The sequence below is a fragment of the Thermobia domestica genome, chromosome 8 (genome assembly GCF_964235325.1).
Source record: "Thermobia domestica chromosome 8, izTheDome1.hap1.1, whole genome shotgun sequence".
In the NCBI taxonomy this organism is placed as follows: Eukaryota; Metazoa; Arthropoda; class Insecta; order Zygentoma; family Lepismatidae; genus Thermobia; species Thermobia domestica.
Window position 1 is genome coordinate 236,904,628 of NC_137461.1, and position 72,089 is coordinate 236,976,716.

Below are 72,089 nucleotides of genomic sequence, written 5' to 3' on the forward strand. Positions count from 1 at the left end.
TTCAACTGTTTTAATCTCCAAATTATTTAAAAATTAGAAGTAAATGATAATATATGAAAATAAAGTAATTAGTCATATGGTTCTTATACAGGATGTCTACTGAAATTCCAAAATGGAATTTTGTGACTGTTTCGTGACCTTTTCTTTCTCAAACCATAAAATTTAATAACATTTTCAAGAGCGAATTTGGGTGGGAATTGGGCCGAATTTTCATGGATGCGATAAAAGCGTGGTTTGCTTGCGGTTTGTAACGTCTAAGCCAACCATAGACATTTTTGATAGTGAATTTTGACGTTTTATAGAACAAAATTTTCCAGTCTATACTTATATTTGTAGAGATTTAAGAAAATTGTGACACAAAAGCTAAATTTCGTGACTTTTTCTTGACTTTCATGACCGTTTTCTGATTTCGTGACTTTTTCATCACTTTCGTGACCGATAGACACCCTGTTATAATTTGGAAAGTAAAGTAAAGAAATGGAAATAAATTCCCTTCCTCGAATTTATATGCCAGGGAAAAAAGCCGCAGTATTTTAATTTTTATTTTCCTTCCCACTGGGAATATTCTCACTGCTCATCACTAATTAGGTAGCCATTATTATTATTATTATTACTATTATTACTTACTTTTGGTCGACCTCTTAATAATATTACTATTGTTTAAAAGTAAAACTCTAATTAAAAGAAAAGTCATAATTATATAATTATTTATTTAAATAATTATAAAGTAAGGCACTACAATCTAACACAGTAATAATCATTTTGCAAATACCTGTTAAGAATATACATGTATATTTTTCAAGATCTATGACTATGTCCTAATTATCCAAAACCTAATCACAGTACTTGAAATATGATACATTTATAGGTTTCTCCCGAGTACGATTAAGGAGGAAATGGGATGGATGACTTTACCCCTCTGTCCTGAAATATCTTACTATCTGGCTATGGATAACATCCTAACCTCGAATAATTATTTCCTTCCCACGAATATGAACTACATTATTCACTCTACTATACTTATAATAGAGTTCAGATGAGCTAAGTTTACAGCATTCCTGTTAATCAATCAAAATTATATCTTACAAGAATAGACTTTTGGTTAATTTATCCTTCCAAATCATCGTCACTCACTGTACTTACTTCAATATCAAATCTCTCTTCATCTGCTGCAGACCAATATTTCCCTCTTGTTACTTTCGTCTACTTCCTTAATTTCATAATACGCTGAAGTTTGCATACTGTTTACGCAAATTATGTATAATTAAAAAGAAAAAGGAATTTACGGATCTTGCGCAAATACGGTTTGATTTTTATACTTTCCCTAATATTTCACTTGCTTTCGGTTCTGTAAGCTTCATCGAAAATTAAATCGAGAAGTGGTTCACATGGTGAATTGATTTTTTCCTCATCAATATTCCACAAGATGTTCTTCTAAATGTACATTAAAAAATTCCTACAAACTTCTTAATCTAATATAAATAAAATGAAGAGTTTATCTGTGCGCGGCCTGGAGACCGGACGAGTGGACTGAAAGTTACCAAATTTGGATCACGGGTACCTTGGTTCAGGCCCCAGACCAAGAGAAAACATTTTTTTTTTCAAATTTCGAACCAGGGGTCTCAAGGGGGGAGGGGCGTTTACCGGGACCTGTAAAAGTAGTAGAAAATGACCGATACTAATGTCGAATTCATAGATTTCGCGGTTGCTGAGATCAATGCTGAAACTCCGATTGTATTAACTTTCAAATTCACCGTATTCGATTGCGGGCCGGGAGTCACCGTGGGAGGGGGGAGGGGAGATACCGAGACATGTAAAAATAATCGAAAATGACCGATATTAATGTCAAATCCATAGTTTTTGCGGTCGTTGAGATCAATGGTGACACTTCCGTTAGCACAAATTCAGCTACCATTGTATGCGGACCGGGGTTCACATGCGGGGGGGAGGGGGAGTTACGAGACGTAAAAATAATCCAAAATGACCGATATGTGTCAAATCCATAGTTTTTGCGGTCGGTGAGATGAATGGTGATACTCCCACAGGCGTTGACTTCCAAATACAGCCCCATGCGAAGAATGGGTATTTCGGCTAGTCAATTATAAAATATACATTTGCTGTGTTTTCTTCCATATATACCTTGTGATCCATAGTGCTTGCAAAACTTTATGCAAGTGAAATATTAGAGAAAGTATTACGAAAAGAATAAAATAACGCAACTTTGCGCAAGGTACGTAAGTTTTTTCCTTATTTCTTAATTTCACCTTACCTACATCTACAGCCGAATATGAATGATTATTCAACACCATGAATCTAACATTAACTGACCAAAGAAACTATTTCAAGGTTTCAGTACACTGAAGCCTGTTTGTTCTTTCAATAAATAGAAATACAGTACACTTCTTCGCTGTAGATAAATGTATAAGAGAATGGCTAAGTCCAAGAGTAAGGACCACAGTCCGCTTAGTGAACCACGTGGCAACTTATTGAATCTGAAGAACAGTCTCATCCATCTGTTCAACTAATTTATGTAGATCAAAATCATCATTCTTTTAGAATTCAATTTTACAACTCACCTTACAATAATAATAATAATACCATTCGACATTATAATTACATTTCAAATAATTAACACGTCCTATTATACGAAAAAGGAAGGAAAATTGTACGTGAGGCAGACATTAATAAAAATTTACAATTATTAAGGTACCAAACTCACTAAAACAAACCGCTCCTTCCCCGATTAAATCACAAATCACATATGTGGGTCATTCGGTACAATCCAGTTCTCTTTTCTCACAGGTAAAGATACACTGAATTCCGTGTTTTGAAAAACTTACCTGAAATAGCAAATATTCGGTATGAAAAATATATATATAACAAGAAGTTATAACCACGGTCGCGCCCAGGGAGAGAGTGTTAGGTATCAGAACATTAGAACTGGTTTATACGCAATATTGATATTTTAAGGGAACGGGGTGTCAGGAGAATTGAGAGAGGGGACGACATGAGCCATTGCCGAGGGAATAGACACTAACACTTCTGCCTCCTTCTTACTGGGATATCACTAAGGAAAACCAATGAGACTGTCAAGAATTAAATAATTACGATGAGCTTTACATATGTCATAAATACTATTTACATGTGTCCGTATACATTTTAACAACACAACCTATAAGACCATTTTTCAATTAGAAAAATTTATAAACACATTAATGATAAGAAACACTTCCTTTACAAATATACTTAATCTTTCAAAAGATATAAATTTAACGACCTCTACGGATTTATATTATTAATTCATTTTCATGCGTAATCATTTGCAGTTTACCAGAACATGTATATTATTATTATAACAGCATTATATTGGGATACGGACAAAATCTCGCGGCCGAAACATCGCCTCCCAAAATCTCGCGTGACCAAAACCTTGCCGCTCAAAACAGCGTGAGCCAAAATCTCGCTTGGTCAAAACCTCGCGGACCAAAATCTCGCTTGGCCAAAAATTTGCGGAGTGAAACCTTTCCTTAAAATTTACCCAATGAGTTTCTTAATATGCAATTCCATATTACAAATAATAATAATAATATACAAAATATGGGGGCTTTCTTGGGGTATTCCCGTTTTTTTCCCACTTTCTTCATTACATCATTTCCTTCATCCTGATCATCTACGTCTCCTTTAACCTACAGCACATAATCGAGGGACGTAAAAACTCACATATTATTTCATGCTTTCATAAATATTATTCGATTTTGTTAGAATTTCCTAAGGTCACCATCAAAGTGAAATAAAAACCATTCCAGGCTCAAACTCCATCTATATTGAAACCTTTGATCGAGACAGGTCGGGTGGTTCAAGAGTTATTAAGTCACAAACGCAGCCAATTTAATTTTTATGTATTTCTATATGTTTCCCCCTTTCCCTCCGCCTTCCCGTCAAAGTAAAATGATAAAAACCATCCCAGGCGGTAACCTGATCTGTCTGGCAAATTCGATCGAGATTGGTCTCTTGGTTTAAGAGTTATTAAGTTTTATTTGTTTTTATATATATATATCTCCCCCTCCACTTCATTATGCCGTCAAAGTGAAATTACAAGACATCCCAGGTCCGAGCCTCATCTATGTTGAAAATTTGATCGAGATCGGTTGGCTGGCTCAAGAGGTATGATGTCACAAACATAGTAATTTTCATTTTTATATATACAGATTTTCAAAGCACGCGTTAGAATATTTTCTTGTCATTATTTTAATGCGATTATGTGTTATTACAAAATATATACATATAGCAATATATACATCGAAGAAATCGTCGTGGCGAGGTTTTATATTGACGATATTTCTTCCCACGCAAGATTACGTCCCGCGTAGTTTAAGACCAGGCGAGATTCTGTGTCCAGAGATCAGAACCGCGAGGTTTTGGCAGGCGAGATTTTGGACCGCGAGGTTTTGGATAGGCGAGATTTTGTCCCACGAGGTTTCGGCCCGGCGAGATTTTGGGCCGCGAAGTTTTGTACCCAAACCCATAATATTACTATAATTGTACAATTCATTTCGTCCATCACTTTCCTATTATTATGGCTAAACCTGTGATAGCTGACTCAATAGCTTACAAATGCTCTAACTTAAAAATAATTACCAGTTCTTAGAAATTCCTTTAGTATTAATCATCACCTTGTCACATTAACAATATAATGGAAGTACTTTTCTGAAACTAGAATAAATACTGACACAAAATACCTTTTCTTACGTTAAAATAAATTAAGACCAAAATAAATTACTCATTTGTCAACTACCATTCAAAAAGATTACATGAACTTACACAATCATTTTAACCATAGAGTAAACTTTATAATTACAGTTCCAATTTTTATGAATTCGAGAACTCTTAATGCTCATGTTATACTTATATGTAGCCTATCTGAAGGATAAATCAAATATACATGTTTATTTGTATAACATATAAGAAATATATGTCTTACTGATCAAAAAATTACTACGCAAGACAACACTGTAAGTGCTTTCGCTAAATGTTTCATCAGATAGTAAGCGGAAGACAAGACAATAAAACTATCCCCGCGATATGTTATACCCTTGTCTTCGGGGGGTCAGTGAACGAAATAAAACATATATGAGACAGTAGAAGAGGAAAATGTCAATTACATAAAATGAAATCTTTGAATTTTACGTCCCACGCTTATGCCGGTTAGGATAATGGGGACGGTGATGATGAGAGATGAGTGAAATGGTAGAATGAAGAAAGTGGGATGAAAGGGAAGAACCTCGAGAAAACCAACGAGCACGGTGTTTGTTCACCACAAAGTCCACACGGCGCGAGCTGGGATCGAACCAGGGTCCCAAACACCGAAGGTGAACGCTCTACCACTGAGCCATGGCGCCCCCCTCAATTACATAAAAGTAATTATTCTTTACAATATATTCAATACTCTAGTTATTTAACGAAATTGGTGAAGATCTTGATACATAACGAGTGTTGTAATATATCTACTGTATTTTTGTACAATAATTATTTTTAAACATTTTTTAGCAAGATATATAACACGAACACCAAAAAGAAGAAAATTGAGTGACTTTGTTGAGAAAACTCAAAATTGGACTTCATGTGAATTCAAGTAGTAGGAGTTTATCATTTATTACTTTCCTTTTTTTTTTCTTTCTTTGATTGACCAAAAAAAGCAGATTCCTGAAATGACTTCAACATTGATCTTCCTGAAATATAGCATATACTGTATGCATTTTTAATCCTCATTTGTAACTCGTTTATGTGTATATAATGAACACAGGATTATCAAGTAAATTTATAAATCAATTATTATACGTGTAAAACAGGTCTGTTTGTTTTCCGAATCATCTGACTGTGAGTAAATGCAAGGAATAAGTACAAAAATGTGTGTAAGTGAAATAAGTCAGTTCATAAATCAACTAAGTGGAATTACAAACTACATGGACTTCTCTTATCAGCAATAAAACTATCAAAACAGCGTTAATGGCCACGCACGGTCTCTTAATGCGTCGAATGCTGCCACTACTACGAAAGGTTAGCCATTTGCCATTGTCACTAGGAGTAGGCTGATATTTAAGCAGGAGCCAGAGGGGCCCACGGCAGCAAATTTCCAGGGGCTGCATATTTTTAAACACAATCCAGATTGAAGTACGGCATTCATTCATTCATTCATTCATATATATATATATATATATATATATATATATATATATATATATATATATACACACACACACACACACACACACACACACACACACAAAACTGAGACATAAATGTAAGGGAAAACTATACTGAAATTAATATTGTAACCACAGCGCGAATAAGGCCGGCTATACACTATAAGATAGATCCTAGGAAATCTCTTACGATTTATCCTAGAGTCAAAATCTCAACGTGTATGGCAACAGATCCCATGTCATTTCCTGTGTTCTGAACGATCCTATGAGATTTCTCTTGTTTAGAGCACGCTCTATTTCGGAAAGAAAATTCGTAAGATTTCGATTTAAGCGACATCAGGTGAGAGAAAGTGAAAACAAAACAAATGAAAACACAAATGATGAGGTATCTTCTGATCGTGCAGGTTTACTTTAGATGTACCACTCGAAATAATTGTTGAAAAATTATAATTTGTCACTATTTCCTAAATGATTTGCGTTGACCGACATGAAAATATCTTACATAGCATAGATAAAATCCCTGAAGGGAACCAACAAAAGCAATTGTTGATAAACTACAATTCTTTTACGATTTGCGTACAAATACGGGGTCAAGATATATATATATAGTATAAAAACTATAGTGCAAAAAACGCAAACCAAGTTGTGCTAGGTTGTTTCTAGAAAGTACGAATGCTATTTAACCGAGCCAGAGCAGGGTTAAGCGGGGTTCCGAGCGTCAGTGAGGGGGTGCGAGCGAAGGAAGCAGGCGCGTCAGTTGATGTAGTGAAAACGAGTGGGTTTTGGCAATGATAAGAGTCTGAATAGCACTTGTCATGGTATCGTGGTAGTAGCGCTCCACTCGTAAACATAAATTATAGCTTCTGTAAACTATGCAGAAATACACCGGTGGTGGAAAATAGTATCACCGGTCAACTTTCATATGCACTCACTTACGTAAAAGTTTCGCAGAAGGGGTCCAGAAGTAAGCAGAACATACAAAATTTACAGGAGAAATGGAAGATGCAAGTACTTAGACCTAACACAACCTAACTAAATCTAACCTAATGAAGTTAACTAGCTTAAACTAACCTAATATTAATAGAAGTAAGCGAAATTCTATCACTTTTTGAAAATTGTGTTGGACCCATATACTAATATAATCTAACGTAACATAACCGTAACTAACCTGAACCAACCTAAACTAAACTAATGTGAATATAAACTACCGAAATTGTAGCATTTCTTAGAAAAAATAGCTGGACCCTTTCTGTTAAACATTGTCTCACCTATTTTAACCGTCGTTAAAACATTTATAATGATTTTACACTAGTAACCCTACAGTTGTAAACATAAAATACAGGTGTATTACTTTGTATTTAATTATGTTGCTTCCAAAAAATTTGTTCCTTATAAATATGTCTTTTCATGCAAAGTATTAAATTTTACTTGTAAATCTTCTAAAATATTGTGCGCCAAAAGTATACTAGCACCCTTCTGACTTATGCTTTTTTTTTTAGAGGTATCCAATTTAACAATATAGCGCCTGATATTAATATCAGTGGGATGTGCAGTGTGGTTAGTATAGTAATTCTTCAACTTTATACTTTTATTAAATAGAACTATTTCACAATGTTGATATACGTCATTCGGTCAGACAGGAAAAATCTTCACGTGTATGGCACACAAGGGTAAGATTTCCTACAAGATATGTCATAACATTTTTCCGAAGATAAATCCTAAGATATTTCCTAGAATTGATCTCGTAATGTATAGCGCGCCTAAGTTGCTTCGTTACGACGCTACTGATGCTAGAAGGAGCTCAGGTTATTGATTATTGGTTGCCAGCATAATCCGTGACGCCCCGCTCCGTTATGGTAGTCCAATGTAAGTGGATGCAGTCTTACTGCTTAGGTCTATACTGAATACAAACAGATAAGGGAGAGAGGTGCAAAATTTTGTTGGGCCAAGGGCGTACAATACCTAAATACAGGCATGACTAACAGGAACAAGGAATATTGACCTCCCTTCCGTTGAATAACGTTACCTGTAAGTGTTGATCTTTACGGTTTTCTATGTATGGAAACTTATAAACGAAACACGTCTGCAGTATTCATAAAATTACAGCACAGAATAATATACAAAGGGGAACAGCACAGTAGTACAGAATGACTGGTCTCATTAACTAGCTGGCAACTTAGTAATCAAGTACTCTGAAATTAAACTTCAGGTAAAAGTATGCCTATTGATGAGGCAAGTATTCAACCTAAAAACAATTAAATATAAACTAACTTTATAGTTTATGGAACTCGGAGGCTCAATACCGCGTTCATGAAAGCTCTTCATTGATTTCTATCCTTAGCCAACTGGTTCGTTTCTCCTTTGTATTCCTATTTCTGCGAGATCCGTCTTAATATTGTCCTCCCATCTGCGACTAGATCTTCCTAATGATCGCTTTCCCATTGGACTAGTTAACACTTTGAAAGCGTTCCTATCCTCTCTATGAAGTTTCCGCCATTCCTCATTCTCGTTCATCTTGGGTCCAAATATTCGTCTCATGATCTTGTTCTCAAATACTTTCAATCTACGTTTTCTCTCAGAGTAAGCGACCATGTTGAAGCTTAACATATATGAGGCATGATTGTTTTATATACGTTAAGCTTCAAATTCCCCGACAAAATATTCTGAACTGAATATTAACACGAATTCTCTGCTTTTAGTTGACATTTAGCTTCTTCGTGAATATGGTTTTGGTCTGTTAATATTGGTCCTGATACTTGAAAGTATCTACTTTGTCGAAAGTATTATGTATTTGCAGTATTACGATGCCGGCGAATTCCCAAATATTTTGTTTTCTCTGCATTTACTTGTAAACCCATGTCCCTGCAAGCGTTTAATAAGACCTCTGCATTTGTTTCTATTGTTCTTATATCATTCCCAATCAGATTAACATCAGCATACGCCATAACTTGGAGAATACCATTCAGCTCTAGGCCCTGATTGCTATCTTTGATTTTCCTTATAGCGTAATCCAGAACAAAGTTGAATAATAATGACGACAACGTATCTCTTTGTTTCAGACCATACTCGACATGAAAGCTCACGGACAGTAATTTTCCTACCCAGACTTTACTTTGGGATTCATTTAAACACATCTTAATCAATCTAACTAGCTTTCTCGGTATTCCAAATTCTGTACAATGTTTCTCTCCTAACCGAGTCATAAGCCTTTCTAGAATCAATAAATAATTCTGTATTCTCATTTCTTTTGGAGTGTTTGTCAGATTTCATTTTCGCAATTAAGTATTCTACAGCTTTGGGAGTATGAATCAGCGATCAGTACTTAATGTTCCCGTACCACTTTAATTGAATATTAGAAAACAAAATTTAGATTAGCATAGGCGATTTTCTGGTTTGAAACCATATAAAATAATTATGTGTTAAAAACAAATTGTTGTTCCATTTTCGCAAAATCTAGCAAATGTAGTTATTATATACTGCTTTTTCTGCACAAGATGCCTATATAAATAAATAAAGATGCACTACGGTCTGGATCCAGGACCTGATCAAGGGAGAGAGAAGAGAAGTCGACGTGTCATTTTCTATTAGATGAAGTGTCATATCATTTTATGCAGTGTAAACTTGGAGCAAGGAGATCCAAGTCCACTTGGTACCGCGCATGTAAACATGAATCACGGTGCCACAGTCAGTAAGTGTCTATCTATAGCAGCGGTCAGGATTTAGTTCTCATTCAACCTGTATCCCTAAGCAGCTCAGCGATTCACACAATCTCTGTAAGATGTGAAAGCCAAGGGAGCAAAAATCAAGAGAATATGGAGTCTTACTTTCACATCGCAGCACGTGGGCCACCTCGCCCTGATGCGAATGAAAATGAAAATAAAAATATGCACCGTTGGTTTGATACACTTCTAGAATGGCATACTTCTATGTTGCTGTAGAAAAGAGACCAAAGACCATTTAGAATTTTTTAATGCATATCCTAAGGGAACAGACAATTCAAAACTTATAAGTAACTCAAAAGCCCCTCAAATTAGACCACCCAAACGACTCTACTATGTTTCAGTTGCATACTGCTCAGCCCATGGGTAGAACGGACACTTCTGCCAATAACGAGAGAGGGAGACTGCTGAAAACGCATTTACGAACACCTACACCTGGTCTGAAAGAAATTCGTACCACAGAATGTATGTACTAATCTGTGTTGTATGAATCACAGTGTGCAATGCTGAGATGACGCCAGTGAATGCTTAGTGTGCAACCAAGGAGTTCGTGTGGAGTTGCGAGACGGTGAGTTGTGTACACGATAGGGATCAGCAGACATGTCCTCCAGTTATCCCCGAACTAAAGGTCTATTGAGCAAGTGTAAAGGATGGGACGGCTTCTTAGCGCTAGCTCTACGCTAGTCACGATTGTCGCCTAGCTACGGTAAGATCTACAGCGGTTTATACCCAGACATTTAGGAACTGGCGATCGGCTTCCTACCCGAATAGCTGCTTGCGTGGTTATTTAGGTAAGAACACGTGCAATTTAAATGATTTCGGTACGCTTTTAAAGTACCCAGTGTAACATGTTTGAAATGTCCCAAGAGCGTCACATTGATTCATTACCACCTACCATTACCTTCTAGTGTATCAACTTTCGAACAAACATGTGAATTCCTGCTGAATGTCCTTACGTACATGGGGCACACCAAAAATATGTGCCGTTTATATGTACACCTCCGGTCATGCTCAAAATTTGGATGAAACCTTTTCGCCACTTTTAAACGTAATCTCCGTCCACTTCCATATACCGTCACAATCTTTGAGTTTACTTTTCAAAGGCATCTGGGAAGTAATTTTGGAGTGTGTGTTTTAAACACTGAAGACTTACTTCCGAGGGCAGTTCTGAACGAAAAATGTTTGCCTCGTAATGAATACTTCCGTCGAAAACCGACAAAAGTCACTGGGGGATAGTGCCTGGTAGCAGAATGATTGAGGGACAACTTCGATGTTCTTACCCTGAAAAAACTTTCTTGTGTGGGAGACCGCCTTCTCTTCATTCAGCTGTCGAGGGACCTAACGTGAATCGACATTCACAACTTCACGTTAAAATTCTTTCCACGATCTAATGAGATAACTCTATAAGGTTACACATATCTGCAGCGGTTAGCTTTCTTGCGTGACCAGGGCTTCAAGACAAGCAATGTCTTCTGAGGTAGTTGGGGGTCCGTCATTCCAGGTCAGTTATCAAAAAAGGCTTCATTTAACTTGTAAATGTATTAAAAATGAACACAGTTAGAAGCTAAAAATTTCGCACAGTTAAGTCTTCAAGTGTAAAGTTAATTTATGTATAATTATAATAATCTACCCTTATTAGTTTTTGAACTACTTCCACAAAACGGCACGTACTTTTGGTGTGCGCCTTGTAAATTTGTACCCCACTTATAGTTTTAGAAACAAGCTAACGTTGTTCTCTATTCTTGCGAGTTTGTGGACTTACAGTTTAAGGTAAGATTCAAACCACATGCGCTCTCACCGGAAATGAATTCTATTTTATCGTATAGAAGGAAATTTACGTACTCGGGTCATGCTTTGTAGGCTACCTCAGAATGAGATCCTCCCGAGTACCTACTACATGATCACACACGGAGTAACTAGCCTGATCCTGAAGAAGTCCAATCGACTACAGCATATGAGCTTAGAAAGGAAGACTCCCGCCAGATACATTGAACGAGGTTGTACTTATCCATCCCAAGTACTGTTATCACCTGCGGATCATTTACAGCGTTTTCACACATTACTGCCCTCTGTTGAATTTATTACGTAAAGATACATTTATAATGTTCAAGGATCTGTGTACAAATGAATTCTTGGTGTGACAGCCTCTAAAGTGGTTAAATTAGATGAACTTAAGCACTGTCTAGAAGCTGACATATCTACAATTCTTCCATCAATGGAAAGCGTATGTGACGACGTTGATGAGATTAATTTATCAGTGGATATTTCTCCAGGTTTTCCGAAAATCACGTGCCATTGGTCAGTGTTATTTTCGTTGTCCACGTGAATCTGGACTTGAAGCATATCTTCAGCTGATTGTGACAGACACAGTTGTTGTTCATTATTGGAAGATGATTCCGATGCATCAGGGACGGAAGTCTGCGCGTACTCGTAGTTTGCAGTTGACGTCCATTTGTGAGAAGCAGTATGCTCATCACACTTGTTCTTTCGGTCAAAACCGAGCCCACAGATCTGGCACTTGTAGATTTTTGTATTACCTGTATGCGTTCGCATATGAGCATACAGATTATACCTTTCCGCAAATTTCTTCTGGCACTGTTGACACTGGTAAGGTCTTTCTCCTGTGTGAATACGCATGTGTCGTTTAAGATGAGAGCCCGAAAGCAACGCCAGTCCACATCTCTCACACTTGTGAGTCTTTTCACCAGAATGCACTAATTTATGCACCCGAAAACTAGTGTGGTGGACGAATCGCTTGCCGCATAAATCACACTGAAACGGCATTTCACCCGTGTGCATCGGCAGATGACGCTGAAGTCCGCCCTTCTGAGTGAATACTTTGTTGCAGAACGAACATCGAAATGGATTCTCGCCTTTGTGGATAGCGACATGAGTCTCTAGCGCGTATTTATGTTTATAACCCTGACCGCAGATTTCACAGATAAACGGTTTCTGAGCACTGTGGGTGGCTTCGTGAAGTCTTAATTCTGTCGGAGTTCGACACACTTTCCCACATATTACACATTCATGATTGGTCGATTTTGATTTTTGTTTTCTAGTTCTTTGTTTTGCGGGCTTCTGTTTTACATTCTCACTTTTCTCTTCGACCGCATTCTCGCTCTTCTTTTCCTCAAACAAACTGGTGTTCTCTAGCTTCCACTCAAAATCATCATCCGCATCAACACGATGTAGTTTTTCCTGCACCACTGTCTCAGCTGACTCTCCTGGTTTGGGAGCATTCACACTGGAATCGTGAAACACGACACTTCGGTTCTCAGTATGCTGTTTCAAACAGTGAATTTCAGCACTATATTTTGTCGAGAAAAACTTTCCACATTTCTGACACTCATATGGCTTAGATCCACTATGCGAAAGCATATGCTGATTTAGTTCACATGGCCGCCTGCACTGTTTACCACAAATTTCACACGAATGGATGACTCTTTTAGTCTTCTTCGGCGAATCTAATGGTTTCTCTTTCTTATTATTATCGTCAGAAACTGGTGTTTGTAGCGTATCCGTAGTTTTCTCTAATGACAACAATTCTCTCTCATTTCCTGCGGTTTCGTCCGATTTAACATCTTCATCAGGTTGACTTTCATCACCCCGTAGCTCATCGTAGTTATAGACGCCACTGCCATCCTGCAAAGAAAGCAATAATCACACATAGAACATAATTAGGAGAATTTACAAATAAAAAAAACGTAAGGAAAAGATTCTGATTATATATCGGATGAATGATATTTAAGTGGTATGTTCAAGACTTTATACAGATTCATGTATGTATTTGACTTTTTTTTTTTTTTTTTTTTTTTTTTTTTTTTTTAATTGAGGACATTTAAAGACTTTCAAATACTCAAGAAAATCGGGGTATGAACTATCTGAAAGCTGAGGTCAGAGGAGTCTTCGCTCAGTCATTCTAATATATGAATACAAGTCTTGCACAACTGGCAGCATCAAATGGAAACAAACTCGTAAACTCAAACACTAAGTATCAGATAAACATATCACACTTCTGCAATATGTATTTAAAATTAGCGATGAGAATTCTATAATGTTTATGTTTCATGATTTACAAACCAGTGATAAATATATGCAGTAATAATTAAATATTTTAAAAATATAAAATATGGATGCTGAATACTTCAATTCGGTCTTCAACCCTTTCACCTTTCACCAGGGTCTAATTTAATGAGACAATTAAACTTTTAGCATGAGAGGGAAAATATTGAGTGCGAAATGGAGTGAAGATGTTTTAGGGAAATTGAGAACATGCTATGGCAAATTATAAGAAGAAAGTAGCGTTATTTTTTTTTTATATATTGTGTATGTAAATAATTCGGCTATAAGAATGTATTTATGAATGAAATTACGAGTTATAGTATAGTTAGTGTTAAAAAAAATCGACTATTTTTGTGAATAAATATCTATTTAGTCCTAAGAAGTGATAATAACACTTGGCGAATACTTGTTCATATTTTTAACACTCACCTCCATGTTCCCTGAGGGGAGATATTCGTAAATTACCAAATGCCCCCACTTGTAACTGCATTTCTCCCTACGTCTTTCATATTGAATTCATCCAATCTCGACGTCACACACGAAATTTGAACACCTCACATCAGCATCTTAATGAACTACCCCACCCCTTCTTTTCCCTTGTAGGTCAAATAAAAGTAAATAAATAAACAAGTTTTAACACATGTTTAATTATTTTAAATGAAAACGTGTAAATTCCAAATTTACTTTTTCTAAACCTAATGAATTTCGAGATATAGCATCATTAAGAACCACCTCATTCCTTTTCCTTCCCTACTAGTTCAAATATATATATACACAGGGTGTCCCGTAAGTCCGTTTACATAGGCCATCTCGGTAACTATTGAAAATACGAAAAAATGATAAGAGAGCAATGTTGCTGGAAAGTATGTGTTTTCAATCTAAAATGTTGGAATTTTTGGAATTGGACCAACCGTTTGGGCTCTACACTGGTATAGCGCCCAATGATTAAAAAAAAAAAAAAAAAAGCAACGTTGCCACGTCTTCGTTGGACAACAATGAAGATAAGTGCATGTGTTTTCGAGAATCCTGGACTAAAGAGAATAGAAAGGACGGCTACAATGAAGGATGACACGCAACGTGAATCCATGGCAATGGCTTCACCATCAGAAGGGGAGGGGGAAGGTATAAAAAGGAAAGTGAATTGAATTTATTCACGGCAAATTGGTATTAATTAGTTAGTGATGTCAACGAGACGGGACAAGAGTATAATTGAATACAATTAGAAAGGACTTAAGTGCCAAAATTAAAAAAACCGAGAAAAGTTGATAAACGTAAGTTATCGTAATACAATTTAACACTAGAAGGACTGGAAAAAATTACCCCCAATAAGGACGAAGCGGTCAATTTGACCGCTACATTATTTTTGAAGGTGAAAGTGGTTTATTGACAATTTATCGTATACAGTGAAACCTGTCTATGTTGGCCACCGTCGGTTCCATCGAAAAGTGGCCAACTTACATAACACATGTGTGATTGGTGTATTTTTAGAATAGGATTTCTAGTATTACTTGATTGTAAAATTTTAATAAGCAGTGGCACAACAGCTACTTATAAATAATGCATATAGAGTAATCATAAAAATATGCAGTATTAGAAAATATTACTATAGCATGTTTAATATATGTGCAAACCTTTCTCTTCCTGAAAACTAGTCTGAAACATTGGATTATTCGAATTGAAAACACAATAACACAAATAACCATGAAATAGAAGCGTATGTACGCAGTTTATTGAAATTGATATTATAGCACACTGAGTTATTCAGATTGAAAACAAGAAAAGCTAAGTTATAAATTGAGAAATTCATATGCAATTTATATGACTTCTTTTCAGTTGTTACTGAATGGTAATTAATTCTAGACGTATTTGTTTTATTCTTTTTGGCAGATATGCACATTCTAATATTGTAGTTAACTACCTCTTGTTAAAGAGCTAGAATTGTTTCCCACGGAGGTAAAGATGTTTTGAAAAAATCTTGAGGGAATTCATATCTCAAAAGCTCCGCTATCTTTTGACAAGCCGACAGGTGCCAGTAGTTGACAATTGAGATGGTTAGTTTTAACCTTGAGAATTTCCCGGCATTACTAAAGCTCCCCACTGATGAGAGGAGCTGATATAGCTAATGGTTTTACCAAAACAGAAGGGTAAACAAATACGTACAACCACTTCCTGAATTCTTGTACGTGCTTTTTCCTATTCACATCTTCCTTCACCACCCTTTATTAGGGTAGTTTTCTGGCCATTGACCTCCAAGAGCAAATCGCGGGAATCCTTGCTTCGTTTCTCCAGTCACAAATACAGAACATCTGCCTCTCATATGGGAATACGAAAGAGTTAAGAAAAATAGCAAAACGGTATTTTGCGTGACCAAGATACACATGTAAATTTATCATTATTATCATAAGATAAACATTGATTCAGTGTGGCCAACTTCCAAGATAGACAGGTGGCCAACGTAATGAGTAATGAATGTCTTATGGGAAAATACAGGTTCAAGACGAACTAGGCCAAGATAAGCAGGTGGCCAAGTTAACAGGTTTTACTGTATCTTGTTCTGTGGAAAGTTGTTATTTATTGAGGTATAGCGAAAAATAACTTGGTTTAGAAGTTTAAGCGCCAAATTTCACAGCCCGTAACTCGGAAACCAAAGTCCTACATAACAATGTATACTCTTTTAGATACACAGGGTGGTAGGTAACATTACCAAAAAAACTTTGGGAGGTGATTCCTTATATGAATTGATCGAAAAAAGTTCTAATAAACACAGGTCGAAAAGTCTCCTTTCAGAGTTATGAACCGCCGAAAATTCGAAAAATCACGTTTCGAAACGCCCTGCCTCAGAAACTATAGGACCTATCCCAAGCGGTTTAAGGAATTACAGAGGAACTTGTATGTGATCTATCTAAATATTCATGTTTTACCATCCTCAGTTACCGGCGAAACGAACGCGCCATTAGTTCTTAAAGGAGTATCCCTGTACTTTAACTTCCTTTTTACTGTTCATTTCGCCGATAACGGACCATGGCAAAACATAGATATTTAGATAGAGCGCATGATAGTTCCTCTGTAATTCCTTAAACCGCTTGGGATCGGTCCTATAGTTTCTACGACAGGGCGTTTCGAAACGTGAATTTTCGGCGGTTGATAACTCTGAAAGGAGACGTTTTTCGACCCATGTTTATTAGAACTTTTTCCTTTCATTTCATATAAAGAATCACCTTCCAAAGTTTTTCGGTGGAGTTACCTACCACCCTGTATATTTTAGTAAATTATTTATAACAAAAATTTCATTTGAAATTTCGTTTTAAGACACACACACACACACACACACACACATATATATATATATATATATATATATATATAAAGGCTAGTAAACAAAAATCCACTCCTGCTTACTCAGATATATCTTCTGAAATATGGATAATATACAAATACAATGAAATTCGGAAAGTTGAAAGGTGTGATTGCTTCGAAAATGGACGTATGGTTTCTCTTTTTATGCTTATGCATGAACCATTATGATGTTAACTCTACGGCCAGTCTCCAGCAATATGCTATATAAGCCGCAGAGTCTTCGCCTGTTGTTGAGAACCTAACAGAACTTAAAAGGACATCGTAGGGCTTTTGAGGGAACGTTTTAGGTATTATACAATACTAATGTTGAACTAGGTGACACAGTAAGAATTTTTTTTTTTTGAGTTGCTCATCAAATTATCCGAATATGAATAACACTGAACATGTGTGGGATGGGCTGAAAACGAAGTATTTTACAAATAATCACACATTTCTAATTTCATTCATGCACATAGAAACGAACTGACGCACAATTAAACATTAATATTTTGCTTCTGAAAGCCTCATAATATTATTGGGTTGGTTTATTAATTTGTGCCATTCATTTTCATGAATTTTTGTTAAGACACCACTGGTGATGGCAGTGCTGTGGAATATACTACATTATAGTTATGTTATATATAATGTGTAGCACTGTTTGTGGTTTTGCTGGGCTAAATAATTTTTTAAGGGTCTGGAAGCAGGGATTTTCAAGTTGAAAAAAAAGGCCATTTCCGACATATTCTCCTATAGGGATTCGACAAAGGTTTTAGTGCGTAGAGATATCGAGACAAATCTAAGTAGTGTATGGACGGAACGCTTCTGCTGAAAGGACCACCTGCAAATGGTTTGATAGGTTCCGAAGTGGAAATTTTGATCTGAGCGATAAATCATGTTTTGGTCGACCATCCCACTTCGATGAGGACCATTTGAACGATTTGATCCACCACAAATCACGTCAAAGTATTCGGAAATCAAACCACGGGGATGGAGACTGGATAGGCAACTGTTGTGCGACATTTTCAATATGGGAAAGGTTCGAAAATTGGGTTCATGAAGTGTTATTCAGTCAGTACAAACAAGATCTGGCATGCTGCCATATGGGGTTCTTTGCTTATCCGCTATCGAAAACTCCTCACGTATTGTTTTCGGATATGAGGAATGGTACTTTTATGTGAACTTTAAACATAGGAAGGAGTCGGTCAGCCCAAACAGAAAAGTAACGACATGTCCCAAATAGGATTTGCCCAAGAAGACGATATAGTATGTGCCTGCTGGAACATGGAAGGGATTATCCACAGTGAACCCCTACCCCGTAATTATACGATCGCTGCTGCTGTATATTGTGATCAACTACAACGTGCCCATGCAGAACTTTAAAAGCCTAATAAATGAGTTGATTTTAGTTTAGCGTCCCTTTCAACAGCAAGGCTATATGAGACATGGACCTACTGATTAACGTGGAATCCGAACTACATGAGCTCCCGCCGGGAATCGAACCCGGGCCTCCCACGCCGAAGGCGCGTACACTACCTAATAAATGACATGGCATTATCATGCACATGGACAACGCTAGAGTACATGTAGCACGTATGATAACCATAGATATTCAGCAGCTTCAATGAGACGTTTCTCCTCATCCTGCGTTTTCTCTACATGACTCCTACAGATTATAAACTTATCTGGTCATATCAAAGGCATAACATATCCTTCAAAAACGATAAGCAGCTGCAAAATTTCATTGACAACTGATTTTTCTTTTCTTTCTTTCTTTTTTTTTTTCCTTTCACAGAGGGATCCAACAATTGCCTGAATGTTGGGAACAGACTGCGAACAATGACAGGAAATACATCAGTGATTCATTGTCCGAGTAATTCAACCCTTAAACAAGAAATGCATTCATTGGTCCCAAACAGCACGAACTAATAAATCTACCCAATAAATTACACAACGGTTTTCATAGAGGTTAAATCGAAACTTCAACTGTTAAGTCATCTCACATTTCGTGGTACTAACTTGTAACTTCTTGAAACTTTAGTGGCTCCGTTCAAAGACCTTGTTAAAACAAAGATAAATAAAAGTAGCACTCTATGATAAAGTATCGCAAAGAATGGACTTTGTGAAAATAAATAAATAATAATAATCATTGTAGCTAGTTAATTCTTCTTCACAGAAAAATCCAGATGGTGTATCACCAAATTTACTTGGTGATGAGTACTGTACATCAGAATATGTTTACACTTCTAAAAGTTCTTTCTAACAAACTTATCGTTATATTATAGAATATATGGTGCAAAACATTAGTGGACGTGACACATCTTCGATTGTCACGTTTATATTTACAAGTTATTTATAATACAGTAACAAAATAACTATTATTAGCTGTGTTAACTAGTAGCTATATACAGGGTGTTCATTTATTATGCAGCCAAAATCCACTGGTGAAATCCTCACACCTAAACAATAAAAAAAGTCTATATTAACATAAGGCGAAAAACGCGTTGTTTCAAAGTTACGAGATGCCGAAATCGAGGAAATTGTAACTTTGAGGCTGCCTAGCTCGAAAACTATGAGATATATCAAATTCAGCTAAAGAATAGACAGATATCAAATGCGGTTAAAGAACTATTAGAGAAACTAGCACAGTCTCTATCTAAATACCTATGTTTCAGAGTTGGGTTGTACCGGCACACATGATTTTAGAGAGAGATGTGGAAGAGCGGAACCTATATCGCAGCTTTCTCTATAAAATCCGTTGCGCCGATACGTCCAAACTCTGAAACAGGGTTATTTAGATAGACGGTGCAATAGTTCCTCTATTATTTTTTAACTGCCTTTGATTTCTCTCATAGTTTTCCAGCTAGGCAGCCTCAAAGTTACAATTTTCTCGATTTCGGTACCTCATAACTTTGTAACAAAGCGTTTTTCGCCTTATGTTCATATGGACTTTCTTTTTTATTGTTTAGGCGTGAGGATTTCACCACTGGATTTTGGCTACATAATAAATGAACACCCTGTATAACTGTTATGAAATATAAGACCGGTCTAAGAATCTATCAAATGTTACTGTCTGTTGATCAAATGTTACTTTAGATCTAATTCCTTTCATAAAGTATCAATGAATGTTTATTTTGAGGTAGTAACCGACACTTTTTAGTTTGATTTCTACGGAGAAAAATGAAACATTTCGCTAATTGGGCCTATAAGAATTTACCTGTACAGTTTTAACAACTTGATCTGTGGCTTTAGTCACAGGTTAAGTCACTCAATGAAGATCGAATCATTTTATTAACACATTTTGTACTTTTGGTCCAAGAGTTCTACGACTGAAATACGAGATCTCTTGAGAAGCTAGTTTATTATTTTTTTTCTATCTTTCTTGGCATTTACAAAATATGTCAATTTCGAGAACTAAAGATTTAACGATTTCTCTGTATATCCTACAAATCTGAAAGTCCTATAGACACTAACAATTTGACAGACTGTTTTAGGAATTGCTTCTTCATTTCTTAATTTAACTTACACATTTAACTTTGAACACGTGTGCAAAAAATAATTTATAATTAGTGTTTTAAGAAATTATTTGTATATACTAAAATTAGTTTAGTTTTTTTTTCTTTTGTTTGTTTAAAAGTCCCACGATTACGCACTAAGACTACGGGAGACAATGAAGACGAAATGACACTGGTGAAATAAAATATATATATATATATATTTGGTCTAGGAATTAATTCGTGCGGTTTTTAATAAAAATTGAAGCTTTATTTCAAAAACAAAGTAAATGAATACGTTAACAAAAATATTGTCCATCGCTAGCCACTACTTTCTCCCATCTTTCAGGCAATTTACGGATTCCGTGTCGAAAGAATTCCTCATCTTTTGACGCAATCTAATCAAAGATCCATTTTTCGATATTTTCTGAAGAAGTGAACCGCTGTCCAATCAAATCGTTATTCATGCAATCGATCAAGTAGTAGTCAGACGGAGCAGTGTCTGGTGAATATCGCGGGTGGAGTAACACTTTCCATCCGACATTTTCCAAATAGGTTTTGACCGGTTTTGCGACATGTGGTCGAGCGTTATCATCTTGATAAATAAGTTTATTATGCCTGTTATTCCATTCTGGTCGTTTTCAGGCCAGAGCTTGCTTCAAACGCATTAATTGTTGTCGATAGCGGTGTCCATTAATAGTTTCACCAAGTTTCAGAAGTTCATAGTACACCACACGTTTCAAATCCCACCATATATACAGCATAACCTTTGCACAATGAATATCTCGTTTCGGTTGTGAAGGACCTGGTTCACCTTGCTTCACCCAGGCCATTTTTCGTTTAGGATTCTCGTAATGAATCCACTTCTCATCACCAGTTACAATTCGATGCAAAAATCCCTTCCTTTTCTGTCTTTGAAGCAGCAATTCGCAAACGGTTTTTCTTCTTTCAACGTCTTTCTTTTCAATTCATGTGAAACCCAATAAGACATCTTTTGAATCATTCCTATGGCTTTGAGACGTTTGGAAACTGTTGTTTGCTCAACTCCAAATGCTTCTGCAAGTTCGTCCTGCGTTTGACACGAATTCTGATCAAGCAGCTCTCAATTCTTCATCTTCAAATTCTTTTGGCTGTCCAAATTGCTTTTGGTCTTCCAAGCTGAAATCACCACCTTTAAACCGTGCAAACCACTTCTGACACGTTCGCTCAGCTAGAGCATGGTCACCAAACACTTCCACTAAAATATGATGACTTGCGGTAGCACTTTTCTTCATGTTAAAGCAATGAAGAATAACTCCCCGCAAAAACACTTTATCAGGCACAAAATGCGCCATTTTCAGTTGAAGAAAAAATGTTGTTGTTTCCGCTTCAAGCAACTGACATATACTAAATAAGATGCTCAATGACAGTAGTTTTCAACGCATGTTTGGATCAACGAAACTATGGGACAATAAGCTAGTTACGCCATCTTTTGTAAAACCGCACGAATTAATTCCTAGACCAAATATATATAAAAGGAAGAAACTCATGGTATTTGTCTACCACAAAACTCACTTGGTAGGAGCTCGGATCGAACCACAAAAATTCAAATTAGTTCACATTTAATGTTAACAGGTTACGTGTGGTCGCTGAACTATTGAAAACAGTTCAGGTGTCATCTTTTCATTTGTTTCTTCTCGGGTCAAACTGTAGACTAAACACGATTTAGGAAATCCCGAAATTTTGATAGAACTAAATTTTGAATCTTTTGTCTTGAAATGTACATGAAGATGTAAAATAGCTGTGAAAATAAAAGTTGTATAATTGTTGTATGTTGTTTGATTTTGGTACATGAAGGTCAGAAAATACAGGGTGACCCAATAAAATCTGTCACATTTTAAAGGCTAATAAAAGAAAAAGTAATGCAGATGAAACTTGTTTATTCGAAAATATAAAATGGCATTGATAACAATTTGTAATTACTTTGTTCCGATTTGAATTAGTTTGTTCTCTTCTGTGTTGAAATGATACGTCAATTGGTAGCATGGTTATTGTCAATAATATCCAACAAAACTTCCACTTCTTTATCTGGTATAGCGCTGTCGGTGGAAGGGCGAGAGGAGTGGTCATCCCTTCCGCTTACCACTCTCCTGCCGTTTTCAGTTGTCATTAAGATTACTTCTAGAGCTCATTGCGCGTATGCAGTCGAAATATTTTTCAAGAGAAGCAGTATTGTGATTACTGTGCAAAGAGCTTCTCGCCTGAAATTTGCTATTTCATGTAAGACTAACTTGCAGTGGATCGAGAATTTCCTAACAACCGGCTCAGAGCTGAAGAAAATAAACAAGCTGAGCTAAAAGTGCTCGTATCCCTGCGAATATCGAGCAATTACAAATTGTAGCCTTCAGAAATAGCTTTCAAATTGTACTGTCAATTGTTTCAACTTCAAATTCATACAAAGCGATCGCACACTGTTTCCAATACCATTTTATATTTTTGAATAAACACATTTTTACCTGCAATACTTTTCGTTTTATGAACCTTTAAAATACACGAGGTCATATTGGGTCATCCTGTATACTAATAAAAATAGTTGAACTCTTACAGACTCAACTTATCTGCTTAAAAATTATATTAATGAATGCACCTAAAAAATATAAATACAGACCTCTTGAACTGCCTGTAATTCCACTAACGTCTTCCCTTCGGTTTCCAAATTTTTAACGTCATTAACATTAGAAATTTCCACTACAGAAGTCTCATCCAACTTATTCCTCATCCTCATCTGGAGTAACATAACCGCAGCGTCCATAAGCAATTCCACATCAGTCTGACAAGCAACATTGTGTGTTTCATTCGCACGTTCTGGTATGTTGTATCCATATTTTTTTGAATTTTCTACAAAATAAGAATGAATATCTTTTTGGATTTTCTCAAATCTTTCTTCGGCATCTCGGAACTCTTGAAACAATGAAAGGCATTTGCTGCACAATAAACTGCTTTGGAAGCTCAAACTCTGTACGTCTTTTTGGATGATTTTCTGGATTGAACTTGCCAACGTCGTACCATTATCACTAATGACTGTGTAGAATATATTATACCCATGACCACTAACTATTTCATAATCACAAACTAAGCATGTTAACTTAGAGAAGTTACTGTCACACATGTTGGAAGAGAGAACATTTGTTTCGTAACTGCGGTGTCTCCTCTCACGAACTGTCCTCAAACAGCAAATATCATCTGTAATGAAAACGGAAAATAAGTTAACTTCTATTCTTCATTATATTGAGAAGAATATTCTTTAACCTTACTAAAATAGGATATGAGCACACACCACTATTTCCATAACTTTCCAACTCCATTACACGATATAAACATTATTTATCAATATATCTTGTTAGCTCGTAAGTCAATCAATATATTTATCTTTTACACTTCCAGACTATACTATGCACAAGAGTTGACATCTTATAGAAAGGCTTTCTTCTTTCGTCTGTCCCTGTGTCGACAGGAATAAGAGCAAAAACAACGATATTTCGAGATGTGACTTTTTGCATTCGATTCAGCGTGCCAAGAATAGATGTCATCTTCTCCGTTAATCCTATATACAAACCAAAGGTAGTTCAAATTAGCCATTTCCGTTTTCAAGGTTTATCGCCACAGAACGAAAACGCCAACAGATAGCGAGAAGCTATTTCTCAGGGCAGCATACAAAACTACCCGCAACATTACACTTAAACCAAAAATGGTTCAAATTTACGATTACTTCCGGTTTCAATACTGATTTCCGCTAAGATATCGACATGCAATTTCTTGTAATCGATTCAGTGCCAAAAAATAGGTTTTACGTCCTCTGTCAACCCTCTATTCGAACCGAAAGTGGTTCAAATAAACGATTTCCGGTTTCAACATATCGCCATAGAACAAAAACAGTAATAGAGATAAGTGATTTTCTGCAATCTATTCAGTGTCTCAAAAGAACATATAGTCACAACACACAACACTCTATCGAAACAGGAAGTAGTTGAAATTTACTACTACTTCCGGTTTCTATACTGATTTCTATAGAGCAAAAGCAGTAACATTTGATTTTTTCAGTTTCGCATCTCTTTCAGCAGCGAGGCTATATCAGACGTTGACCTAGATCTTAACATGGAAACCGAGCCAAATGAGCTCCGGCCGGGAATCGAACCCAGGTCTCCCACGCCAAAGGCGTTAAGCTAACTGCTTAGCTACGAAGGAGCTCGAAAAGCGGTAAAAGAAGATGCTTTTTGCAATCAATTCAGCATCCTAAGAATTGGTCCTATCTCGTCCGTTAAATCTCTATTCAAGTAAGAAATGCTTCAAATTAACCAGTTTCGGTTTCACCATTTACCGTTACAGAACAAAAACAGTAATAGGTTTTCTGCAATCGATTCAGCGTCTCAAGATTTGTCCGATGCTTAAATTTTGTATAATACTATCAATTTTCCCGTACATTTTCTAATTTTGAAAGGTCACCTGTGGAACTTAACATGCACTTGTAATTGTTTCACACTATTAACCTAGACTTTTATAAACAAAAACTACAACTTTTGCACTCTTGCGGAAAATAGTACTTAATACAGTAATCTTTCTTGTGCACTCAGTCATTTCAACTGTCGTACAGCACTAGTAAATATAAAATACAGCTAAACACATCACACAGCCTTGCTCAGCGTGTTGTTGTGTTTAGTTGACAATATGGAAAGAAGACCAGATAGAATAGCTGAAATACAGCCGTGTAACTTACTATCTAATTCTGCTGCCTGCAGAAATTTGTTCCTTATAAGCGTCTTTCTGTGGAGAGTGTTGAATTTCACCTGTAAATTTAACAACTGTGATGTACCTAAACTTGTCTAGCACCTAGTACTTTTTTTTTTTTTTTTTTTTTAAAGTATGCTTGTAAACACATAGTTCATAAGAGAACCATGATGAACTGAATGATTCCTACGTCAGTGCTGTGTGTTAAGTCATGATTCATTACTATAAAGATCTCCGACACGTCAAGAGCGCAGTGTATTTCCATATAATGTCCTCGCTTATGAGCATACTCACCACCGCTGATGCGCCTGCTATGTACGAAGGCACAACCACGCGATCCTGCAAGCTTCGCCATGACTCGGTTAGAAACACTTCTTTGATTAAGTGCCGGAAAGCAGATACGGAAATATCAACCTAACCCAAGCTTGGACTACTCTGTAGCACACAAGCCTACTTTTTATTTTTAGTAGTCACTTAGCACAGTTTAGTGTTTTTTGTTTTCTACACTGTAGTTTTATAGTATATGTATTTATACTCTTAAGGGTAAAGGTTTAGTAATATGAATTGGCACCTAGGAATGCAAGTCCCCCCCCCCCAAAAAAAAAAAAAAACTGAGAAGGACAAGGACCGCTGAAGAAAGAATTACATAAATCGTGAATTCATGTATAGATCCAGAAAACAGGATAGTACGCCTTAGAAAGACACCACTACAAGTAAATATTGAAATCTGAAAATATCCCATATAATTCTGTGCATTCCTTTACATGTGTATGGGGCGACGGGTAAACTTTACAATACACGTCGCCCCCCCTCCCTACCTACACATCGGTAAGTTGGGCTACTTTAAAAGGGTAAAGCAGAGTAGGATCAGCTAAGCTTAGGGAAGTTTGGACCCATTTCGAGGGTAATGAAGTGTGAACACAACATAATCCGGGTTTGTTTTGTTTTATTACCAGTTGTACATGATATAGAATCATTTCTGTAGGTAGTACAACAGTAAGAAGTATCCACGTGCACGGGAGATGAGAAGTAGCTACGTTCATTCCTTCACAAAAAATTTTTCACGTCATATTTTACGTACACATTTTCTATTTGGTAGAACTGTCTGCTTGAGTAAACTATTTGGAACTGGGAGGCCAAAATCAGGTAAAAATAACCATGTTTACAGGAGAAATGAGTTGATGTTAAGTGTTATTACAAACCTAACCTAGCCTAGCCTAAAACACAGAAAATATAGAAAGTGTGAATTTTAAGCAAAGAATTTTGACCGTTCCCAAATTCAAATATCCTAACCTAACCTACCTAAACCATCAAAAATATAGGTAGAAAGCACGAAATTTAAGCAAAATATTCTGGCCCCCAGTTCCAAAAATATACCTAAAGTTCTTAATGTTCGGCTTAAATGGAATTTTTTTCTATGCACAGAATTCCTATATCTTTGGATAGCTTAAAATAAAATTTCTTATCATATGGTTAGAATAAGGATGTTACGTACGTCATTTATAAACGATAAAATGATACAAGATCCGCAAATACAAAGACATAAACATTAACTATTCATGAACTATCTCATTCACAGATTATGTAGAATTTTCTACTACTTCATCCTTTTCTTTCTTGTAAACAAAATCCTTCCCAAATGAATGCCTGGCCCGCTCCATATTGTCTCATTTCTGCTCACCGCTAACTAAATTCAAATATACTGTTCTGCATATTCATTTATTGGTACCCCATTTTGTAATGGTTTGTGTCAAGTGAACGTAAAATTTACCTTTTTTATTTGTTAAAATAAGAAAGGAGTTTTAACTGGGTGTTGTCCCAGTTTAGGTGAACATAAGAAACGAAAGAAATGTGTTATGTTTTTAGCAGAAGACCAGTGTTCAAGTACTCGAAATATATCGGGATCTTATTTCTTAGATGTATAATAAGATAGAAATACGATATTCAATGTATGATGAAGTGAATAGCTATGTGATAGCTATGTGAATAGCTAGTGTATAAAGTGTTTCTAGAACTGCCGAAAAGGTGTGTCCCACAGAGTTTTTCATTATCCTCGTATGTGTGTATACCCAACCAGTGTGTAATAGCACTGTTCAACACACTATGTAGCTCCTGTCTTTCGAAATAAGTAGTATTGCGCAACGGAAAACTTCTATTTGACAGGGATCGTAAGAACACGCATCTGTAGATTATTTCATTCCGGATTCGTTGATATCGAGTGTGACACGTCGGATTGGGACTTAAAGACGACATACTGGAGCCATCATCCAGAGCGCAGCATGATATGTTATTAACAAATTATTAACAATAATTTTAATAGAAAAATTACCAGAATTTAGAATATGGTTGATATTATATTATTAACAAACTAATAGTAATACAAGTAGCAGATACAAAAGGAAAAGAACATGAAAATAATCAAAGACTTCTGATAGTTTTCTTGGTTATCAACGTCTTCGATAGATATCTTCTATGACGAATCTCAGTTTTGTATAAAATTTCATAACATGATACGGTACATAACATCAGCAGCAGTAGTTGAAGTAGGATGGTAGATATTATTAGTAAGAGAAGCGCGATGATAAGTTTATCATTGCTGATCCAAGTGGGCTGTTAAAGTCGATAGCGAACAAAATTACGATGGTAGAACAATAATACACATCGTTGGTAAATCAGTTCCTATTCTCCCTAAGTTGATAAACATGATTTTCACGAAACACAAAATACAATAAATATCTACTACTCATACATGATGCGATATGCCTCTGCGGTCATATACAAGTAATTAATTCGTATTTCATATTTACTATGTACTATTTAACTTCACCTGTAATACATTTTTTAAAATTCGAAGAAGACATATTTGTGTTCTATTTAGATAGCCTTAAGGAAAACTGCAGAATAACTATGAAATTCCTCGATAGATATATATATATTCGCTTCGATACCCATGAATCACCGCAGCACATCCAATATTTCTTGACCTGATATACATTGCAAAAATCCAGGTAAAAGAAAGATGTATTTAATGATAATCAGAAAACTTACCATCATTTCAAAATACATACTGCAATAATTATCGAAATACGGAAATTTTGTCAACTATTATTGCATATTTAGTACTGATAATTTTGACAGACTTGTTCATATGAAGATTAAATCATATCTGAAGGCTTCGGTGGTGTTGAGGGAATAGGACCCTCAAGCCTAAAACAAATTAAGCTATCATTTTGTTTGTCATATCTTTCTATTACAAAAAATACTTAATTCTTACTCAGGGAATGTTACTGTATCTGGTTCACTTCACACTGAAGATAGAATTTCTCCAATAATAGAATTCTCCTTTGTCTGCACAAATTTTATAAATTATGTTGAAGTTTGATAATTCCAAACTACAATACGTATTTAATTTATAACAGAGAATAATATTTTCTTTTTTTTCACTTCCGAGAATAAGTTTCTTCAAGAGTGTTCATGGTCTATTTACAAAGATGTTTTCAAATGAACTTAAGTACAGATATATAATATGGGTACTACTGATAAAATTAATTAAACAATATAAATTTCTCAACTGTTTTACAACAAACTTTCATAACATTAAAATGAACTGCGAATTGCACATCAAGCCATAGAATTAACTGTTGTAACCCACGTAGTGGAGCACTACAAGTGTTTCTTTTAGAAACGATGTTTTAGGGGGACGGCATACTTAGTATTGCGCAGGAAGCACTGCTGGTACTATTCTATTTATTATTATTATATTAGCCCATAGACGTATAGTTTTGGTCTCCTCCGGTGGTGCACTCTGAAAGCTCCGGGGGCAGTCCCCCCCAAAACGTGTGTAACATGTCTAGAAGAAACACTGTACCAAACATCGCTGACACCCCACGCGCGAGTCCTTCTACTGAACTCCTGCTTTGACTTGGTAAGATAGAATTCTCAGTTTTTAGTGGTCACCTAATGCAAATGGGAACACGGCACTAGTCCTGAACGGCACAAATCCTTATTACAGAACCTTAGTTCTAACAAGTAATTTGTATAAATACATACTCTATCGTTTTGAAAAAAAATAAATAAATAAATAAAGCCTATTGTCCTTTCTTGCTCTTTCCATGATAGATTTCTATGGTGACAAAATTTCAACTTCCTACCAAATGTGATTCCCAGATCTTTCATAATGTCTGGTTTTCTCTATTTTCACACCATTGACCTCGTATTAGTAACATAATATTGTGTTTTAGTTATGTACGTCATAAATTTTGTTTTTTTTTTGGTCCTGATTTGAAGTAAATTATTTTTACACAAATATTTATCGTATTCAAGTTTTTCTGTAGCAAATAGTTGTCACCCCCGTAATTAACTACTCCTTACTCGTTATCATTTTTAATAATAATTTTAGTTGAGTTGAGTTTGAGTTTAACGTCCCTTTTTAGCAGCGAGGCTATATGAGACGTGGACCTACCGATTAACGTGGAATCCGAACCACATGAGCTCCCACCGGGAACCGAACCCGGGTATAATAATTTTAGTATTACTAACATAGCTGTTACTGTTGGAATTAAATACGTCCTTAATAGTATTCTGGCAACTACTTACTACTGAAATGCTTTATCGAATATTTAAGTCAGTAGTTTGTAGCAGGGGTGGCCACATAAGTTAATGGATTACAGTCCATAGTACGTCACTGAAATTTTAGAGGATCTTTACAAAGCAACTTAATTGAAATTAATGAGAAACTTAGACATATTTAAAATAAATTTATTTAATACAATAACATTACGTTTAATCAAGGTCGCAACCATGGTTGGGAAAGAAAGGTATTAAGGTGCGAACCATTGAAATAGTGTAGAAACAATAGCTGATTTTCTTTTTTGAGTTTCTGAGTTTTGCGTCCTTATACAACGTCGTGATTACGAAGGAGGGATTCGATTTGTAAGATTGCCAGGTGGAACTGAACGTAAAACCGGAAACCAGCGACATTTATGTAATTGGGAACACAAATTTGAAACTATTTTTTTTTTCATGTCACTACCACCATACCTTCTAACGCTTGTAACCAGTGATGATTTCAGACTGTAGCCCGGAAGAAATTTTCCCCCAGAGTAAGATCTATTCCAACTTGGGAAACTTTAATATTATTAAGATTGACTCTCCTTCCTCTTAGAAGTGTAATTTTCAAGACGCTGAAAAGTATTTTATTACTTTTAGTTTAAAGTTCAAATGCCGAGTTTCACGCATCTAACTTAAGCAAATCCTTTCTTACTTGATTAATATTTTCTGAATAAGTAATGGGGAATTCGAACATTAAAGAAAGTGCACCCTTTGTTCTTTCCGTTTTATGTGTTGAATTTTCAGTGCTTCTTTTTAAACAGGAAAGTTTATATGCCAAGTTTTATTTTACTAGCTTCAGAGATTTGTGAGATACACTACCCTTTAAAAAAATCTTGCCCCACCCTTTTCACGATACTTATTTCTAAAAATTCTTTCTTATATCCTGCTTTCGTAGGAAAGTGATATTTTAAAAGCAAACCAAAAGTTTATTTCCAGATTACGAAAGCATCAATAAGACAATAAATTTATACATATTATACACATACATAAACACATAATGTTATTATATTTCCACTTTGTTCCATTTTGAAACCTGGTCCAGGGCAGGGCGTGAATTTAAAACCACAACTTGTGGGAAATGTAAAATAAGTTAGTTATATGAAATCGGACTCTTCATGGAAGTACATTTGGGTCACTATGAAAGTTTTGAGATGTGAAATAGCTTACATACTTAAAATCAATTTAACACTTACATTTTCTCAAAGTATTCACCATTACACTGTACACACTTTTGCATCCTCGAAAACGACTTTTGGAAGCAGTGTTGCCAGTCTTTTTCCTCAAGTGTTTAAATTTCATTCTGGTAAGCCACTACAGCTTTTTCAGGGCTGCAAAATCTCTTCCCACGCATGCGATCTTTGATCCTGGGGAACAGAAAAAATCACACGGGGCCAGGTCAGGAATATACGGCGGATGAGTCATAAGTTTGCCCTCCTTGATTCTAAAACCTAAATTGTGATTTTGGCCGTGTGTGCGGACGCGTTGTCATGATGAAGCAGGATCCCACGCAATCCAGTTCTTGGACGCCGAAGCTTCTCGAACACTTTTGTTAGGCAAACAGTGGTGTACCACTGAGCAGTAACAGTCCTTTGTTCTTCATGTGGAACAGTTGCAACATGGCCAGATTTGGAGAAGAAAGTTGCGACCATCTTCTTCCCCACACTTCGCGGTCGCTTCACTTTCGTGGGTGGACTTTCGTCTGGAAAGATCGAAATTGTAAATTGGCGTTTATTTTCAGGGTCAAATTGATAGATCCAAGTCCCATCACCAGTAACAATGCCAGAGACGAGTCGAGAATTGCCTCCATCAAATCTTGCAAGCATTTCTTCACACCATTCCATACGCATGCGCTTCTGCTGTTCAGTCAAAGTGTGAGGCACCCAACGAGATGAAACCTTCCTGAGCCGAAGATGATCATGAAGAAGTTTTGTTACTGCTGGCAATCCAATGTTCACTGTAGATTCAATGTTCTTGAAAGTTGTTCGAGGATTTTCTCGAATCATTTGTTCCACAGAGGCAATGTTTTCATCTGACACAGCTGTTAGCGGACGTCCAGCTCTCTCTTCATCTTTAAGCGATGTCCGGCCTCTTCTGAATTTACCAAACCACCGAAAAATTGTATCACAGGTAGGAGCAAGGTCCGCAAATACACCCTGCAAACGGTCAAGGCTTTGTATCTCGTTCAAACCACTTTTGAAATCGTAAATGATCATTGCCCGAAAATGTTCCCTTTCGAGCTCCATTCTAGAGAGCCGAATACTGCTCACATCAACAAACAAGTGCAGGCGGTACGGCCACGCCGAGGCGAGTGAAACTTGCTTCGCTTCTTTGCTCTGGGTACCGCTACCGTACGCAATTGTTGGAATTCAAATACTGTGCCACAACAATGCGTATCTCAAAACTTTCGTAGTGACCCTCGTATATAAAAGAGTAAAGAAGAGTGACTTTTTGGGCACACTACAACAAGTAGATTCATTAAATTTTAATTTTAACCCTAGAGACACCGAGAAGGAGGGGTCTGAGAGGCCCACAAGTTATTTTTGTTACATTTTGTAACATTTCTAATTGCATAAAAAATCTAAAAAAATGATATTGTCAAGCTTGATCCCATTCATTATAAAACGCACTTGCTTAGTCATATTGTTTTGTTTTGTCTATTTATAAATAAAGAAAGTGCTGTGGACCTCAGGCCTCCCCCCTTCTTTGGTAGTACTAAGGGGCTATTCACCGCATTCGCAAACTGTTATATTCCAGTGTTTTGGATATTTATTTTATTTTCCTTTGAAACAATTTTGGTATCACAACATGCAGGGGCATCTGAGCTATTATTCTGGTGAAGTGTTGCTAACTGCACATTATAAAAATTTAGTATATACATTTTTTCTGATTATGTTTTTGGGCACCTAAATATTATATTTTCTGTTAGTTTATTCCTTCAAACATGGTAATACCTAAATATGTTACCTTATATTATAATCACACACACACACAAACAAACACACACACACACACACACACACACACACACATATATATATATATATATATATATATATATATATGTGTGTGTGTGTGTGTGTGTGTGTGTGTGTGTGTGTTTGTGTGTGTGTGTGATTGTTCTCTACCATCACATGGAGTGAATAGAAACATTAAGAAAAATCAAGGTGAAGAAAAGTGGAGTTGACAAAATTAATAAGATGTTTACTTAACTTCATTAGCATATTAAGACCAGTTTTTTTTTAGAATAATCTGATACGTGAAATCTTTAACATCACCAAACTTATATACTCATATAGCCAAAAATGTGTTTCTATTCACCCCATTTGACGACAGTGATTCGAAGTTTCTATAGTGATTGGAAAGTACTATGTTGCTGCACCTCTGGTGTTATCAAGTATTTTTAATTATACCTAGGAAGAAATTCCAAGCAGCAGCCTGCAAGACTGACTGAAGATTCATATTTCATAGGAAATTGTCAGTTCGTTATTCTGTAACTGTGACTGTAGGGGGAGTTCGACAAGTGGTCGTTATGGCGAGTGCCTCTTGTGTTGTGGTGCTCAGTGAGGAAGAGAGTGGAGTGGGATTTCCTATACACCTACACTACACTTACATTTTCTTTTACATTTACACGTACGTACATCTTTTTCTTTTTATACTCTTTCTTCCGTTTTCATTTTACACTTCCTACTTTCCTATAACTTTTTGCAATGTTCAACTTGGCTTTCAGCCCTCTTTTACTGTCTAATCTTCTTTCCCGATTTTGACCTTTTCTTGACTGACCTTTTTCCCGATTGTGTTCTTTCTTCCCAAATGTGTCCTGTATTTTATTCAATTTTGTTCCTGAATCACAAATCCTCCGTTTGAGGTACACATAAGACAATTTTGCATTTGTAGCACATATGACTTTAATGTTGGTGAACATATCTATTTGACCGATAATGGTCTCAAGACAAGACTGTGACTGTATGTAAGAATCTGCAGAAGGTTGGTCGGAATAAAGGAGTTGAAGGAAGGGAAAGTGTTGGTTGAAAGTCTTCGGAGTGTTTTTACATAAAAGTGAAGACAAAGTTACGATACACTTTATAGCAAGAAGTGATTACGAAAGTGCAATTAAAACATAATTAACATTACAACAACAGTGATTGCATAATTATAACAAGTTATACTAATACACAGTATAAACTTTTATCATAACCTAAGTTCAGTACCCATCGTTTCTGAAACTTCCCTACAAAATTGGTGAGATCGTTCTTACGTTATTTTTTAGTTAATAGTAGTGTTCATTTTCATTTCAATTGTGTTGTGTTTAGTAAAGTGTTCATTTTAATTCTGTATTACGGAAAGAGACGATGCATGTAAATAATAGCAATACTTGATATTGAAATATAGGAAGTTCAAACAATAACCAAAATGGCAGAAAATCAAAATCTAGAAACTATGGATACCGACAATAGGGTTCCTGTATCGGAATATAACCTAGACAACATTGAAGTAGGGGAATAATCCGTAAATGCAAATATAGAATCTCAACATCATAAATCTAACAACAAAGGTACTCTTTACATTAATAACAATACGTATCAACTGAAAAAAGTTAAATACAAGACTCATCACCTCGCTCCTTATCATGTGTTTCTAAAATCCAAAAAGGAAGACATTGGTCGTAAACACATTATGAGTATAAGCAGAAAACTATTTTTTACTGAAATTCCAGGTATTGAAAACATAGATAGCATAGGCAAGAATTTACTAAAAATTCAATGTCGCTCAGGGGAAGAAGCTAACAACTTCTTTGAACACGAGATCCTAAATCAACAAAAATGGGAAGCATTCATTCCATACCACGTAATATACTCAACAGGAGTCATAAAAGGGGTAGACCCAGAAATAGAAATTAGTGATTTGTTAAATGATATCAAATGTGATGTTACAGTTACGTCTGCTCGTAGAATATACAGGAAATCCGACAAAGGTGACTTACAACCCACATCAACAGTAATTCTAACCTTTGATGCACAATATCTCCCACTAGATGTAAAACTATATTACATGAAAAGAACTTTTTACACATACATTCCTACCATACGTCAATGCGTAGATGGCTGCAATAAATTCGGACACAGAAAAGCTAGCTGGCGGCTCAAAAGTCCCTTTGTATTAAATGTGGAGGAACACGCACAAGAGACGTGTACCAATCAGTTACACTGTATTAACTGAGGAGATGAGCACGCGGCGAACTATTCTCAATGTCCAGAAAGAATTCGACAGAGGAAAATTATGGAACTAATGGCAAAGGAAAGACTTTCCTTTAACGAAGCCAACAAATTATTAGGAAAGAAAAATCAGCAAATATCAAACACCATACAGACCCCTAGTAAGAACTTACCTTATTCTCCTACCTTTCACGCAAAGTTCGATTTTAACACGCCTAACAAGTCGTATGCATCAGTGGTATCCTTTGAAGATATGCCACCTTTAGTTACACCTCAACAAGAGATTTTAGATATCCCTCCTGAAAAAAGAAGACGTAACCAAATAGACTTCAAAACGATAAAATCAAACACAGAGATGTATTCAATTAACAATTATCCAGGGTCTCCACTCCAGAAAACCTTATCACGTCCAAATCCATGCTCTACAAACTTACCAAAAAACCCAACCTCGCAAAAAACCCCAGAAGGGAATCGCCAATACCTTCACCCAATTAAAGAAGAATTGAATTTTAAAAGAAAAATCCTCGCAAATCAAAACACACAAAAATCAAAAACAAATACAAAGGATTTCACAATGTCTGAATCAAAGGAGAAGTCAATAATCCTTCCATTACGTCAAAGTCAATATGACAGACCTATGACCTCAAAATTCATTGAACATGAACAGAAATCAGGTGACAGATTTAAAGTTCACAAACAAAAAATAATGGAAGCTATTAAAAATGCCTACTACCTTTGTTCGATCTCAATATGGAGAACAGTAGTAACCCTCAACTAGAAATCATTTTTACTAGCATTCAATCTTGTTTAGAATAAAAAAAATACTAATGGACAGGACAGAATATAGAAGGTTAACAATTTTACAATGGAATATACAAAGTGCATACGGAAAGGGATACTATCTTCAAATACTTATAAATATTTTTTCACCAGATATCATTTTCCTTCAGGAAACTTGGCGTAACTCTAAAATACGTCTAAATTTAAAAGGATACAATTGTATCAATCAACTTAGATTTGACTCATATGAAGGAATAGCAGTCTGCATCAAAAAGAACATCATATACCAAACATTCTCTTTAGACTTCAGAAACTATCATCCTCATATTCAAGCAATAGGAATAGTAATACATAATATTAAAATGTTAAATATATACATTCCTCCAAAAATACAACCAGAACAAATTTTTTGGAATTCATTATTAAACCCAAACCACAAATTAGACTATATCATAGGGGATTATAATGCTAATGCCAAAAGTTGGGGATCAAACAGAAACAATAAATCTGTAAAAGCATTAATGAAAGCACTTACAAATTCCAACTTTATTTATTTGAATGACGGTTCTCCTACTCGTATAAGCATTAATACATACAGTGCTCCTGATTTAACATTGACAAAATATACTCATTACATAGAGACGGAGTGGTCCACCTATTATCATCCATGCACTAGCGATCATCTGCCTATAATATTTAAAACCCATTATTTTAAAAACATGGACAAGACTTCTCAACAAATAAAAATTCAGGATCAAAACTTCAACACGTCCATTCTAATTTCAACCAGAAGGAATACCAGAAAATAATTGATGACAAAATCACATCAACTACAGCATCTGATATATTCAAAATTATAAAATCTACATCAACCCAAATAAATAATCAGAGGAAAAAAGAAAGTAACAAAACATTTAAATATAATTCAAAAACCAACAGAAAACCTGTATGGTAGAATAAAACTTGTCAACAAAGCGCTAATGCCTGTCAAGCTTCATTCAAGGCCTTTATTAATCAAAATCCAAAATTATTTTTTGAATATCAAAAGAAAAACAGAATTAAAAAATAGTCAATCAAACCAAACGATCAAGCTGGCAAACCTTTTGCGAATTTTTAACGGTCCGCACTTCTTACAAGATTTGGTCATTCTGGAAAAAAATTAAAAACTACCCTTATAATCAAGAAACCCAATTACATTTACAAGACAACTTGGATAGAAATATTTCATCAAAAATTCACTCCTTGCTCAGTAAATAACAATCGGCTCTTAGTGAAAGACTGCTTATTTAGCAATAACTGTACAGAATTAGATTCAGAATTCAATATGATAGAATTACTACTAGTTTTAAATAATATACACCGGAATTCAACTCCTGGAATTGACGGTATTGGGTATAAACACTACAAAAACACCTATAAATGGACTTAAGATACTACTAAGATATTACAATCAAATATGGAATACTGGATATATTCCGAAGGAATGGAAAAAGGTACTCATAATACCAATACCGAAATCAAAAAACTCATTAAATCCAGCTGAAAATTTCAGACCAATAGCATTGTTACCATGCGCATACAAAATCTTTGAAAATCTAATATTAAATCGACTAAATTGGTTCTTAGGATACCATCAAATTTTCCCATACAACATTACTGGATTCAGAAAAAAACAATCAACATTCGATGCTTTAGGATTATTAACTTTAGACATATACAAAACTTTCATCACAAGGAATGTAATGTTAGTAACCTCATTCGATATAAAAGGAGCGTATGATAACGTAATTTCGGATATGTTAATCAGAAAAATGGCAAACCTAAAAATCCCAGGAAAAGTTATAAGAATTGTACACTACACACTAATTAATCGAAAGGTATTTATAAAGATAAACAATACATACACGCAACCTCGAGAAACTTCACTAGGATTATTACAAGGAAGCAAACTTAGTCCAGTATTATTCAATATATATTCTTGACTTAATAAATACAAAATGGAAGGACAGCTCAATAATATCATTCGCTGATGATATCCTACTCAGTACCACTGCTTCTAACATAGAAAAAGAAATTAAAATTGCAGAATACAATTTAAATACACTGGTCTCCTGGATGCACAGCAATGGATTGGAACTGAACTGGAACAAAACCAAATACATAATATTTTCACGAAAAAAGAACAATCCTAAACATCACTTATAATAATATTAAATTACAACCAGAACCATTATATTAAATATTTAGGCATTTATTTAGACAAGAGATTCAATTGGAATGAACAAATGCAAAATCTATTAAGGAGCTCAGAACATCATGCACAACTTCTAAAATGTTTAGCTACAAAAAAGTGGGGTATTAACCCGCTTACCTTAATCAAAATATTAAAACAAGTAAGTCAAGCAAAACTCCTATATGGAAGCTTATTTTACAATAAAAGCAACAAATATTACAACAAAATAGAACAAATTTTATACAAAATTGCCAAAATTATTTTTTCACAACCAGAATTTTGTCCGAAAATAGCTTTATTAAATGAATCCAAATGTTCACCAATCCAATTGGAAATCTCAAAGATAACCAACAAGTTTATATTAAATAGCTTCAACACAGCCAACTCAACTTTCATTACCAAATTACAAAAAATAACCATCTTACTAGAAAATAAGAAAATGCCATATTTGAAAAACAAACCATGGGTTGTGGAAGCTTACATGAAATTAAATAAATACTACTAATATATACATAAATTACCATCTATTGCTTGTTATGTATGGAAATATTCAGTATACATGGTACAAATAGAAGCATTGATTCCTTCATATATCAATATCAAAAACATAGGTCTAAAAAAAAACAATTATTTTAAAACATTTGGCAGTACAACATAGAAAAATTTGCTCAAGATCATTCTTTAATATATACAGATGCTTCAAAATACCCCAATATCAATGTTGGAGCAGCTATTTACATAGCCGAGACAAATACCACCATCAAATACCAATTACCAAAAAACATGTCTAATTTTGATGGCGAAGCATTTGCAATAAGACAAGTTTTCTTATACATTAAAAACATGAAATCAAAACAGCAATAATATGTACAGATTCTTTAAGTGTAATCACTGCCCTATCAACCACGCATTGGAACAACAAATTTTCTTGGACAATACTTAACATCAAATATCTTTACGCTATTATGAAGAAACAAAACTACTCAATAATACTTGGTTTTATGAGAGCTAATGTCAACATTAAAAATAGCGACATCATAGACCGAGCTGCAAGGAGTGCATGTAAAGAAGGAAACAAGACTTTAGTAAAACTGAATCCAAAAAAATTTTTATCCAGAGTTATCTAAAATATCACAAATAGATTTAAATGAATGGAAAAATCATCAACCAAATCTTCCAGGAAAATTATACTGGAATATTCATACTAATAAAAATGAAAAAAAAAAAAAAACAAATTCTTAAAACATGGAACAGAAGAGAGGTCATGTTATATATTGTAGCATAACATATTATAGGTTAATTTTTGGAACGGCTTTAACTCCCTACAAATAATTTCAAATTAATAAAGAGAAAACGTATTGCTGGTGCGACAAAGGAGTAGGCACAATTAATCATATATTATTTCAATGCGATTCATATCAAGACTTAAGGATGGACCTACTAAAACAATTAATTAAAATTCATGGATATACTCCTTTATCATACAAATATATATTGGCTACTAATAATTGGACTTCGGTACGACTGATCATACAATTTTTGATAGCTACTGGAATTAATATATAAAAAAATAAATAAATAAATAATAAATAAAAATATTTTTACGCACACAGAAGATCAATACTAACAGATAGATGAAAATATATCCATAATAAATATTAACTCGTCATATGTATATACTGCTAAATACAAATTATTCATCATCATTCAAGAAGCTATATGACTCAGGAAGACTCAAACATTCATTCATAAAATAAATATACATATAACTATATTAAAAAAAATCAGTCAAAACTATTATTGAACTATACGAAAAAAATTGGTTACTTCATATAGCTTCAAAAACTTAATCAATAAAATATATATTGAGACACAGCTAATTACGAAATAATCAGTAACAATCATTAGAAGCATACATGGGTAGAAAAAACCTGATGCAAAAAACCAGCACTATTCATAGTGAAGAAGACAAGACAAGACAAGGTAGGTCGTTTGGAAGATGGGAGATACTGCAGTGAGTGTGCGAGTGTAAGATAGTCATTGGATATGAATTGAAAGTGTCATCTCCATCTAATTATAGAAACAAATATCATTAGTGACATACTGAAAATCTCTTTATATAATAAGTGTTACTTATTGTCAAGTGCAAAAGTAAGTTAGTGAAGACACAGTGACACTTACTAATGTGATCCTTAAATCTGTTCATAGGTCTAACAAATAAGATACTATAAAAGTTGGTTGAGTGGCAGATTGGGTGAGATCACAGATTGTTTATGCGCGAACCTTTTGTATTTAGTGTAAATAGTATTAGAGGTTAAAATTTTAGTGTTAAGGTGGTTTATTTACTGTGTGAATTTAGGTTAGATGTTCTTTTTAAGCTAATTAATTACACAATTTTTCAACAACAATATGGCGGAAAGCATTCAGTTCAATAAGAATCATTAGATACATGCAGCACACAGGTAGAAAATGAGACTAATGAAGTATCGGATATGGAAATACAAGCAGATTCAAATAATCAAACCCATCCAAATAATGCAACGGTAGAAAATGACAGACTCACAGTAAATAAGTTAGTTAAATTTCCCAATACAAGAGAAAGCAAGGATGCAAACCCATCACTTGAAAACCGATATAGCGAGAATCACACAGCTCCATACTATGTATTTCTTAAATCTAACAAAGAAGAGCTCAACTGAAAACTCCTAATGTCAGTAAGCAGAAAATTATATTTAGCAGACATTGCAGGTATTACTAATTTCAAAACAATTGGTAAAACCTAATAAAAATATACTTCGATACCGGTAAAGCAGCTAATCCTTTCCTAACGCACCCAATTTTAAAAAGCCAAAATTGGATAGCATTTATTCCAAATTTTGCTGTTAACACCACAGGGGCAATAACAAATGTTGACCCAGAAGTCCCTGTAGAGGAAGTCCTCCAAGAAATAGAAAGTGAAATTCCCATAGTGCCAATAAACAGGATTTATCGTATACAAGAAAGGAAAAAAACACCTACTTCCACTATTATTGTAACTTTCAATGAACATCAACTTCCAATTCATATAAAGATTTTTTACCTAAGACTTCCGGTTGAAACATACGTACCTGCAATAAAGGAATGTAATATATGCCTACGATATGGACACACACAGCGTACTTGCAAAGCAAAAACTTCAATATGCAAAAAGTGTGCTTTGTCACATAATAATACGCAATGCACTAACTCTATTAAATGCTTTAATTGTGGTATGGGTCACGAAGCAGACTATATATAGACTGTCCAGAAAGAGCTAGGCAAAGAAAAATAATGTCAGTTATGGCATTTGTCCCTTAATGAAGCAAAAATGCAAGTGGGTAAATTACATTCTCAAAATAATAAATGGGAAGTTCTCAATAGTACATAAAAAAAGCAGAAAATAAGCTTACTCAATCGCAAAGCAAAATAAGTACTACTTTGCACACTTTTAAACCAAATGAAAACATTAACGTTGCAATTAATAGAAAAAAGATGACTCAATTAGAACAAGAATCACCACCTTGGAAAAGAAGAAGAAGAAATACAGATAGTTTTCACTCTAACCTAAATGATAGTGTTCGTAATACAAACAATGGATTTGAATTCAATTTTCCTAGCACTAGCACTAGCTTTCAACAATCGAAGGTTGGGTCCATAAACAGAATAACCTTGCATGAACAAAATAGTAAAGGCTTTAATTATAATAAAGTCTTTTCAAATAATAAATCCGTATTCAATCAAGAAATTAAAAAAAAAGTTATAGGAATAACAAAGAAGAAACCATGACATGTGTAGAACAACCTTTACAACAAAAGAATACAGCAATTTACAGTGATAGCAATTCATATAATAATTCTGAAATAGGTAAAAATATCATTGATAATGAAAGAGGAATTTTAGTGACTAAAACTATGTTTGCAATCAAACAACTACTTGGTAGCATATTAATTTCTTTAAATTGTAATGTTACTCCTGAATACATCGAGAAAATTTCCAAACAATTTTACATTATATTTACTTCCGTACATGATATCCACCAATAGAGAAAAAACTTTTTCTTTTTATCTTTTTTATTAACGCTTTATTGATGATGGATAAGAAGTATAGCTTAAGGATATTGCAATGGAACTGTCAAAGTTATTATACAAAAAAGTATGCTATATCACATTTAATGAACATTTTTTCACCAGATGTGATCGTACGTCAGGAAACATGGGAGAAAATAAGATTTCCACTAAAATTAAATAACTATAATACCATAGAACACCTAAGAGAGGATGGTTACGAAGGATTAGCCACTTGTATTAAAAAGAATATAAATTTTAAACCACTAAATCTCAATATTAATCATAATTACACAGACATACAACTATATGGTTTTGAAATAAATGACACCAAATTTGTAAATATTTATATTCCACCATCTACTGTACCTGATCGCCCGTTTTGTTCTCAATTAATCTTAGAATATGATATAGATTACATTATGGGCGATTGTAAACTTCGCCCATAATGTAATCAATCTTCGGCTTGGGGAGCTACATATAATAATAAGGCTGGAAACATACTAAACAATATTTTATTAGAATCATCATATCAAACATTGAATAACGGAACGGCCACTAGAATTACCTTAGAAGGCAATAGTATACCTGATATTACTCTATGCAAAATTTAATATCTTATTCAAGCAGACTGGACAGTTTATTTTGACCCATTTGGTAGTGATCACAAACCTATTTTAATTAAAACGCATCCATTTATATCCAATGCTCCTGCAGAACATATAAAATTTACATATGAATTTTCTTCTAAAACTAATAAAATATCAGGTGAACTTAACTGGCAAAAACTACCAACAGGAAATTTCGAAATACATACAGCTTTAAAGTAATAATCAGTGGAAGATCAATACATTTAATCATATGACTACACAGGCAGCAGCTAAGACCAAAGAAAATAACGTTAAAAATTTCAAAGAAAAAATAAAAGATCTGAAATAAAAAAAATAGTCCAACACAAAATACAAAAAACACAAAAAACAATCTGGTGGAATAAAGAAGCACGAAAAGCAATTAATAAATGACGTCTAGCTTTCCGAATATTTATAAAATCGAAGAGTTTAGTAGATTTTTTAACATAAAAATATCAAATCACATACTAAGATTACATTAAATAAAATCAAAAGAAATAACGGAAAAATTTGTAATAACTTATCATTCCAAGCACCCCAAAAAAAATCAATCTGGAAATTTTTACATCAACAACTAAATAAAAATCTTTGAACGTCAATATCTGATAATCTAAATACTACGGACATTGATTGGATATTAAAATTTCAGAAGAACCTTACACCGGACAACGTAAATACTAAAAACATTTTAGCCTCTGAAGTTGCAGACAATAAACTCATACAGACGGAATTGTCTTTATCCGCAGTGGAATTAGAAGTAGTCCTCAAGACATTAATAAAAATACTTCGCCTGGAATAGATGGAGTTCAGTATATTCATTATATAAGCCTTCCTAAAGAAGAAAAAAACTTATTTCTGTCACTTGTGAACCACATCTGGGAAACAGGACAAATTCCAGAAATATGGAAAAAATCTTTAATAGTGGCAATTTTAAAACCAAATAAACCTTGTAACGATGCAAATAATTATAGACCTATAGCCCTTCTACCTTGTGGGCTTAAAATCTTCGAACAGTTAATCTTAAATCGTCCCCAGTGGCATATTGAACATAACATGATTCTAACAAATAATATCACAGGTTTCAGAAAAATAGCTCCACATATGATGCAATAGGACCTCTGATTTTAGATATATGGAAAACGTTCCAACAAGGAAAATATTTAATTCTGGTCAGCATAGATTTTCAAAAAGCACGACTCAATCAATTTGGATATCCTAATGAGAAAACTCATAAACTTGAAAATTCCAAAACAGTACATACGTATCATCTACAATTTATTATATTTCGCAATTTATTATATTATGTATATAAATTTTTCTACAATTTATAATATGACAGGCAAGTTTTCATAAAAATTAATAATGCATATACCAAACCAAGAAGAACTTCTATGGGTCTATTACAAGGCAGTAAACTTAGTCGAATTCTATTTAATTTGTTCGTACTGGAATTAGCTCAATTATTGCATAAGAATTCAAATATATATCAGCATATATATATATATATATATATATATATATATATATATATATATATATATATATATATATATATATATATATGCTGATGACGTAATTAACTATGAAATAGTGGAAGATCTAAGAACAGGAATAAGCAAAATTAAACATAGTATAGAAATCATACAGAAATGAAGTTATGATGATGGACTAGACATCAATTGGGCAAAATCCACTTATACTATATTTACGAAGAAACAAATAAATAACATTCCTCAGATACAATTGAGAGATACGGTACTCAACTGAAATTTTCGAAACAAATAAAATATTTAGGATTAATACTAGATTCAAAGCTAAAGTGCAAATCTCATTTATCTTACTTATCCAAGGAAGCAGTCAAATATAATAATATCTTAAAAGGTGTTAGTGCTAAAAAAATGGGGAATACACCCACATGTCATTAACTTAATAAATCAACAAACACTAATGGCGAAAATCTTATACGGTGCGATGTTCTTTAATACGAATGATACAATTTTTTACAACAAACTACAATCAATCCAATATAATGCAGCTAAAATTGTTTTGTCCAAAAAATGCAATCTTAGAAGCTACAAAAATATTCCATTAAACATAACTATATCTAAATTAATATCAAATTTTTTATTATCCAGAATTGCAAAATCATCATCAGATATAATTAATAAATCAATAAACTTGAATTTTTTGAATCAAAACAAAAAACTACCATATAATAAATATTTACCTTGGATATATATAATATACAATGAACTTAAGGAACTACAAACAAGAATTACAAAAACACCTACAATACCGGCTTTTATATTCCAATATGAAGTAAATTTAATAAAAATTCCAACAACCATTCCTAATTACATCCAATATCATAAATCAGAAATTCTTCCAAATTTATATAGAAATATTTGGCAATCACACATCACAGATGCCTCAAAACAACAGAACAAAGGTGTAGGTGTGGCTATATTAATTCCAAGTATAAACGTCATACAAAAATATAAATTACCTACTGCAATGTCTATTTTTGAAAGTGAAGCATTTGCAATAAGGCAAGCACTATTACACATAAAAAAACTTAACATCAGATGTGCATTTATTTGTTCGGATGCTTTAAGTGTTATAAAATCAGTGAATAATCCGAAGTGGCACATACAAAATTCATGAAATATAATGTTGATTAAAAAGCTATATCTCATTCTAAAAAACAATAATTTTAAAATAACATAAATATATACGAAGCGCATGTAAATATAAAATGGAATGAAGAAGTTGATAAATTATCCAAGAATGCAGTGAACACAGGAATGAAAACGAACATTAAAATTCCTTTTTACAACTTTCAATAAAATAAAATGGAAGAAAGTATCATTTCATGGATAAGAAATAAAATGGAAGAAAATATCATTTCATGGAAAAGGAAAATAAGAGAAGGACCTGGCATCCATTATTGGAACCTAACAGACATAACAAAGGAGTATACATGGGATTCTGTCAAAAGTTGGCCTAGATCAAAAATAATTTTATATTATTGTTTAATATTTATTACTGTTTTAACGATCTTTGAGTTGAATATAATACAGGGTGTCCGAGAAGTCCTTCCCTGATTACAGAAATTGATAACTCAGACTAGAAATAAGATAGAAATATGAAACTGGTGTTGAATTGTTTACAAACTATAAAAGTTTTTGTCTGTGTTAGGTTTGTTCTGTTTTACCAAGTCTCAATTTTTTTGTTTTAGGTTTGTAGTACGTAAGTAAGAAGCCCAAGAAGCCATGCCAACCAACCAGGAGAAGGCACAGTGTGTCCTGTGGTACCATGAGACACGATCACCAACCACGGTGCAGAGACAGTTCCAGACAACATTTGGGAGGACTCCCCTGATGTCAAGAGCATTAAAGCCTGGTATGAGAAGTTCAAGAACACAGGGTCGGTTGCTGACCTTCGGAGGTCTGGTCGACCAAGAACCTCATCAGACACGGTGGAGGCTGTGCGGCAGTCTTTTCTGAGAAGTCCTAAGAAATCGGTGCGCAGGGCCTCACGTGAATTACAGATGCCAAAAAGCTCTATCCATGACATTTTACACAAACGTTTATTGTTTCGTGCTTACAAAGTGCAACTCGTTCAGGCCTTGTTGGACATTTCCTGGGCGATGGATTGGTCGTGATGGACCAACAGTTTGGCCTCCACGCTCTCCTGACATAACCCCATTAGACTTCTTTTTATGGGGTTATGTCAAGGATGAAGTCTACCGAACACGTGTACCAGATCTTGAAACCCTGCAGCAACAAATAACCACAGTCGTTGCATCGATCCCTCCAGTGATGTTGGCTAATGTGTGGATGGAAATTGAATATCGCCTAGATGTGCTACGTGCTACCAAGGGTGCTCATGTGGAAGTGTACTGATGTGACCAAAACTTTTATAGTTTGTAAACAATTCAACACCAGTTTCATATTTCTATCTTATTTCTAGCCTGAGTTATCAATTTCTGTAATCAGAGAAGGACTTCTCGGACACCCTGTACAAAAAGAGAAACAAACAAGTGCTGGTGTGGAAAAGAAATAGGAAACATCAACCATCTGATATTCCAATGTGAACTGTTACAACAAAAAAGAAATATTTTCAATAAACATCTTAATTACTTCCATACTTTCCCAGTCTCCACAAATATGATTATATACACAAAAAATTGGGAATTAATTAAAAAAATTATTACAATTCATCCAAGACAACAATCTAAATTGATAAAAAAGTACATTTGCAAGAACTATAATTAATAAACCACCTTAAAAAAGAATAGCTGGGAAAAAACTATCTACACTAAATCAAATTTATTGTAACAATTTAGTGCTATTAACAACTTTAATACAAGTTTTCAAATCTACAGACCTTAACCCATTGAATCCCGGCAATTCTAAAGGTCAAAGGTTCATGTGAAGCACTAATTCGAATGTTATCATTTTACAGTTATATTTATTACATAATTAGGAAGAAGGCAACTGGATGTAAACGGTCGTGCCTATGAAGAAGGCGTCCAATTGGAGGCCGAAATGAAAAGAAATGAATCTGCAGTAGCATAGGAACAATGGCAAGATTGTGCCGGATGTATATGTGTGACCCGTGTTGAAAATCGTGTATCGCTCGAAAAATGAAACATTTATTTAAAGTGTAGTGAATGCATTCAGTGGGGAATAGTTTTACACACAGTGGATTATAAAAACACTTCAAGTGCATGGTTTTTAGTACTAAAATAAAGCAAATAGGTTTAGGTAGAATGAATATAACGTTTGGTACTGTCACAAAGAACAACGTTCTTCATTAGAAAAATGAAGATGAAACAGTTGTTTAAAGTGCAGTGAATACATTCTGTGGTGCATAGTTTTACTTACGGTGGACCAATATTATAACTGATAATAAAAGCACCTCAAGTGCATGATTTTTAGAATTAAGATAAAACAAATAGGTTTAGGTGTTGAGTTCGTTAGGTGATCGAGCTATCTGTGTTTTGCTTTATATTTACAATAGTATAATTGCCTCTTAGATTTAAGTCATAGTTTCTAAGTCATTTGCATGAAATTGATATATATGTTTGCATGTAGATAGATAAGTTTTATCATAGTTGTGGGAAGATGGATGAGGAAAATGATATGACTTCAATAGACGATTCCGATTTGCAAACTTTGCCAACTAATATGGCGGATTCCAATGAGGCCAATATGTTAGAAATTGGAAATGTAGTTGTAGTCAATACAACCATAAGTACAAACTCACCGGTATTACCTCATGAGGAGAGTATATCCTCAGACAATTCTACTCTTACAAATAAAAATAAAATGCATTACAAAAATAAAAATACAAATTTTACACAAATAGAAAAGAATAAATATAAGACTTCACATTTAGCTCCATATTGCGTATTCATACAATCCCAAACGGAAGAATTGGGAAAAAAGCATATAATGTCCATTAGCCGTAGGCTATTTTTAGCAGAGATCCCAGGCATAGAAACCATAGAGGGTATAGGGAGAAACTTACTTAAAATTAAATTTCGATCTGGTGAGGAAGCAAATAATTTCTTAGATCATAATATATTAATACAATATAAGTGGGAAGCTTTTATACCAAACAATTTGATATATACTACGGGGGTAGTAAGAGATATAGATACTGATATCACAATGGATCAGTTATTAACTGATATTCAATGTGACGTTCCAGTAACTTCGGCTAGACGAATATACAGAAAAGATTCGAATGGTGATCAACAACCCACTAAAACGGTTATAATTACATTTGACTCGCAACAATTATCTGTAGATATCAAACTGTACTTCATACGTAGAAAAGTCGAAACATACATACCTTCAATTAGGCAATACCTAAACGGTTGTTACAAATACGGTCACCTAAAAAGAAATTGCCGATTAAATAAAACTTTATGCAAAAACTGTGGTGCTGCTCATCAGCATGGAACATGTACAAACCCTAGTAAGTGTATTAATTGTGGTCAACAACATAAGGCAGATAGCAATGACTGTCCTGAAAAACTACGACAGAGGAAGATCGTAGAATTAATGGCAATTAATAAAATTTCTTTTAATGAAGCCAATAAACTAGTTAACAAAATCCAAGATAAGTCTAGTGCAGTACAAACATTTCCAGGGAGAACTTTCCAATAATCCGGAAACAAAAGATTATCCCACACTTATGAAACCAGGCACAAATTTTACTTATGCTAGTAGGTTATATGATACTTTTCCTACTCCAGGTTCAAGCAATAATATAAATATTATAGAGTCACCCCCAGAAAAGAAAAGACGAAATGTTACAAATTCACCAAAACTAAATTCCTTTTCTTTTCGGAATCAATTTCATAATGGTAAGGATTCTAGAGTTCAACAAACTAAAAATAGTTATTCACAAGTAGAGGCTTCGAATCAAAATGAAACAAAAATATTCAGTGTAAATGACGAAAATCGGACAATTAAGAGGAAAAACAATAGATGTTTGACAAACACAAATCAGGATACATTCCCAAACACTTCTATTAAGGACAACCAGAAAATGAATCTCGAAACTAGCAGGGCTATTACTTCAACTTCTTTTATAAATACAATAAAAACAGGAAATTTTGATAATGCAGTCAATACTAATATTAATAAGAAATATAAAGAAGCAATTAGAAAATGTCTATCAAATTTCTTTGGTGGTCCTCTAGCAAATAAATTTGATACACATCTAGAAAACCTATTAACATCAGTATACTCATCTCTTCAATTGACTTAACATGGAATATAATAAACTTAGCAGATTTACAATAATCCAGTGGAATTGTCAAAGTGCAAGGGGCAAAATTCACCATATTCATCACTTAATTCAAACGTTTCAACCCGACATACTTTTACTTCAGGAAACTTGGTGCAATTCCAAATTCCATCTTCAAATTAAACATTACACGGTTATCAACCAATACAGATCAGACAATTATGGAGGCATTGCTATTTGCATAAAAAATAATTACTCATATACCACATTCTCCTTACCAAATATTACTAATTTCCCTAACATACAAATTCTAGGTGTTATAGTAAATAATATAAAATTTCTAAATATATATATTCCTCCTAAGACTTACGTAAGTGATAATTTTTGGGATTATTTATTAAACAATAACTTAAATATAGATTATATAGGGGGCGACCTGAACATTCAGCATACAATATGGGGTTCAAATCGAACCGATAAAGCTGGAAAATTATTCTCATCAAAATTAGTGCAATCCCAGTATCTCTAAATAATGGAGCTCCTACCAGAATTTCTTCCACAGACTTAAGTGTCCCAGATTTAACGTTATCAAAACTTAATTATTATATTGATACAGAATGGTGGACATACTTCACACTATGTGATAGTGATCATCTACCCATTATATTCACGACTCACTTTTTTCAAACTGAAGACATCAATAATTATGCAAAAAAATGGGATTTAAGTCGAAACTACAAAAAATTCATTCAAAAATAAATTGGACTGATTATCATCACATTTTGGATGGGAAAATTTCCAATTCATCATCTGAATATTTAGGTCAACATCCTTCACAAATATTTACATTCATTAAATCAACTGTTTCTGTCATTAAGAAAACCACAGCAATCACACATGTTCCTTTATATAAACAAAAAGGAAAAACAAACATAAACCCATATGGTGGAATCAAATTTGAGAACAAAATATAAATATGGTACAAAAAGCTTACCATACTTTCATTAATAATAAAACTAGAGACAATTTTCTACATTATTGTGAACAAAAAGCTAAATCCAAAAAAATAATACAAAGTATCAGAAGACAAAGTTGGCAAGATTTTTGTAACCAACTTTCTGATAGGTCTTCGTTGCATCATATCTGGAATTTATGGAGAAAATACACAAAAAATATGTCGAATATGAATACTCCTTTATACCTTAGTCAATTACATTGGATAGATGATTTCCATCAAAACCTATCACCACCTTTTGTTAACAATTCAAGGCTTTTATTACAGAAACAATTACTATGTAATAAAAATCCTGATTTAGATAAAAACTTTACAATAAGAGAATTAGAACTTGTACTAAAAAATATCACAAAAACTACATCACCTAAGTTAGATGGTCTTACATACCCTCACTTTAAAAATTTAACAGAAAAAGGTCTCAAATTATTATTAGAATATTATAACAATATTTGGAACACCAGCGTCATACCCCTAGAATGGAAAAAAGTATTATTCATCCCGATTCCAAAAGCAAAACAATCAATTGGTAAAGTAGATAATTATCGTCCAATTTCATTCCTCTCTTGTGCATATAAGATTTTCGAGGGGCTTATACTTAATCGCCTGAATTGGTATTTAGAATATAACCAAATTCTGCATGACAATATAACAGGGTTTCGCAAAAATACTTCAACCTATGATGCATTGGCCCCAGTAATTCTAGATATTCATCATGCATTTTATTCCAGAAACTATCTTCTAGCAGTTAGCATAGATTTGCAAAAAGCTTATGATTCTGTAATTTTAGATATACTTATTAATAAGCTATATGAGTTAAATATACCGAGTAAAATTATAAGGATAATACATAATACTTTAATTGATAGGAAAATATATATTAAAGTTGGTAATACTTATAATGAGGCACGTACTACATCGATAGGGCTACTGCAAGGCAGTAAATTAAGTCCTATACTTTTCAATATATACATTAATGATCTAATTAAATTAAATAAGGGAACAATACAACTAGTAACATTTGCAGATGACATACTTATCACGACAAGGACTTCAAACTTGGAAATGGGTAAAGAAAGAGTAGAAAACTTTCTTAATTCATTAATTTCTTGGACACAGCTTAATGGTTTTGAAGTAAATTGGGAAAAATCCAAATTCATAATTTTTGCCAGACGAAAATTGGTACCGACAATAACAATTAATATACAAAATCACAAACTATCGAACGAATCTCATATTAAATATTTAGGATTATTTTTAGACAAAAAATTAAATTGGAATCAACATCTAAGATATCTTACACAGGAAACAGAGAAATTTACAAAATTATTTCAATGTATAGCAGCTAAGAAATATGGTATCAATCCTTTCAGTTTATCGAATATTTTAAAACATACAGTAATGGCTAAGTTTACTTATGGAGGAATATTTTATTCTAACAATCTCAAACAATTCTATAATCGAGTAGAAAGCATACTTTATGATATACAAAAAATAATTTTTTCACAACCAAGATTTTGCCCTAAACAAGCACTTTTAGAAGAAATCAATTCAATTCTATTAACGATATTAGTACAACAAGCGGCAGAAAGGTTTATTTTAACAAGATTTGGTCGCACCTCTTCATTAATAATTAATAAGTTACAACAAATAGAAGAGTTATTTAATAGGAATAAAAAGATACCATATCTCAATAATAGACCATGGATTTATATAGCATATACTGGACTTAAATACATACAACCATTTATCCATAAGGTACCCCTTCTTCCTTGCTTTACATGGCAATATACTGTCAACTTAGTAAATATAAATGTCACGATTCCGAATTTTATAAAAATCGAAAATTCGGAATTACGTAATAAAGTATATAAAAATATTTGGGAAAAAGAACTTCAAAAATTACGCACAGACACTGTTTTAGTTTATACAGATGCATCTAAATACCCAGATTCTTCAGTGGGCGCTGCAATATTCATATCACCTAATAATCTTACTCTTAAATATAAATTACCATCATCTTTATCAATTTTTGAAGCAGAAGCTTTCGCTATTCGTCAGGCATTATTATATATTTTAAAACATAAAATACTTATATCATGTATATGTACTGATTCACTTAGTGTCTTTCAAACACTGCAAAATACATACTGGAATGCAAAACTTACTTGGACAATTTTAATATAAAACATCTTTACAAAACACTTCAAAACAAGAATTACACTGTACAGTTTTACTTTATGCCTTCCCACATTGGTCTAAAATATGGCGATCTTATTGACAATGCAGCAAAGTCTGCAACTAGAATTGGAAAAACATATTATATAAAAATTCCTTATAGAAGTTATCATTATATTATAGATACACATTTTTCAACAATAGTAAATCAATGGCAACAAAATAATAAATTATTTCCTGGAAACACTTATTGGGAAACCATCGAACATCATTCCCATAAACCCAGGGAATTCATAAAACATTGGGCAAGAAAGGAAATCATTGCATATTATAGAATACTTTTAGGTACAGCACTTACCCCAATTAAATTATTCCAAATTAGGAAAAAGGAGACTTATCACTGTTGGTGTGATAAGGGTATAGGCACTCTAGATCATTTATTATTCGAATGTACTTACTTACAAAACCAAAGATCTACATTTCTTCAAAAATTAAATTATCATATCGGAATGGGACCATATAATTACAAATATATTATAGCAACATATAATTGGAAAGCAATTTGAAGCATGATACAATTTATTCTTCTTAATGGTATAAATATATAAAAAAGTAAAGGAAAACAATAAAGTAGTTAAATATAAGAAGGAATATTAAAAAAAAATCTTGATAAAAAAATCAAAATAAATGTATATATATATATAATGTGTATATATATAAACACAAAAAAGATATAGAACAATTTTGAAGATAAATACAAATAAATTGCTTGAAATATTCCTTCCATTGAAGAAGATAGTAAATTAAGTCGAAATGTTCAATAGAGATCACCTAACGAATTTAGCATTTGGAGCCTACTGAGACTACATTTAAGTCGGAGGCGAGAAAAAACACTGTTAATAGTGATGAAGAAAGAAAGAAAGAACAATGGCAAATCGTGCTCAGTTTCGCGGTGATTGTGAAAGTGTGAACAACTTTAATAGTGAGCTGCTGAAGAGGAAGTGACTAAAGTGAAAAATATTCTTCATACATCACCTACACACATCACATTTAAACACGAAAACATTTATACACATTTACAATTACTTTACACGTATTCATTTCATCAATATTTCACTTTATCCAATATTTTCACCTCGAACATCAGGGTAACTGGACCTCTTCTTCCCGCTGGAACTCCTTCCCAATTTTGACTATATATATACCTAGCTAAGATATTACAATTAATACCTGGATTTGACTAATTGTTTCTTAATTTACCACATCCTACTTGACTAACAATTTATACTTAAAAACATTTTAATACTATATGTAACAGGGAATACGACTAGGAAGTCGACCAGAAAAATGCAAATGGCGGCTTACCCCATTTGCAAAATTAGTTACAAATAACAATAAAAACATTTCAATTTACATACATTTTTAGCATACTTGGCTAATAAAGCTGATGCTCTTATTAAAAACACCGATAATTGGTGAAGAAGACAAGACAAGACAAATCGGATTATTTGTTACAATTTTAATATATATACATTTTCAATATGTTAATGCGCCGCTTATCCTTCAGTATTATTACATTAATAGTGTGATAAACAATTTCATTTAAAACAGGCAATTCGGCCATCTTGGCTCGTGCCATTTTAGTACATTTACTTATTTGAAACAATTTATAATTAAAAACAAAGATAGTGATATAGTCCACAAGGCCCTAATGGCTGGGACTTCCTTTATAAATCTCCCGTAAGGGAGGTGACTGAAAGAAAGAAAGAAGACAAATCGTGCTCCTCGCCAAAAGTTCAATTTAAAGAGCTTTTAAATGAATCTGACATAAAAGATAGTGATCTCGAATATAGCAAGGTGGAAATAACCATGTGAGATTTTGATGCAAAAGACAGTGATTTGAACATTTTATTTGATAATGCTAATGGAACAAATGGAAGTAGTGGTACGTTTCTTGCAATGAATCCATTGTATTATTCATGATGTAGTGGTGTTAGTTTACAAAACTGACAGACAAGTCGCAGCTTGTTTGCTTACGTTTTACATGATCATTCCATAGGTGTAAAAGCTTGAAGTTGTGCTACTAGAAAAATGTAACTTATGTTGTGTTGGCAACACTGCTTCTCTGGTGACATTCCTTATAATATCCAATAAACGTCCTTCACACTGTCTATCTTTTCGCCGAAATAAAATTTGAAAGAATTTCGCCATTCCAAGGATAACCGGGATGGAATTGTAAAAGATCAATCCTGAATTAATTGGAATACTGAAGTATACTCCACTCTCTCTCATTCTACCCCACTTTACTGCACCACCACCAAAATGCTTTTAGAAGCCGTCTTTGTACACATACTACACTGTACTAAGTTGCTATTGATCTCTTTGGTAGTTTTTCTACAGAAACAAATAATATAAATAGGACATAGTTACTGACATAAAAATTGCAACTTAAACAATTACACATATAGTTGGCAACACTGCACTTAGAAACCTAATAATGATAGAGATTAAAAATATATGATGTCTTAGACATCCCAAGTTCACATCAGACAAGATAAATTATTTTTCGTGAGAAATAATGACCTTTATGCCGTGGGCCTCAGAGACCCCCTTCCCCGTTGGTGTTCCATGTAACCCAAAAATATCTTGGTGTTCCTAGGGTTAATATTTTAAAGTCCCCTGAAAAAGTTTGCAGGTCACACCCCTAAATGACTATGTAGTGGTTTCTGCAAACGTATTGTATTGCATATTACATTAGTAATTTAGCGTTATTTGTTGACTTTTTTTGCTTATACATATCAACTCTATCAAAACACACTGTGAAATATAGGAACTGTATTGCATAATAAATGTTCTTTGTTCAATTTTAAATTTACTACGTTCTTAATGTATACACTTGGTATTTAATATTCACTAGTTCAAATATCTAGCGAGCATGTCCTAATTAAGTAAACTTTGGTGAATTTTTGTCCTACTCTTATTAAAATACACTCCACAGAGTATATATTGCAATTCTGAATGCTTGCTTAGTTTTAGAAAAGTCTGGTAAAACATGCTTTTTAAACATTTTTTATTTAATTCTCTTTTTTTATTAAGGAATTTGTGTTGGGATTATCGTATCTCCATTTGAAAGATACGAACTTCTAAGTCAATTATATAATTAATTCTTAGCAAGGGCACCGATTTCTCTGTAAATGGAGGGGCATATATATGAAGATTTTAAGACAAATTGCATTCAAATTATGCCAAATATTGTATATTCATAAATACAATAGGGGGCACGGGCCCCTCAGGATCGGCGCCCTTGATTCTCACAAGTAAACCTTACGTTTGGGTGAATCGAGTTGCTGACTGAGACACATATGAGAAAGTAGTACTAAATGTAGTCAGTATTTCAGTGAAGTTGTAGGTGCGAAGCTCCAGGGGTTTAGGAGATACAGCTACCAGAACATAACATGGAAGTACAGAATAGTCTTCATTAAGTTGGAGGTAAAAGCTCTGTAAGACCTCTTGTAACGACAAAAGGTGAATAACAAATATATGAGTACATATTAGGATTAGGAAGAAGTCATATAGTAAAGGTATACCTGATGGTGGCTATCTTGAAATCCGCCATTTCGAATTAAGGTTAAGTTTTTAAAATAGGAATGGGGTCATGTGATACATGATTTAAGGCGCAAATTTAATCAAAAGAAGAATGGTGACGTTAATTTTGATTTACGCGCAATTAGTAAAAAGTTACAAGGAAATTAAAAATTGTTGCAGAATACTCGGCTGTCACAAATGCATCGAAATCCGAAAGTGACTTCCAGCCAAGCTGCCGAAGGGTCTCTCAGGTCCTCTTTGCCATGTTTAGCTTGGCATTATCGTGCAAGAACAGTACACCCTTGTGATTTACCAATACCAACTCCTGCTGCAATGCAGGAAGCACCCACTGATGAGAGTAGAGGTCAACAGTGATAGTCTGACCAGGTGGGAAGGAGCTCATAATGAACCACTTGCCAATAATTCCACCATACAGAGCACGGGTTGGTTTGAGATGTGAAGAACAGGGTCACATGGCGACAATCAATGTCTGGTACGTTTGGGACTGTCACCAGTGAGCAGGCGATCAAATAAGATTGTGTTCAGGTGCCAAGCGAGTAAGGACAAACAGGCTATCATTAAAAAGTGTGGGGTACCCACTTGCTTAATTTGTATAACTCCCCTATCCTATGCAAACGCAGTCTGACTGTTTCAGCGGAAACACGGAACCTTTCTGCAAGTTAATTGCCGTTAGACCACTGTTCTTTTCGATGGCTGTCTTCAGAACTTCGTAATCAAACGCATGTAGTCGTCCACTGCGAGGTTCATCCGAAAAGCTCACATCTCCCACACAAAATTTCTGGAACCAATACCCGGCCGTGCGTTCGTTCACAGTATTCTCCCCAAATGCCAGGCATTTTCGTGGGCTTGATGCGGTAGCTGACAGGTTCACTTTAAAGTCATACAACAACACATGTGAACAAGTTGCTTCGGTAACTTAATTTGTCTTCCAGCTGGACAAGCTATGACTGCTGTTTGTGCGTAACTTTCCTTGTAATACTGAAGGTCAATGGTCAGACTAATTCCCGACTACTTGGCAGGTACGTAAGTCATTTCGTTGGTAGGCACGTGAGCGCATGATGAATGGGACGTCAAATACGGCAATAACAGTTTTGGTTACCCTGTATTTTCTTCTCTTAGGAAATCGAACCCGTAACCTACCTCAGGATAGTAAACTAAATAACTTAGAAACTATACTTCGTTTTTTTGCTGCTAGAATTGTATGAAATGGTACCCTTTTTTTCAAAAAAAAAAAAAAATTTGCATACGTATACTTCTGTATATGAGAAGTTTAAAGTTAGAAATATATAAGGTTTGTAAAATTTAAAAGAACACTTTTTATTTGGTATAATCTATGCGATTATTCTTTTGAGTTTACGTTTGAGTATATATATATACATGTATATATATATTTCCGTTTACGTTTGAGTATCTATTTCCCGTTCGCCCTTCTTCACATCACAACATTTGGATTCAGGAGTACCAAACAAAAATGTGGGCATCCGAATGGTAAAATAAATGATCACATTTCAAACTAACTCGACTATTTCGAGGTATAGAAATCAAGGGGAGCGTATATATTCGGGCGGGAACATGACTTCTTACCTTTATTCGTAAATCTTTTTTTTTTTTTTTTTTTTTTTTTTTAGTGAATAAAGATCGAACTGTGTGTTTTCGTGAGCTATAGAAAATATGTTTAAAAAATAAATTAACACACACTTCTGAATTCATTTCTTTGTCATCCATCTCTGCCTCAGAGAGGAAGGTTTCTCTAAAACAACGAGAAATTAACGATATAAGGGAAACATCTTGAATGTTCTCTCGCATACCTGTAAAAAAATAAACAGCGAAAGATTTAAAGAAATAGTGACTAATAAAATTCATAACGTCTTATAATTAATTAAGACTTGCGCTCTGGCACCGAAAAAAATGATACAAAATTCAGAAGCTAGGCAATAGTCATACTAAGACGAAATAGACGACAAGTTTTAGCAGTTGTATTGTAATAAATTGAAAGATAATTAAGTTGATATTTACATTTCTACCTTTTATGGGACATTTTCTAAATTCTACTGCAAGGTATTTTTTTTTTTTTTACATTATGGATAATATTGTCAATTTGCAATAGCACTAGATGGAGAAACAGCGAGAAGGGAAAGAGAGTCTGAAATCCGGCACCTCTGCGCTAAATATCGCGAGCCATTGGCTACTGCTGATGTTGCTTCTACTATGAAAATAACTATAATTGTACGGCAAAGTATCCGTGTCATTCGATCGATGTTGAACGCAGTGTCAAAGATGTTTTCACTGTTTGTCCTAGGATCTTCGATCATTCTTCTCGACATGGTGCAACACTACAAATCAAACATTCTCCAACAGAAATACCTTCTGTAGAGACAAAGTCTAATTTTGTATGAGAGTTTGTGCTGTCAGTTGTCTTAGCACGTAAAAATTTGAGAATATTTACTCTTCACTCTTACATTGTGGTAGTAATTGAAAACACAACAAAAGCAAGCTAATGTTCTGACCTACAAACGAACCTGGAATGAATTACTTTTAACACATTTTAGTGGTACAGATTGCAGACAACGTCAGATCAGAGTTCTATGATTTAAGTGTAAATGGATAGAGCTCTGATGTGACGTTGTCTGCAATCTGTACCACTATACTACTGCAGGTAGCAGTTCAGAATACATATACAATATGTACTCTATATCTGGCTGTAATTGACATAAAATCCATCTGTTTAAAGTAAAGTTGCTCCCCCCAGACAAAACCTAGATGTACGTACAATTCTTTTATTTCCTATCATCTCAGGACGCCACGGAGCAAACATTTCACCATGCTTGATTACCCTACCAAATTTTACCCGAATTCAATCCACCCTAAATTATATATAATTTTTAGTAATTTTGTTACTAATACAGTAAACTGGTGTAAATTAGTGAATTAGTGTAGAAACAGAAATAGAAAATAATAAGAATGAATTGTCAAATGACTTGGGTATGAATTGTCAAATAACGATTGTAACTACTGTAATCAATGTTTCATATTTCAGTTAAATGCTGTTGGATTTCGATTATCTTTTTTAAAAATTGAAGCTCAGATTATAGGCTTTCGTGTTTATTTGGGTACATTTTTCAATTTAAGTAACTATATTTCTGTAAAATCTCAAATATAACAAAATAATCGCGTTAGAAAATTGGATAATTCAAACATTTCTAAAAAGCTATCAAACATATTGTACATCAAGAGTAATAATAATTAAAATTAAAGCTTTATGCTTGGGCTTTATTTTAAAGAAAAGATCTTTGAAATCGGACTAAGGGGAGCCGAGATATACCTTTGAAAAATTTCCCGTCAGACACCATTTTGAATGGCCGCCATTTGACTAGCTACCTTACTGAGATGTCTATCACCTATTTTCGTATTCACGATAGGCCAGTGAGTAACTGTGGAAAGTTTGGTCTGGTCCCCCGTTTTATACCAAAACATAAATTTTTGGCTTGTGGCACAAGGACTATAACAGGAGAAGAAATAAGCGATGAGGATTATAATCATTATACAGTGTGTTTCAAATCAACACCGACAACGTTTGGGAGGTGATTCCTGACACCAAGATAAGACAAAAAGTATAGACCAACTTGGGTGCACAAATGCTTCCTTTCGGAGATATAGGCTGCCGAAATCATGAAAAATTGAACTTTAAATATCCATAGCTCCAAAACTATGGGACCTACCGTAGTCCGGTCAAGACTTCACTTAGGAACTACTATGTACCCTATCCAAAAATTCATGTTTCAGAATCCTGCGGTAGTTCTGCAACAATTTTTTTTAGAGGTAGTTGGTGAGTACTTCAAATTCTATGCCCTTAGCCAAACCCCCTCTATAAAAGCTGTTGTGGAAGTACCGCAGGATTTTGAAACATGGATTTTTGGATAGGACACATATTACTTCCTAAGTGAAGTCTTGACCCGACTACCGTAGGTCCCATAATTTTGGACCTATGGACCATTAAAGTTCAATTTTTCATGATTTCGGCAGCCCATAACTCCGAAAGGATGCACTTATGCACCTAAGTTGGTTTATACTTTTTGTCTTATCTTGGTGTTAGGAATGACCTCCCAAATGTTGTCGGTGTTGTTTTGAAACACCCTACATAAAAATCTGCAAAATATTTAATCAAAAAATCTTAAAGTAATGTACACTATTTTATAATAAAATAGATTCCTTCAATTAACAGATATTATTGAAAATTTTAGAGATGTAGATTTTAAAACATATAAATTACATCCAACATAGTATTTCACTAGTTCTGAATTTTTTTGGATGCAATGTTAAAAAAGACAGGACAAAAAATTGTGTTTTGAAAGATAAAGAACTGTACAAATTACAATCCAAAGTAAAATGCGTAATGTATTTTCAGAAGAGAACCAATTAGTATTAAGCTCTTGCACAAGCGGATCCAGAAGGATCTTTTGGAGAGGGCGGTTCGCTTCCTGGAAGATAAGCGTAGCTAAAATGTGATCAGAATTTTAATTTGCAAGAATGGAACGCATATTAATCCGGTGCTAGAGGGGGGTGTAAACCTGATTCCCAGATTTCATTTTGGTTCCCGAACTTTTAAGTTTTTTTTTTGTAATGAAAGTATATTCTTTCTTATGGCTTAATGAACCCAAAGGTTCATCGCCGCAGTGATAAAAGAACGCAAGTGCATCCTAACTTGCACTGTACCAATTAACTAATTACTTTCTTAATTTACTTGCATAACTCTTTATATTCTTATCCTCAGTCTAACTTAAAGATCCATTAGAAACTCTATAAAATATGTCATTTGTTCTTGCACATCGTAAATATTCTTTTACAAAATGACAGAGAGAGAGAGAGAGAGAGAGAGAGAGAAAGAGAGATGTTTAAGCATAATATCACAAGGCAGGGACGTAAGCAGGGGATGGATCCAGGAAGTCCGGACGCCTTCCCCAGGATCTCGATTTTTCGGTAAATTTAGTCGGTGATTTTACAAATTTTTATATAATTTATTCTCATTTTAAATTTGGATCCTCAAAACTTTAGACCCCTTTCCCAAAATAGTCCTACTTACGTGCCTGTCACGCTGTATAAGAAAATATAATGACATGTATAATTTACTTTGCTTTCTTCATTCACGGGGTCCTGGGCTCAATTCCTGGTGGTACAGCCTTGAAAGGACTAACTGACGCCAATACCGCTGGTAAAAAGTGCCCCGGCTTGGACAAAGTTCTGATTTTTTGTACGCTAATCCAATGCATGTATTTTAAAACAAATTCGTTCATGGGGGTCATTAGAAAAATAACATCAAAACTGGAATTTTTGAACTGCCATTTATGAAAATGGTAGAAGTTCGATGGTTGAATACGTTTCGAATTGCTATATATATATATATATATTGTAATGTCCCATGTGATGTCGTAAACAAGCAATTCCACGCATCAATGTTTACAAACACCACCACATGGTTCGGCAAGAGGATCACTCACCAGAGGGACCTATAATGACATGCAGACACGGCTTCTGGCCCCTCCCACGGAGCAAAAGACGACATCGGAGCAGCAGCGCCACCGCCACCCAAAAGGACCCTATAAGTTGGAGGAGGAAGGCAACTCGATACCAGTTTTCTGGTAACCCTCCTCTTGTCTGCTTCGGGACTTTAGGAGTAACCTAACCCCAGGGCCTCTATTCTGCTTCGGGACTACGCCTATCCTTTCTCCTGGCGTAGCCTGCTTCGGGGCTCTGTTGGCCATCTAAACTACCCACTGCTTGCTTCGGAGCTTTGGGCACCTAATTCCACTTCTCTTAGCCTGCTTCGTGGCTCTGTTGGAGATCCTGTCTGCGACCTTACGGTCAAAGACCACCTATAACTAACCTTTGATTAAAGAGATTTATTTTTACATTATTTTGTGGAAATACTTTTAGAGTGGAAATTTTGTAATAAAATTGGTAGTGGGAGATCGATTTCGGACGCTCTTTATATTAACTGCTCTACCCAAAGATCCAGTGGGAGGAAGATTTTAAATCTAACCAACCAGCAAGTTAAAGAACAAGTCATGAAGCCGAGGGTACCAAAAAAGACATATTTCAATATAGTTAACTGTTCGAAGAGTGAGATCATGAAAATTGGGGCCTTATTCACAGCAGTGGAAGAGGCCCTAGACCAGGATGAGAAGAAGGCTAAGAAAGAAAAGAAAACCCGAACAAGCATCAGAAGAGAGTAGCAGTGGAAGATACCCTAAACCCGGATTAGAACAAGGCTGAAGAAGGGAAGATAAACTCAAACAAGCATCAGGAGACAGTAGCAGTGGAAGAGACTTTAAACCACAATGAGGAAAAGACTGAAAAAGAGAAGGAAAACCCAAACAAGCTTCAGAAGATAGTGGCAGTGGAAGAGACCCTAAAGCAGGATGAGAAGACTAAAGAAGGGAAGAAAAACCCAAACAAACATAAGGAGACAGTAGCAGTGGAAGAGACCCTAAACCAGGATGAGGAGAAGACTGAAGAAGGAAAGAAAAACCCAAACAAACATAAGGAGACAGTAGCAGTGGAAGAGACCCTAAACCAGGATGAGGAGAAGACTGAAGAAGGAAAGAAAAACCCAAACAAACATAAGGAGACAGTAGCAGTGGAAGAGACCGTAAACCAGGATGAGGAGAAAACTGAAGAAGGGAAGGAGAAACCAAAGAAGCATCAGGAGACAGTAGCAGTGGAAGGAACCTTAAACGAAGATGAGAACAAGACCGAAGAAAGGAGAGAAAACTCAAACAAGTATAAGGATATAGTAGTAGAGGAAGAGACACTAACCCGAATGAAGAGGGAACTTTAGAAAAAATCGAGAAAGAAATTAACATTATTTCGCTGAGAAACGGAACTTAAGAAAAAGAACAAATCTGGGATTGAGCTATTTAGACTATTTCTCTGACGATGATATCATACTTAACCAGGCCTGTCCTTCCGAAAACTCAACAGATTGGTCGGACACAACACCAACCTCATAAGATGAAGATATATGTTAAGAGAAAAAGTGTTTCAGGAAATTCAGCTCCAAAGTCGATTTCAGGTGATGGTTACAATGAGAAAGCGGTGCTAGAAAACGGAGGAAGATTGTAAGTAGAAAGATTACTTTTACACCAGAAAAGAACATCTTAGGGGTAAAGGGATTGAGAATTAAAAAGAAAACTCCTCAAAACGAGAGAAAAACGATTAAAGCAAAGTGGCCAAGCTTACAACAAAAACAGGTAAGAAAGAGTGGAGAAGAAACAATACAACCAAACAAATGCAAGTCTTGCACAAATAAATGTTCTGATATTCCTGAAGAGAGGTGCCAATCCTTATTTAGACACTTTTGGTCTTTAAAACCGAATGATCACTGGAATTGGATCTTAGGAGCAACCAGACAAGTTCCAGTGAAAAGAAAAAGGATTCAGGGAGAGAACCCATGGGCATAATCTTTTCAGAATTTTATTAGTGAAGGTATAGGCTATAGAAGAGTTTGTCTTCAATTCTTGCTCTCAAAGGTTTGTGAATTACACTGTTACAGAATCCACTGAAGGCTCAGCAAAACCTGATGGTCGATGACGCCACTCAGTTCGACCCAATGCAACATCCGAGCGAGGTGTGGAGCTCGTTGTTGAATTCATTCAAAGACTTCCTCCAGTGCCTTCCCACTACTGTAGAAATAAAACAACACGACTAAGTCTTCCCGAGGATCTCAAAAACGTCACTTATTTCTATACGATTTACTCACGTGCAATTAACGAAGAAGGAAATATTCCTGTGAGTGAAAGAGTTTTTCGGGATATATTTAACTCAAAATTCAACCTTGGGTTTCATGGACCCAAAAAGGACAAGTGTCAGAAGTGTATCGTATTTACCAACAAGGCAGACGTAACCCAAGAAGAGAAAGCTTATTACACCCGACATATTGAAGATAAGGAAGCAACTAAACCTCGTTTCAAAAAACAGCAGAGTTTGAATGGTAGTCAGGAAGGAACACTTCTCGTGAGTTTCGATTTGCAGAAAGTTTTGAGCAGGGGCGGATCCAGGACCGACTTCTGGGGGGGGCCGTGGATTGTCATACTGGTACTTTTAAGGGCTCCAAACTTTGGGATTGGTTTTATTTATATATATAAAATAAGAAAGTTTCCTCTTCTGGGGAGTGATAGCCCTGATCGCCCCCCTGGATCGGTCCCTGGTTTTGAGTGTACCTCATGACCATTCCATGCTTTTATACTACACACGAAAGTATTCCGTAATCAATCTCTCGATATATGAATCAAAAAACAGAAATGCATACAATTATGTATGGGGTGAGAGCGAAGGTAAACGAGGTTCCAATGAAATCGCTTCCATCCTTTCGAGATATATAGATGTAGTGGACGAACGTGGCAATGTTTCAACTCTAATCCTGTGTTACGATAACTGTACCGGTCAAAACAAAAATAGAAATATTTTGGCCATGTTGAAATATGAACTTGAAAAATCCGAAAACTTGCAACGAATCCAGGTCAATTATTTGGTACCGAGTCACACATATATGCCTGTGGACAGTGTGCATAGTTAAATTGAGAAAGCATCTCATAAAGCAAAGAATTGAAAGTCCTTCCGAGTGGATTACTGTCATTAGAATGGTAAGAACAAAGCCACATCCATATAATGCTGAATTATTGAAGCATTATTCTTTTAGAAATTGATCAACTTTGGCAGCCCAAATCTTCAGTGCTAAGAGACATGAGTCAGGGGAATCTTTCTTGCTGTCAAAAATGAGAGTTGTCACTTTTTCAAAAAATAGTGAATTTGCCAAAGTTAAGTATTCAATGACTAAGAACGCAGTGTATCATACACTGAAACTTCCCCGCCAAGACAAAAGGAGCCAAACAGACTTTATGCTGCAGCCATCCCTATCAGTAAGGCCAAGTACCAGGATCTTATCAAATTGTGTAATCAGAATATTCTACCAAAGCATCTACACGGATTCTACCAGAAGTTGCCACACACGGGAGTAGCATAAGGTACCCTCCCTGAGACAGATGAAGAGGACACCGAAGGAAAAATTCAAGATAAAACATGTTGTCATCATTTTTTATTTTTTCTTGCAATAGTTAAAAATAGATAAAGTTAGAGTTTTGTGAAGTTTCGACAATTTGCATTTATTTAGTAAATATATGATGCAAATTTTCATTGTATTAGTAAGCTTAACAAATCAGTAATAATTTGCAATATTCTAAGGTTTAAGAAATTTTAAAAAATAACGCTAATAATAAATGAGAAAAGTAAATAATAGTGTCAGTTATTATTAACTTAACCATTCAGCAGATTAGATTAATTTTTACATATAAAGGAGAGGTTAGCCAAAGCATTTTTCTTGGCTAATTTATTTAATGAGCATTATTTCAAGAAGCGTTCAGTATTTTACCGATCAGTGTACCACTAACATTCTTCAATTAAAGAATCAGCAATTTATTACCATTTATTTTTCCCCTAAATGTCGCTTAACGCAATCTCACTATGACACCATGTGCCTTAATGCATTAATACATTTGAATGAATGTCGTTTAAAGCATTGATTTGTTAAAAATTTTGTAAGCAAAAATAAATTAAGCGCCAAAATAAGTGAATATATTGAAGCTATTATATACGTCACTGTTCTATTTGACGGAGCTTATTTAATTATATTAGCTGTATTTTTCTTACGAAAATAGTCCAGAAAACAATAAGAATGATACAGGAAAAACTATCAAAATTTCAGTTTTTCGGCTCTCCTGTTAAATTTTCAAAATGTCGCTTACTGCATTAATGCCGGAAAGGGACGATAAAACTTTGTCTCATATAGGATCTTTGGGTAGAGCAGTTAATAAAAAGAGCGTCCGGAATCGATCTTTCACTACCAATTTTATTACAAAATTTCCACTCTAAAAGTATTTCCACAAAATACTGTACAAATAAATCTCTTTAATATCAAAGGTTAGTTATAGGTGGTCTTTGACCGTAAGGTCGCAGACAGGATCTCCAACAGAGCCCCGAAGCAGGCTAAGAGGAGTGGAATTAGGTGCCCAAAGCTCCGAAGCAAGCAGTGGGTAGGTTAGATGGCCAACAGAGCCCCGAAGCAGGCTAAGCAGCTGTGGTTAGGATTCCCAATCAGAGCCCCGAAGCAGGCTAAGCCAGGAGAAAGGATAGGCGTAATCCCGAAGCAGACTAGAGGCCCTGGGGTTAGGTTACTCCTAAAGTCCCGAAGCCTCATGAGTATAATGTATATCTTCCTGATTATCATACTGATTATGAATACCTTCATTTTCAGAATTGCGCTGAGAATATACGTTTCTCGGTTTACCCTTATTCTTAAAATGTTGATTTTTACCTTTGCCCTGGAATTGCTTTTTACCTTTGTTTCTGCTTTGATGTTGTGGTTCTTTAACCTTATGTTCATTACCTTCATTTTCCTGAACATGTATCTGATTTACTCGCATTTGTTTCTTATGAAATCCATTATTCGTTTTAAAATTATCGTTATTTTTTGACAGTATTTCAAGGTTTTGAACAACATTTAACATGGTTTGCAAGTGCAAAGATGATAACAAAACTAATTGTTTCTGGAAATAATTAGGTAGCAAAAACTTAATTTTGTTCAATATAAACGCTTCAATGACATTTTCATTCAACCCTCGGATTCTGTGATAACGATCAGCTACGAATTGGTGAACTGTACCATCCACTTTAGGGTCATACCTTTTGGATTGCAATACCGACATTTTACCTGCTACGACTTATGGAGATTCAAACTGTTGCTTGAAAGCAAAGACGAAATCATTGTATGGTTTGAAATCGGGTTTACGAGTAATAAACCAAGATTTAGAAGATCATTGCATCAAAAAAATCTAAAATATCTAAATATTGTTCTTCCGGAATTTGCATTAATTTAACATTTTTCTCAAATAGTTCCAAGAAATTAGATGCAGTGATTTCACTTTCATAACCTAAAAAACTTTTCGAACGATTCAAAGTAACTGCGCTTAATTGGCCTAGCATTTTTAATCTGAGCCGGTTTTCTACAATGAATACGACTACTATTTTTACTTTTAGATTTTGGTTTACTGTTAGTCTCATAATCGAAGTTTTAAATCAACCCTCGTATTTCCCAACGCCAGTTCTTGTAAACAAGGCGTAGCAAGCCAAATTCGCAGAGAAGCCAAGCACTGGAATTTTTTACCCAAAAGGTGCCTCATTTTTCCAGACAGACCTGCATCTCCCGTCAGACCTAACAAGGGGAGGAATTTGCTTGTCTCCTCATTCACACCCACGCAGAATGGACTCGATGAATGAATCTTGAGATCATTACTCTTGAGTGACATTGAATCGACGGGAAAACTGAAGGAACAATCTCTCGAAAGGATGATCGTGGAAATATTTTCATAAAAGTTTAAGAGCCAAAATATAAGGATGAAACAGACATAAGTTTGTGTGTGGTTAGTTCTTACATCTTACTTGATGATGAATGGGATGAGATGTGACATGTGACGTCTTCTTGTAAGAGTACTAATACTACAATGATGTAAACTAGTTTAAGATTGAAGGTAATTAGAATAATAATATTAATTTACCTGTACAAACAGCCTCGGAAAAGAAAATGCATCGTGAACTCTGTCTGTCTGTGATCACTCTCAAATCTCAAATTAAATGAAATGTAGCATTCGCAGTGAACCAAGGAACGAAGCTGAAGATGATCATGGGAACATTCTCATGAAAATAATCTTCTTCTTCTTCGTGGATGACCGTAACACTGCTTGACGTAAATACAATACCCGTATGAATTGTGAACATATTATTATCCTGTCGGTGAAATTGTTGAATATTGTGAAAGTAATTTTAACTTACATTATTATTAAACACGAAAATTGTTATTAAATTATATGGGAGGGCGGAGAAAGTAAAATTTCTCATTTGAAAAAAAATATTTAAATTAGTAGAGGATGTTTGAAAAATGTTTAAGTATTACATGTTGTGACGTCAATACAAAAATTTGTTTAAATACGAGGATCGAGAGAAGAAGGCTACACAATAACCATGGAGTCTTTCCAGCGTGAAGTTGAAGTAGAAATAGGAGCTTGTAAGCAGCTAGATTAGGATTCTTCGTTTGAGTTTACGCAATCTCCGAGAAAAATTTAAATCCTCGGAGGATACATATTATTCATTGCCGCGTTTTCCCGACCACTTTATAGAGGGTGTGAGTATTGATCTTACAAAGGATGCACTAATATCGGAAACCAGTAACATCGTCATCAACAGCAGCAGGAATAGCAGGATCATCAAGATCATTTTCTGCTGACTTACTTATTGAAGGTTTACTAGATGATGATGAACAACGCTTACATGAAAAGTTGACATTATTAAACCTGTTTGACCTCCCGCGTTTGTACATCGAATTCGAAAAGGCATTCTCCGGTAGAGTTAACAGTGAATTCCCCACCATATTCTGCACCATTATTATTAGTAAACTGTGACGTGAAAAAGTGTGATTGTGTGCTTCACTTTGTGGATAAAAACTGTGTAAGAATAATGTTAAAGAGTGGAAATCAAAAAATATTTTACTATGCAAATGCTGTAGCTCTAATTATTATAATCAATTAGGACATAGATGCTTATTTGTGAGTAAACATACATTAGAAAAAGAAGCTTGGTATAACATGATAAAGGATGAAGTTAAAGAGCAAGTGTGTAATGAAAATATGAAAATACATGTGAATGATAAAATGAGAAATTTTATGAGATATTACAATATTAAGAAAACCAGAATTTCTACCAGAAATGGTAGAAATTATACAGGAAAAAGACAAGAGTAAAAGAAATAACACTATTGATGTGTAATTTGTAATTTTTGTATGCAACTATATTGTATTTTTTTACATGTAATATCTTGATTCGTATGTTTGTGTTTATTATCTTGGCTTTCTTTTTTCTGTACATGTACATGTTACTCTTTCTTTTATTGTTTAGGTTTATTTTTCTATGTAAATAAGTATACATACAATATCTAATTTCTTGATTTTTATTTAATAAAAACAACTTTTCTTTGAAAGTCAAAAATGATAAAAAGTATTAGGAAATATACTAAAGGAACATGCATTTTATTTTGCAAGGTGAAACTTTCCCTTCAAACTCTTAAGAATTTATGGTGCTTGAATTAAATATATTACAAAGTGAAATTTTTCTTCAAACTTAAAACGTATGAGGTTTGAATTTTATTTTACAAAGTGGAACGTTATTTTTGTGTATTCAAAATGTTTTATGGATAGAAATAAAGCTTTCTGACAATTTACAAAAACACAAACATACGTTACAAGTATATATTTACAAGTATAATCATGTTTTATATATATTAAAAAGAATACGTACTAAGTTTTTAACATTTCACTTTTCAAATTTTTTTCTCCATGTTAACTTTTCATAAATGAGTTTTAATACAATTGACGTTTACAAAGTTTAATGTAGAGTACACGTACATGTTGGCTAATTCAATGGTGAAGGTAAAAGTTTTTTTGATTCCGGCAACAAAAGATTTTCTTTACCGGGAACATAATCAGTTTTGTCCGTTAACTTGCATATAACGTTTTCGGTAATAATATTTTTCTTTTCAGAATTTAATAAGCATTGTAAATGATTAACAGTAGAGTTTTGATTATGCGCACATTCACAACAGTTTTGGTTTCCTATTTGCATAACAAGATAGGGTTATTTCTTTTTGTGGGTTTGCATTTTAAATTTGTATTCTTTGAGAACAACTTTTTCTTATTTAACGAGTTGCTTCTATTGTTGTCACTTCGCTCCTTATAACGATCCCACTCACGCCAATAAAAAGAAGTAAGAAATTTTGCACGTTTGATTCTTGTTCCTTTGCTTTCTCAGGTTTACCAATATTAAACTAAAATCTAATATTGTGTTCATGTTTAACTGAACAACGAGCTTTAATTGTTTGTGTAAGACAAGCCGAATGTAATCCAATGTGCAGCCCCATTTCAACCCAAAATATAATTTCCAACCCTGAGATTATCTTAACATTTTAACCTTCTTTCATATATTCTGTAACCCTCTTAGGATTTTTGATAACTTTTGTTACCATGGCGTTGTATCGTCTTTGACCGCTTATTTAGGTTTTATAACAAGTACTTGAGCCGAGATTTTTATTGATCAAGTCAAAGATGGATCAAAAAACACCCCAAATTCGTTTTGGAACCGGATGGTCAATTTGGTGGCGACAAGTGGGGACGGAGGAGCGTGACTATTTGTTTTTCTGAAGGTTAATTAGAAAATCACGCCTTTAGTTTTCAAGATATCAGATTGAAACTTTGTATACCGATTGTGTGTATCTTTGGGTATTTCTCAAATCTTTTTGAGATTTCCACGCGAAACCAGGGCCGGACCTAAGGAGCACAAGTTTTCCAAGGTGGTGATTTTTCAGGAAAAAATATGGTTTTCCCAATTTTTCCGGTCGAAGGTAGTGGGTGAAAAAGCAACAAAACTTTCTTTGTTACCTTCATACTTTTTAACTAACATTATTCTTTAATTTTAATAACTGTATGTTAAAACTATTTTGTCTATTACATACTAAATACAACTATTATTTAAAAAGTAGTTCACAGGATACCAAAACAACATGATACGTAATAACTGCAGTTCAGTTCGTTCCTCTAGTCGCTGCCTAAACTTAGATTTTGAGGGAATTGTTATTCTGGTAACACTGTAATTTCTGTGGATAGCAACACTGAAAATTCTTCAGGCTTATGTTTTCTTTGGTGTTACCACAATCTTAATGTTACCACAATCATAACATTACCTATGATTGTGGTAACTTGTATTTCATTATCTCCTTTCACTTATGAAAAACAAGCCAAAGAAAGGTGGAAATGTTTGTAATATTTTTAGCATGTCAGGCTCTTAAGTTTGCTTCAAGCTCAAATTTGCAACCGGGACGCGAAAACAAAGAGGCTAAAATAATAAGAAAGTAAATTAATACTGAAATAATAAGGAAGTATTTTAAGAGCCCCAACACTTCTCATACAATAGCGCATATTTCTATTGCTTCTATCGCTGACTCTTGTGTTTTCTAAAAGTTAATGGTGCTTTTGGAAAAAACATTAGGAGTTTTTTCTCGCGTAGATGACACATTTTTAGTGTAGCTGTTTTGTCTGGCTTGTATAGACTTTTCAATCAACATTTATATTTTTCTTGTTTATACCATAATTTCGCCAAAGAAAACATGTTGCTCATTATGTCGGATTGAAATGACCAATCTTTTATTACATGTACCTGTGTATAATCGTCTACCAGCTCGAATATATATGTATGGACTGGTAGAATTGCATTGCTTTTCTAAGGCTTTGGAATATTTCATGGAAGTTCATG

General features: G+C 34.5%; 1 protein-coding gene across 2 annotated transcripts; it reads right to left on the bottom strand.

The window, feature by feature from the left end:
• Positions 1-693: 693 nt before the first annotated feature.
• LOC145693498 (uncharacterized) lies at positions 694-28,967 on the bottom strand. Of its 2 annotated transcripts, none has more exons than XM_081769562.1 (3): positions 28,850-28,967; positions 23,459-24,033; positions 694-13,564 (listed from the first exon to the last, which is right to left on the bottom strand). In XM_081769562.1, exons 2-3 carry the CDS (start codon positions 23,957-23,959, stop codon positions 12,029-12,031), a joined length of 2,037 nt encoding a protein of 678 aa, XP_081625688.1. In that variant the 5' UTR covers positions 23,960-24,033; positions 28,850-28,967; the 3' UTR covers positions 694-12,028. The 2 variants fall into 2 exon arrangements, with proteins under 2 accessions (XP_081625688.1, XP_081625687.1); XM_081769561.1 differs by lacking the exon at positions 28,850-28,967 and adding an exon at positions 27,071-27,239.
• Between the last annotated feature and the right edge of the window lie 43,122 nt (positions 28,968-72,089).

What these genes read in the sequence shown, in the direction of transcription:
- LOC145693498 (XM_081769562.1), bottom strand. Translation starts at nt 23,959, where the DNA reads ATGTGTGACAGTAACTTCTCTAAGTTAACATGCTTAGTTTGTGATTAT. An exon ending in AATTACAGGCAGTTCAAGAG is followed by an intron (nt 13,565 to 23,458) that starts GTCTGTATTTAT and finishes CTTTCTTTGCAG; the next exon opens with GATGGCAGTGGCGTCTATAA.